Source organism: Mauremys reevesii, linkage group 5 (assembly GCF_016161935.1).
Source record: "Mauremys reevesii isolate NIE-2019 linkage group 5, ASM1616193v1, whole genome shotgun sequence".
In the NCBI taxonomy this organism is placed as follows: Eukaryota; Metazoa; Chordata; order Testudines; family Geoemydidae; genus Mauremys; species Mauremys reevesii.
In genome coordinates, this window is record NC_052627.1 from 128,354,766 (window position 1) to 128,426,854 (window position 72,089).

Sequence of the window (72,089 nt, forward strand, 5' to 3'; positions counted from 1 at the left end):
GAGAAGCTGACCTTTTGCTCCTGGCCCTAAAAAAGGGGCTGCATGTTTCTGCCTGAACTAGGAACAGCCCAAGGAAGCAATTGTGCCACCCTAAGTCAAGTCTTTCCCTGCTCTCCCCTTGCTTGTGGGAGATAACAATCTACTACTGGCACTGACTGATAGTAAACTCCAAACCCCTTCCTTCTGGCCTGTGTATTTGAGGGAGGAGCAGAGCCTCTTGCCCCCACCCCTTTCCACCCACAACTTACCTAGCTCTGTGAGGGTGGCAGAGTGCACTGACCATGTGGAACAGCCTCCATCTTGCCTAACCACAGGGACCGAACTGGGGGGTTCTAGATCTAAAGGTGTGAATCTTTACAACTTCAGTCAAAGAGCCAGATGCTGTATCTGAGAGAGGTAACAAATCAATGGGAGTTAGGCACCTAACCTGCTTAGGTGCTGTTGAAAATCTCTCAAAGTGTCTGCCTGTGTCTTTGGGAACCTAAATATCATTGAAAATGTGGCCTGAAATGACTACACCCCTGCAGCCTCTGCTATCCCCCCATGACTGCAGTGAGACACAGAGAGGCTGTACTGGAAGGTGGGGTAGTCTTACGACTCCTCATCTTCCACTAACATAGCCTTTAAAATACAGAAACACAATCCCTTTATTCTAGCTGCTTCCCTCATTCACCAACGGAGCAGAGTGCATAGTGCAAAACAGGTTTCCTTAGAATCTTTAAACCAAATTTGCTTAGTCTGTGTTCACTCCCTTCTCCCCTGTTTGGTTTCCGTGACAATTCCAGTGGAGAAATTTGCTGGCAGGTATTGTCCCAGGTATGGCAATTTTAAGGGAACACTGGAGAATAGTCACACAAAGCAGATTCTGAATTCATAACCGTGAATAATGTGTAGTGTAATTAGTCCCCTCCAACACCCCCCCAATTAACTTGACTTCTGCAGGACTTCAGCACAAGCTTAAGTGCTATCCTGAACAAGGATATTTCCCACATGAGGGGCCTTCAGTCTTGATCTTGCAACCTGTTCTGTGCAGGAACATGAGCCAACGTGAAGTCCGATGACACTGAGGAGGTTGCTTGCTTTCAGATACTCTACACTTAAATATGGCGTATACCCCCGGTATACGTCAAGGTTGCGTTCCTGAAAAGGGTGACGGATACTGAAACGACGGATACCAGGGAATGTTTCCCCATAAGAAATAATGGCCAGTCCCGCCTCCACACCCCCCTCTCTAGCCCCACCCCGCCTCTTCCCACCCAGTTCCACCCCCTCCTCCAAGCTCGCCCCGTCCTGGATGATGGGAGAAGCACCCAAAGAAAAACCACACAAAAGGTGAAGCGACAGATATACTAATTGAGACCGAAATGAATCGGAACATGTTCCCCTATTAATGAGCGACGGATACACAACATGACAGATAAGGGGGAGACGTATACCAGGGACCACCTGTATTAAAGAGGTGTGAAGAAGTTCAACTGCAATAGCTGCAATGATTCATTTTGTGAGAAAAAGAATCACTTGGATAAGAGTGAGGCACAGAGCATGTGAAATGTAAAAGAATATTTGCTTTTTTAATGAGTTAAAGACAGCTTTGGTGTGTTGTGAAATATAAACTGATTGTTTTTCAAGGTTAGCACATGCATTTACCAAGACCTACCAGGAAAGAAGACTTTTCTCTCCTTTCTCATGCTTTTCAGGCAAAGATTTAACCTGCGAGTTAATGAGCCTGATTTTCTTTATACTCACATCTGTTTTATACAGATTTTTGACAAAGAAATGGTGGGCTACATCCTCAACTGCACTTCAGTGGTGCTAGACCAATTTACACCACCTCAAGGCTTGACCTAGGATGTAAGAAGAGTGTTAAAACTACATTATTACAACTTGATATAGTCTATATTTTGAATCAATGGCATTTTTTGACTTTGTTTTTACCAAGTTATAAGCAGCAATTATTAATAAAATGTACCATTATATCAATAACTCTAAGGGTGCAAACAAATAGCTAAAACTTTGACTTTAAATTCTGGGATTAATTAATGTTTGTGATGATTTATATGCTAGACAAACAAAGAAAGGACCGACTTTGACTATACTAAGGACTTCATGCAATATAAATGTTTGTGAACTTAATTTGAAAACATGAAACAAATGTTTTTTGGGGAAAGGCTTCCTGACACGATGCCAGCATTGTTGGTGAAGCCAGCAGCCAATAAAAAGCTAAGACAGCAAAAGGCATGATTCAGACCTCACGTTGGTTTTATCAGTGTAACTTCACCGAGTACAATGAAGTTACACTTGAGTAAATCAGGGATAAGGGAGTTCTGAGTCAGGAACAGAGAGTACAATTTTCAAAATCACCTAATTGAGTGAGGAGCACAAGTCCCATTTTTAAAAATAACATAGGCACTTTGGAAATTTAATCCTGCTGACTCTCTGTGCGATTTAGTGTCCTAGGGGTATGTCTACACTGCAGCTGGGAGGTGCGAGTCTCAGACGTGCACTAGTTGAGCTCCAGTTAGCACACTAAAAATAGCAGTGTGGATCTTGTGACACGGGCGGACACCCACCCAAGCTGGGACCCAGGATCTCAGGTAGGCTTGGACTCAAGTGGCTATTGTATTTGCTGTAGAATGACCAGATGTCCCGATAAAATCGGGACCATCCCAATATTTAGGTGTTTGTCCCGCGTCCCGACCGATCTTTGGTCGGGACGCAATTTGTCCCGATATTTTGCAGCACTACGCTTTTTTTTTTTTTTTTTTTTGCTCCGCCGGCAGACACCCCCTCCTCCAATGTGTCCTGATATTTTCTCCCTCTCATCTGGTCACCCTAATTTGCTGGAACTGAGCTAGTACAAGTATATCTACCCATGCTGAAAACTGCACCTCCCATCTGCAGAATAGACATACCCTTAGGAGACTGTCTACCTAGGCTGGCAATCACACCTTCCAGCTACATTGTAGACATATCCTAAATCCCCAAAGGCTAGATTTTCAAAGGTATTGAAGAGTTTAAAGGTCCACATGAGACAGTTACTGCACATTGTGCTTGTGCACTAGAAGTTAAATCTGTCTAGGGCGGACTCACGCTACATGTATGTAAGCCCTTAGACGCCTAAATCATGCAGGCATTTTTAAAAATTCTGTTCACACCCTAACTGATGTCACAGCCTCATCAGTCATATTTGTATATGAAAGAAGATAGTATCTAAACAAGAACTGATACATTCCTCGTGCTGTACTCACTTCTTGTGGCTCCAGATTAGGAAGTGCAAAGCTGAGCTTTATGCCCCCTTTTGCTCTGTTCATCTCTCGATTCACTCTGTGCACTCCTCATCAATAGCAAAGGATCTGGCCCTGGCTTCTGAACCCAAACACGGTTATTCAAGATAGTCAACAAACACTAACAAGTTACGTTTCATCCATGTGTTCCTCATGATCATCCTCATGTTACAGATGGGAAAATGGAGGCCCAAAGCAGTTAAGTCACTTTCCTAAAGTCACCAAAAGAGTCAATAGAAAACCTTGGAATTCAACCCAGCTGTCCTGACTCCCAGACCTGTAATGAATGGAACACACTGGGTCTGTCTACACAGACCAAGCCTAAGTGCTAACACTGCAATTTTACAGCCCAAGGCAGCTGACGCAGGCCAGCTGCAGGTGTTTAATTGTTATGTAGACATACCCACTATCTTTCTTGTCTCTCACCAATAGAAGTTGGTCCAATAAAATCTATTACCTTACCCACCTTGTCTCTCTCGTTCTTCTTATAGCAGTTGTGGATTTTTTTCTGTCCTGTGAGAGCTGATAATTAATTATGTTAATATTCTTCAGGTCTGGGAAAGGTACTCGAAGTGTCACAGCTTAATGCAGGGTGGAACAGATTGTTTCGCGTAAGTAGATAGCACATAGTCTAAGAAGAACTGATGAGACATTTTTAGTGAAAGTTAAACTTCCTTATAGTCAAAAGTTACAAAAATTCCATCTCATGCAAATTCATCACTTCTGAAAAGGGTTTAGATTATTTAGCAGGATCCTTTTCATAAGATTGCCTAATCTACAGATGGTGTGTGTAGCTAGCAGCACACCAGAAATGCTGCTTTAAAAGGGAGGTTCAGTTTGAGCTCTCAAAGCTGAGAATTGGGTTATTTAATTCCCATGAAAGCCCCGCCCTGAAGGTCATTTAACTCTCCAGCCCTTTTATTCCCTTCTTGACAAAACCACCATATTATTTTAAGGCATTTATCTTCAGAAATTTTTAATAACACACTAGCGAAAAGGGCTCAATTTCTCCTTGCATCACAATAATTAAGTGAAGTACAGTATTATGGTAGTTAAAGAGGATGCTGTCAAGTAAACTGGCAATGTCAACATTAATGTGACTACCAATTTGATCTATGCATCTAATATGTGACAAGGACTGCTGTATAGGGCTGGAAGGAACAGGTGTTGTAAGCTAATGTGTTCAAATATTAATTATTATTTATTTGCATTGCAGTTTCACCTGGGAGCCTCAGTCTTGGATGAGGGCCCCATAGAATCATAGAACTGGAAGGGACCTCAAGAGGTCATCTAGTCCAGTCCCCTGCACTGAAGGCAGGGCTAAATATTGTCTAGACCATCCATGACAGGTGTTTGTCCAACCCACTCTTAAAAATCCCCAATGATGGAGATTCCACAACCTCCCTAGGCAATTTATTCCAGTACTTAAGCACCCTGACAGTTAGGAAGTTTTTCCTAATGTCCAACTTAAACCTCCCTTGATGCAATTTAAGCCCATTGCTTCTTGTGCTATCTTCAGAGGTTAAGAAGAATTTGTTTTCTCCCTCCTACTTGTAATAAATTTGTATGTACTTGAAAACTGTTATCATGTCCCTTCTCGGTCTTCTGTTCTACACACGAAACAAACCCATTTTTTTCAATCTTCCCTCATGGGCCTTGTTTTCTAAAACTTCAATCATTTTTATTGCTCTTCTCTGGACTTTCTCCAATTTGGCCACGTCTTTCCTGAAATGTGGCACCCAGAACTGGACACAATACTCAGTTGAGGCCTAATCAGTGTGGAGTAGAGCAGAAGAATTACTTCTCGTGTCTTGCTTACAATACTCCTGCTAATACATCCCAGAATGATGTTTGCTTTTTTTGCAACAGCATTATACTGTTGGCTAATATTAAGCTTGTGATCCACTATGACCCCCAGATCCCTTTCCGCAGTACTCCTTCCTAGGCAGTCATTTCCCATTTTGTATGTGTGCAACTAATTGTTCCATACTAAGTGGAATACTTTGCATTTGTCCAATTTCATCCTATTTACTTCAGATCATTTCTCCAGTTTGTCCAGATAATTTTGAATTTTAATCCTATCCTCCAAAGCACTTGCAACCCCTCTCAGCTTGGTATCATCTGTAAACTTTATAAGTTTACTCTCTATGCCATTATCTAAATCATTGATGAATATATTGAACAGAACTAGAGCAGAACAGATCCCTGCAGGACCCTACTCATTATACCCTTTCAGCATGACTGTGAACCACTGATAACTACTCTCTGAGAATGATTTTCCAACCAGTTATGCACCCACCTTATAGTAGCTCCATCTAGGTTGTATTTCCCAAATTTGTTTATGAGAAGGTCATGTGAGACAGTATCAAAAGCCTTACTAAAGTCAAGATGTACCACATCTACTGCTTCCCTCAATCCACAAGGCTTGTTACCCTGTCAAAGTTTAACACAATTTGTTCTTTACAAATCCATGCTGACTGTTATTTATCATCTTATTATCTTCTAGGTGTTTGCAAATTGATTGCTTAATTATTTGCTCCATTATCTTTCTGCCTACAGAAGTTAAGATGACTGGTCTGTAATTTCCCTGTTGTCCTTATTTCCCTTTTTATTTATGGGCACTATATTTTCTCTTTATGCTATGCTGCACAGACAAAGAACAAAAAAGACTGCCCTTGGCCTGACGAGCTTCCATCCATTCCCACTTGCAATTTACTTGAAGTCCTCAGTATTTCCCAAAGGTAGGTAACAAATATATTTTGATGATAGAGTATCTTCAAGGTTTGAGTAATGCATTAGAAGTTTGACATATAAAAATGCTTTGCTGGTAAAATAATTTTTTTGGATTCCCATCACCGGGGTTGTCTCTTATAATTATAGCCTGTGACCCAAATGCCATTGTGAATGGAGGGGCAGATAATATTGAATTTTCATCTATTTTAAAGCCAGAGGGAACCATTGTGATAATCTAATCTAATCTCCTGTATAACACAGGCCGGAGACTCTCACCTAGTGATTCCTGCATCGAGTCTAATGGCTTATGGTTAAAACAGAAATACATCCATCTTGATTTTCCAGGTTCTTGTCCTCCACCCTTTGTATTGTTATCTCTCCAGTAAAGAACATTTGCTATTTAAGGAGGATAATATTTGGGATTTTTTTTTAACGAGGATTTGAGATAGATTCAACCTGAGACATCCTTCTCCGCTCAAAACATCATGATTCCTCACCACTAATTTCTAAGGCTGACTGGCAGCGTTATTATTATTGATGCCTTCTGAGGTGAACAATTATTTTGAGGAATGGAGGTATATAAAAGAAACTTATTACAGAACTAAACACTATGAACTCCTGTGGAAATGACAGTGTCTTCTTGGCTATAGCTAGGCCAACAGTTCATTGTCAATAGCATCCATTGTGGATTCTGGCAATTTTCCCCTCTGTATAATTTTCCTTGAATTATTTGATTTCCATTATCTTTCCCAGCTCTGTTCTTGATGGCAGCAACTGTAAATAAAGCTGCTGACCTTTATTTATTTTTCTTGCAGACTGTAAAAATCACATTTTCCATGTACAAACACCTAGTCAGATGTAGTCTCTGCACTGAACAATTTATACTCTAAAAAGACAGCACAGGCAAAGCAAAGGGAAGTGACTTTTCCAGGGTCTCTTAGGAGTTGGAGCTCAAGCCAGGAATAGGAATCAGATCTCTTGCTTCTCAGCCCAGTGCTCCATTCACTAGACAACTTCTATCAAGTTTCTTGTGCATGCCTTATCACTACAGTATCTAAGTGTCTTCAACCGTTGTAGGTTCACTTGGTCCTGCATCAGCACAGGTGCCTTGAGATCCCTGCCGCCCCTACATTTCTATGATTGTGTGGTCATTATTAACTCTCACAACATCCATGCCAGGTAGGAAAACATCTTCGCTTACAGATGTGGAACTGATAAACAACAAGGTAGGTTAAGTAATGTGCTCAAGGTTGCATAGGAAGGGTATGGCTGAACTAGGAGTTGAATCCAGGTCTCCCAGTGGCTCTCAACCAGGGGAGCGCGTACCCAGATGTCTTACAACAGGCTATATAAAAAGCACTAGTGAAGTGAGTACAAACTACAATTTCACACAGACAAAATGAGAAACCAAGCAAGTTTTCAGTAATATTGTGCAGTGATACTTTTTATTTTTATGTCTGATTTTATAAGCAAGAAGTTTTTAAGTGAGGTGAAACTTAGGGTGTGCAAGACAAATCAGGCTCCTGAAAGGGGTACAGTAATCTTGAAAGGTTGAGAACCACTGGGCCTAGCTCCCACGTTTGGGCCCTTTCCAGTAGACCATACTGCCACTCACCACAACTGACTGTTATGTACAATTAAACTACAGGGGTGGGTGTCTAATTTTCTTCTTTTGTATGATTCTCCCTGTGTTGGTTGATGGGATTGTTTTGTTTTGTTTGTTTTTAGGGTTTTTTTGGCTCTATTAAATTTAAATAGCACTAAAATATGTTAAAAAGAGCCCTAAAGAGAAATGCGCTTTTATGTTCTAATCATTCCTCTGAACACCTGTGAACTGCTGAGTTTAATTGGGCTACAGCTGGTGCTGACTCGTTGGTGTGTGGGAGGGAGGAGAGAGTGTGTGGGAGTTTCACTGACTGTTATACCATATATTTACAATGTGTTGCCTTTGTTGTTTCCAGCCCCCACCTCCTGCCTTCCATGTTCCTTGTAGTAGATTAGAAGGGACTATTTCTCAGAGTAACAGGACCTCACTTGGAAGAGTTCTATAGTCTCGGCAAGATGTGATGCATCCCAGAATACAGGCTTTCAACTCCAGTTCAGAGCATAAAAGGGATGGGCCAGAGACCTATACAGCCACTTTATGTTCCTCCGGTGGGAAAAGGCATCATTTCAGAAAAACTCAGGGGTGGAGGGAAGGGGCAAATTCTATCAGCCTATAGAACAGTCTATATGATTATATTATATTCTGTGAAGTCAGGTCGGGGGGGGGGGCAAAGAGTGGAAGACTGAGACCTATGAAAAATCTGGGGGGAAGGGGCAAACCAGGATCTTAGGGGGCAACCGCCTCCTTTACCCTCTTGCAAATGGCTAGCGCAGGGTTTCTCAAACAGGGGTCGCTACGTGTGTAGGGAAAGCCCCTGGCTGGCTGGGTCAGTGTGTTTACCTGCCCCGTCCGCAGGTCTGGCCGATCACGGCTCCCACTGGCCGCGGTTCGCTGCTCCAGGCCAAGCCGCCGCTTCCAGCAGCTTCCATTCTCCCGGAGCAGTGATCCGCGGCCAGTGGGAGCCGCGATCGGCCGGACCTGCAGACGGGGCAGGTAAACACACCAGCCTGGCCCATCAGGGGCTTTCCCTACACTAGTGGTGACCCCTGTTTGAGAAACCTTGGGCTAGCAGAATATCCCACCAGCCTGGGGAAATCCCACAATAGCTTAGAATCAGCCTAATCTCACAACCTTCAGCTCAGGAGTTATGGCTGGGCTAGATCCCCAGCCTGCAAAAACAGCCCCTGGGGCACATTGGTACCAAACTCAGGATCAGGAGGGTATAAAGGTGGCTTAAAGCTCCCTGTGTTCTCCCCACACTCACGTCACTTGCTGAGGGCAGCTCAGCTGGACCTAAGAATCAGGCTTATTAACTTCAAACTCTTCTCCTAATTAATGATCTACCACTATTTGACAATTTCCCTATACATGTGGCCCTGTAGGTCAGTGGGGCTTGTGTTTTTTTGGAGTATTGTCCAAAAAATGAGTGGATTTAGCCATGTACATACATTCTTGGTGACTCGCAAAGAGGCAGATGCTAATCCAGCCCATAATTTATTTATTTAGGCATATAGTCTATATTTATAGGCTTGGTACTGGAATTACCAAGTAAAATTCTATGGTCTGGGTTATGCAGGAGGTCAGAATAAACAATCATAAGGGTCCATTCTGGCCTTAAAATCTGTGAATACATTTACAAAAGTGCCTATCTAGGGATTTCAGTGCAGTAGCCATATACAAAAATACAAGGCAAGAATTAATGAAGCAGCCTCTCCAAAACAATCAAATGAAAACCAGAGTTCTAGCCCAACCACAGATCACAGCCATCAATACAAAATGCCAACCCTCAAAGGAGTGGGTGGACATAGGTTTGCAGAGTCCCTGAAGGTTATCAGAGTTGGGTTTAAGGAAAAGGTAGTTAATTCCACCTGGAATGTAGAGACTACCCTGCCAGCTGCCCCAGTACTCATAAACCCAGGAGCCCCTCTGTTAATTACCACTGTAGTATGGCAGTTGCTTAAATAAGCAGGTCCTAGGGCATTTAAAACTTTATTCAACTCCCCACAAAAAAACTAACCAGTGCAGGACCTAGAGGTAAGTTTTACTCCTGATGAGAAATGCCACTTAACAAGCAAGCTGACATACAGTCTGCACCAGCTTCAGTTTCTAACTGACTTCAGGTGTAGCTGTGTGCTACACAGAGCACATTGCAGGAAGCTATAACCTCAAGGTGGAAAGTCATGGCCACAATCTCCTAGCCAGATGGATATTTAAAAAAGCCATCCTGGTCAGCCTATCCAGCCCAGGAAACAAGTGATGATTTAAAATCAGTCCTTCACCTTCCTGTGTCCGTAAGGGGCCAGATAATCCTTGTACATCTTTGGCTGTTCCCTCTGTACTACCAGCTTCACTCCATCTTTTGTGAATTGAATTTCAGCCAGATAACCTTCATCTATGATCTGTACAAAATTCAGGCACTCACCAGCACTGGCTGGGTCGGATGCAATATAGACATAGAGCTGGTTTGGCTTAGTTTATAGAGTTTAGTAACCATAAGTTAACATTAGCCTTTTGTGGCATTATATGCCATCCTGAGTAGGATCTGTAAAGCAGCCCGTAGACACCAATACAGAAATATCTGGCAACATGTGAATGTACATACCTTTCAGCTAAATCACTTATCCAATGAAAGTCTAGTAATTAGGAAGACATGCCTATTTTTGTAACTCTTTTTGCATGGCTTGGCATACATTTGGAAGGGATTGTAGACTATTTCTACAAATGACGCCATATGCCCTGAAAAAGCGCCAGCTGGTACGGAATGCAAACAGCCCATCTATTTAGCCTCTCTCCAGCGTTCTGCTCTCTGCACCGGCTTCGCATTGAATACTGAATTCAGTTTTCTGTCCTGATGCTCAAAAACCTTCAAGTACTTTGCCCTCACTAGTTGGCAGGTCACCTCTCCTTCCACAACCATAACCACCCACAGCCGCTACTTTCCTCAGTAGCAGTGGAGCTGTCATGCAATATGGGGAATCTCAAAACTGCCTCAGTCAGAACTGCTGGAACTAAACTCTTTGGAACTCATTCCAGCAAAAGCAAAGAATGACCCTAGAACTAAACAGAACATAACTTCTTTGACTTAGCTTTCCATCACTAAGTTTATTTCACACACAGACATAGACACAACACACCCACTTACTTACAAACACAGACACAAACAGGCAAACAAAACTTATTCAGCTATTTTTTTTCCTGCAGACTGGGAAGGAAGAGACTGTTGGCATTTCTATTTTTAAATACATAGAAGTCCCTCAGATTGTAGGATGATGAGGGCTTTATAAGTACTGAGAGAGAAAGAGAGAGACTGAAACAAACATAGTATTTCCTTCTCCTCTGTAAGAAATAAGTGTTCTTCATGTTATTTAAAGGTAAATTGCACTAATTTTGCTCAGCATCTTGATGTGCATGTTCAGAAACATGACTCATCCTGAATAAATTATAAGATCTGTTTATAAATTTAGGGCAATTTATTGCTCTTAATTACACTAGTGTAAATCCATAATAACTCCGATGAAGTCACAAGCAGAATAATCCCACTGAAAGTAGCATGCTGACAGAAGGGGATATGTCTGTATTGAACTGTGAATTCCATTTTGTTTTGTGAAGTCTGTGTTGTTTTGTATCTATCATTTTGTGTGCTAGCTACCAGATTGTGTTCTGTGTTATAAAACCAGCCTGGCCCTGACAAGGTCAGTCTATTCCAGACATGGCCCTGCTCAGAAGGGGTGTGGGCTATCTCAGGAAAGACATTCAGTGAAAGAGCTCCAGCAAGAGATATTGGCTCTCATTTTCTCTTGCCTACTGGCACACCTACAAGAACTATGAATTCTCTACACAGAAGCCTGGTTGGGGAAAGTGGCTGGTTTTCCTCATCCTGGGCACATGGTCAAAAGGGTCAGAGATTGTTATTAAGGTGGAAAGCTCTCCAGGGGACAACTATCTCCTGGATGATGGAGTGGAGAGTACACTTATAAAATTTTCAGATGGGGATTGCAAGCACTCGGGAGGACAGAATTAGAATTCAAAAGGATCTTGATAAATTGGAGAGTTGGTCTGAAATCCGTAAGGTGAAATTTAATAAAGTCAAGTGCAAAGTACTACACCTAAGATGGAAAAATCAAATGCACAACTACAAAATGGGAAATAAGTGGCTAGGCAACAGTATTGCTGAAAAGGATCTAGGGGTTGTAGTGGATCACATTTTGAATATGAAACAACAATGTATTGCTGTTGCAGAGAAGGCAAATATAATTCTAGGATGTATTACTGGACATGTCATATGTAAGATACAGAAGGTAATTATTCTACTCTATTCACCAGTGGTGAGGCTTCAGCTAGAATACTTTGTCCAGTTTTGGGCACTATACTTTAAGAAAGATGTGAACAAACTGTCCAGAGTCCAGAGGAGAGCAACAAGAATGATGAAAGGTTTAGATAACATGACCTATGAGAAAAGGTTGAAAGAACTGGGCCTATTTAGTCCAGAAATGAGAAGGCTGTGATAACCGTCTTCAAATATGTTAAAGATGGTTATATAAAGGATAATGATCAATTGTTCTCCACGTTCACTCAGGTAAGACAAGACGTTATTGGCTTGGTTTGCAGCAAGAGAGATTTAGGTTGGATATTAGGATAAACTTGTTAACAATAAGGATAGCTAGGTACTGGAACAGGTTCCCTAGGAAGACTATGGAGTCCCTGTCACTAGAGGTTTTTAAAGCACAGGTTAGGCAAACACTTCTTAGAGATGGTCTAGCTATGCCTAATTCTGCCTCAGTGCAGGGGGATGGACTGCATACCTCTTGAGGTACTTTCCAGCCCTACGTTTCTGTGATTCTGACACTCTCAGAAGAAGTGGGATTAGACTAATGGGTAAGAATCTCAGGACTGTTATTTTGTTATTGTACATCTTAACTCTATAGTGTTTTAAAGAATAAAAGTGACTGTGATTAAAACATTTCTTTGCTAAGCCTGTGTTCCTTGCTTGCCTGCCATGCTGTCCGTGAAGAGAGTAATGGAGGGCTCATAGGGCGGTGGAACTCTGTGGGAAGGTACATAAGCCACTGGGTGGCTCGGGGGGGACCGAGGCATTGATTTCAGGATCTAAGGCAGCTAGGCTGGGGAGCCCCACATCCCAAGAAAAGGTAGCCTTAGAGACCCAAAGTGAGGAATAGTGACAGGCACTTCCCAGAGTCAGGAGTCCCAGCATATGGGATCCAGTAGATGGTTCACTCACAACAGACTAGTTACCATCCACAGTGGGTGACAGGGCCATGTTTTGATAAGCGTCAGTCCCCAAGATGCTATGTGTCTGACGCAGGAATTACTAGGTAAGGTTCTACAGCCTGTGTTAGGCAAGAGGTCGTACTACAGTACTGTAGCTTATTTGGGGCTGGGACCATCTTTGTTTTTTGTGGTGGTTCAGCACCTAATTCTCTTGGGTTCTGGTGCATAACTGGGGTTCCTATGTGCTACTGTAATGCCAATAATTAATCATTATCATCCCTTGAAACCTTAAAACCTATGTATCCATGTTAAAAAAACCACAGAGAAATTGTGATGAAAATAACCAACTGCATAAAGAACAAAGAATCACTAAGGCAGAGACCTCTGTGGCTGTGGGAAAGGTAATTTATTGAAAGGAGTACTCCTGTGTGTTCCTAAAATGGACAATTTACCTCCATCATAATAAAGGAGCAAGGCTGGGGAAAATGGGGAAGAAAAAGGTGAAACGATGGAAAACGGGATCATAGCAGAAATGAGGCCTAGATACTTGAAAGTCTCAAGGCTGACATCTCAAGGACCAGGACGAGTGCATCTGACAATTCTGACATTTGTCTGTATCATTGTTTGTTTGTTGGTTTGTTTTTCATCGGTTTGTTCAACAGCTTCATTAATTATCTGGGTGATGAGATGGACGGAACCCTCAGCAAATGCACAGATGACACAAAGCTGCGGGGAGAGGTAGATACTCTGGAGGGTACGGATAGGGTCCAGAGTGACCAAGACAAATTGGAGGATTGGGCCAAAAGATATTGTATGAGGTTCAACAAGGACAAGTGCAGAGTCCTGCACTTAGGAAGGAAGAATCCCAGGCACCGCTACAGGCTGGGGACTGACTGGCTAAGCAGCAGTTCTGCAGAAAAGGACCTGGGGATTACAGTGGCGAAGCTGGATATGAGTCAGCAGTGTGCCCTTACTGCCAAGAAAGCCAACGGCATATTGGGCTGCATTAGCAGGAGCACTGCCAGCAGATCGAGGAAAGTGATCATTCCCCTCTATTTGGCACTGGTGAGGCCACGCCTGGAGTATTGTGTCAAGTTTTGGGCCCCCCACTACAGAAGGGACGTGGACAAATTGGAGGGAGTCCAGCAGAGGGCAACGAGAATGATTAGGGGGCTGGAGCACATGATTTACAAGGAGAGGCTGAGGGAACTGGGCTTGTTTAGTCTGCAGAAGAGAAAAGTGAGGGGGGATTTGATAGTAGCCTTCAATTACCTGAAGGGGGGTTTAAAAAAGGATGGTTAGATCCTTAGAGGTTTTTAAGGCCCAGCTTGACAAAGCCTTGGCTGGGATGATTTAGTTGCTGTTGGTCCTGCTTTGAGCAGGGAGTTGGACTAGACGACCTCCTGATATTCTATGATCATGACCTATATGCCCTTCTCCAGATTATGTAAAATGTGTGTGCATAAATCAAAATCACAGTTTAACCAGAGACGTGGCAGAAGAAATTGTGGTAGCCTTAATTTATTTTGTAACACAGCTAGCTATCAAAGGACTGAACCCAAACATCCTTAATAAAATAACTCCGCTGAGAAGGGATCTAGGAGGAAATCAATTTGGGGGACTGCCAAACCCAAGCCAGGAAAAGGGCAGATCTGGTTCAGTTAGAAAAGACGGTTCTGGTTCTTCTGTCTCAGATTCCAGCCCAGGGACCATTAATCCAGTCCATAGAAGTAACCACCCACCTGCCCTTTTCAGTATTAATTCCTCTATACAATGCTGATAACATCCAAGCAGTCTGCCAAATCATCTGATGCTTTTTTCTTTTTAATCCAAGGCTAATAGTTTCCGTTATGTTCACAGATCTGTTCTGAGCTGAACTGATAATAAAAACACCTTGGCGATCTCCCCTGCTGTTGAATGAGGCAGGTGGCAGTCAAGACATCTCATAAGACTCAAAGGAATTGAGTTGAACTTTATCCCAATAGGAAGTGATTTAGGCATCACCAAAGTGGATTAGTACAAAGCATTCCCTTTCTGAAGATAAAATACATAATTATTTAAAAAGAAAATAACAGATGGTGACATTAATTGCTAAATTCAGTTCTGCCTATTAAAAGTTGAAGGAGAGATCCTGACAGACTTTGCCTTAAATGATTTTATAATGACGATAGATAGACAGACTGACAGATAGCAGATCTTTTTGATTCTGGCCTCGCTTGGCTTGAACTTTGGAACATTCAAAGTGGCCTTGATCAGATCATTGGATCACCATTTCTGATATTCCATCAGAACCATCAGTGGCCAATGCCTGATATTTAAAAAAAAATGGCAAAAACAATAACAATGATTCACCCAACCAATTGTATAACACTGATCATGGCAGCAAAATGTCCTTCCTGACTCATGTGGTGGTCCCTTTACACCCTGAAGCATGAGATTATCATTACTAACTGATTTGACATTCTTCTTTGCCGTGAGGTCTACAAAAAACTCGACAACAGTTAGGCAGCTGGTTTGCAGAGATCACTGCCTATCATCCTGCCCAGCACTGTCTCATTGTTTCCTCGTGCTCTCCATCTGTCTATCTCCACTTGTCTCTTGAATTATACTGTAAGTTTTTGGGGGAAGGAGCTAGCATTTTGTTCTTTGATGACAATACAAATATTCAATAGGTATTATTTGGCTACAGTGCAACAGTCATTATTATTATTTTCTATTACAGTAGTGCCTAGATTTCCCAATATCTGGCCTCTATTGTTATGTTTAACGGAGGAGGCTTCGGCTCTGACACCAGTACTGATTGCAGCTATGAGTGTAAGACAGGGAGAAACGTGGCCTCTTAGGTAGTTTATCTGAGGCTCTATGGATTATTTAGTAACTGGGGTAGCCTGAAGGTTTAAACTGTGTGCGAAGTAGTGTGGGTTAGCATAGGAGTACCGTGTCTATGAGCAGATTCTTCTCCCGCTCAATGGTTTATTGATTGAGAAAGCTTGAAACCAATGCTTATCATAATGACCAATATTGTTTACTCATACTCCTCCTTCTGTCTGCTAAAATATTATAATATTCTGTTGTCTCTTGTCTCATACTTAGCTTGGAAGCTGCTTGGAGCAGGGACTGTCTTTTTTTCCTGTGTTTGTACAGCACCTAGCACAATGGAGGCCTGGTCCATAACTAGACACTGTAGTAATACAAATAATATTTTGAAATATCCCACTTTCTTCATCAGAATGGAATCTGACCCAGTAAAGGATTTGTGTCCTTGGCCTGCTTTAGGGCCTTATCCAAAGCCCACTGAACTCTGTGGGAGTCAGACAAAGACGTATGGTCAGATTGTACTCTCACCTAGACCAGTAGAAACCCACACTGAAGTCAATGGGGTCAGACTAGTGCAATGCAGAATTTGTCCCATGGTTCTTAAGAAGTCATAAAAATGCTTGGTATCAACAGATGACATTTAACATACCATTAGTCTGTTGAGGGGGAAAAAGTCCGCAGAGGTCTACTGAAGCTGATAAGTGCTTACAGTTATAGTATTTTAGAAAATTTTAAGCTAACCAATTCACTGTAACTGCTAATGTAGAATTATATAGTAGGTAAAGGTGTTGCCACTGGAATTTTGCCACATGAAAGTGGTTTTGCCACTGAACTTTTTCCGAGGCAAAGCTTTCTATGCAAATAGTGCTTGCAAATTAGAGGTTTTTTGAAAGTCAAGAAGTCATTTTCTGCATGTAATTTGTTTCCATACGAAAGGGTGATCTGCATAGACTTTTTTTTCTTAAAAACACCACTGTAGAGGTGCAGAAGATGTATACAGTGGAATTCAATTTACAGGACATTTGTTCATTGTATTTCAAATTATAAATTAGCTCCACTTTCAATAAATTATCACAATAAAAATAAGAACACTGTCAGAGAAAATTTGTCATTTCTCAAGTGAATTGTTTGCACTGCAATCACACATGATTTCAGTTGTTTTCATAGCCAAATTACCATTTTTTGTGAACTATTTACCCACTTACCCACCCAAAATATTTGTACAGGTGTCCAATGCTGTGGTATGTAAACCCTCATTGCACTAGTGAAAAAACAGGCAAAATTAAGTTATTTTTAAATGAATGTTCACAAATCACACAGACCTAGTTTTCTGCCTAGAACGTTTTACATCTCTTTGAGGCTACCTGCATAGAAAGATTAATATTTGAAGATTGTTTCTGAAGACAAAGGTATGAACTTCTTGTCAACTGTCTGTAAAGGGCCAATCTCTTACCACTTCAAAAGTTATTTTTCCTCCCTTGGTATCCTGCTGTTAATTGATTTATCTCGTTAGACTGACCTCACACTTGGTAAAGCAACCCCCATCCTTTCCTGTATTTATAGCGGCTCTTGAATTTTTCACTTCATGCATCCAATGAAGTGGGTTCTAGCCCACAAAAGCTTATGTCCAAATAAATGTGTTAATCTCTAAGGTGACACAAAGACTCCTCATTGTTTTTACCCATGTGTTAGGTCATTTTCCTTTGAATTTGTCCCTCAGCTTGGTCTCCTGGAGACCAGATCCCCTCTTTCTACTCACCAACAGATTTCACATGGTGCATCTCACTCCATCATGCCATTCCCAATGGAATCCACCCCTCCACCAACAATGCTGAATATCCTTGTGTGATGCTCTGTACCTTGGGGGAACACCCTGCACCTCCCTGTTCATCCTTATAATATGATCCTGTGGTGTCCAATGCACAGTTTGTCATGTTGGGTGTCTTCAGAAGGCTCATGATGCACTGAGCATTGTTGTTATAGTAATGTTATAGGTTGTAATTTCATGTATATAGTTATGAGGCTGAAAATGTGTCCTCATGGCTTGAAACAAGCCCAGACAAAACTCTTCAGGAGTAGAGGGGCAGTTCACACCTCATCAGGGCAGTATGGGACAAACTCAGTCCAGCTTCACAGGAGGGAACAAAGGACACTGGCCTAGACAGTGACAAAGGATCTGCTGGATTCTCGAGTGAGTCACCCCCCTTCTCTTGGTCAGTTTGGGACTATGATGAGGCAATGCTCACCTGACTCTGAAGGGGGGGGGGGCAAAGCCAAGAGGGAAGAAAAAACCTGATAAAAGGAAGAGACATTTGCCATGTTCTTCCTCTCTCTTCCACCTCCATCTACAGAAACCACCACCAAGCGACTGAAGTGCTGATCAAAGGAGAGAGCCTGGCTGAAGGGCAACCAGCCAGCCTGTAGTGAGAAACATCTAAGTTTGTAAGGACACTGAAAGTGTTAAGATCAGCTTAGAATGTGTTTTGCTTTTATTTCATTTGACCAAATCTGACTTGTTGTGCTTTGACTTATAATCACTTAAAATCTATCTTTTGTAGTTAATAAATGCATTTGTTTTTTCTACCTGAAGCAGCGCATTTGGTTTGAAGTGCATCAGAGACTCCCCTTGGGATAATAATCCTGGTACATATCAATTTCTTTGTTAAATTGATCAACTCATATAAGCTTGCAGCATCCAGCAGGCATAACTGGACATTGCAAGACGGAGGTTCCTAGGGTTGTGTCTGTGACTTGAGATATTGGCTATTGTTATTCAGTTGCACAATCCAAGAAGCGGCTGGCCACAAGTGCTCACTCACATAGTTGGGAACAGCTTACATGCTAGAGACTGTGTGTGACCAGCCCAGGAGTGGGGGTTCTCACAGCAGAGCAGGGTAAAACTGACTCCCAGAGCTGAAGATTGGAGTGACCTAGCAGATCACTGTCCAGATAACACCAGAGGAGCATCAGATCTTGCCCTTGCAGTTATCCAACCCAGTACACCATCTGGGTACTTGTCAGAGAGATGACACTGTTGGAAATCTGTTGTGCAGGACAGGGGTGATAGAACAATTTGTATAGTGAGGGTTCTGAGAGCCACTGAACCAAAATATAAACCCTGTATATGATATAAATCACTTCAGGCTGCCACTTCAGGCTGCCCCTACCTCCAGCCCCTATGGTGCACGATAATCTTGAGCAAGTGCTCAAGTTTTCAAGGTTTTACTGAGAACTGACTTGTTACTCATCAACACTCCGGTGGCAGACACAATTATTCATGAAGAATTTGATGACTAAATATTTCAATGATGAAAGCATCAGTGTCTCAATATTTAGTTATCCTCATTTGACAACTAAATGTTACACAGCTGGAAACACGGACACATATTTAACATGCTTTAGTAATGTCTAGATTTCTTCACTGATGTTCACTCTGGAGCTATAACTAGTTCTGATATCACACCTGTCCATTATACTCCTCTGATCATGGGACCATCCCATCACCAATTGTCTCCCTGGTGTGAGTTAGAGCACTGTTATCTGCCAGTTTTCCAAACCCAAAGGGGCTATTATGCCAGGTGGATAATAACTGGTACAGTGTTGTTCTGTGAGCTAGTGTGATGTGGAGGAAGAGGGCAGGCCAATGACTTCATCCACTCTGCTCCTCAGAGAAGATTTTCTCATCTCAGGGGAGGGTAGGCAGTTGTTGGCCTTTACATGGGCCCTGCAAAGGTTAGGAGGGTCCTTAAGTGGAGGGGCAGATGGAAATATAGGAGAGCAGGGAATAGGGGCAGAGTTAAGGTTGATGTTTTAACGTTAAGTGTATTTGCCAATCTTTTAGTCTTTCAGGTTGAGTTTTCAAAGCTGCCTATAGGTATTAGACTTCCAGTTCTCAAACTAATGGGAATTGGGCACCATTCACCCCTCACACAGCTTTGAAAATCTCAGCCTCAGTTTCCCAAACTATAAAATTATTTTATAATAAATTTAACAATAAAATTTAAATGAAAGTTACAGATGTTTTACCTATGATTTTACTGTTGCATTTGCATCCAGCATTACCACCCTCAACCAGTCCTCCTTGTCAGCAACCCTGAGTGTTCCATTTCTTCCTCTTCAGCAAACCAAAATGCACCAACTTCCCTGTGAGCCATTAAAATAGCTAAATACTGGAAAGAACAGATGGTTAATTTTATATCATATGAACAGAAGGTAAGATCCTTTTCTGTGTTAAAAATAAACACCCAGCAGCCTCTGTTTTCAAAGGAATGGATCATAAATCGCAAACAGAGATAACAAGATTTGTGTCATTGCTTTAAAGTTTTGACCACATCATATATATTGTATTAATATATTTACGACTTACTCAATTGAAATGGTAAAATGGTTCAGCCACCATGTGTTCATTGTAGATTGTGCAACAATTTGTTTTCCCACTTTTAAGGTTTCATTCATGACACACTATATTCTGTGAGCTATATGAAACCCATCATTCGGTGGACAGAGGATGACTACTGAGCTCATCAAGTCTTATAAGCTAAGTAGAATGTGACCACGTAATACTTGGGTGCTATAGGAAGTGATGTTGGTAGTTCAGTAGGTGGCACGCCTCTGAGTCTATATTGAATTATCACCAGAGCATAGTGTAAGGACCAAAGGCACTCTGTAACTAGATGGAAAGTATCTGATTCTGGTCACATTTACACTGGTTGTACACTAGTTTCAATCCATTGTGATTTCCATTTACTCTAATGATGTTACTACCAATTTACCCTGCTGTAAGTGGTATCTGAATCTGTCTTTCTTAGAGTTGATTGAATTTTAGAGACTATCTGAAGCTGCAAAATTTGAATCTGGGTTTCCAGCCTAAAAATAATTTAGGTTGTAGAGTCCCCTACATTTGGTTTGGGTTCATTTCTACTGCCCATCAGTGGTGGATAAAGTTATTCCTGAATACAAAGAGCTCACTGAGGTCCTCAGAATGAAAGGTGCCGTATAATTCAAAATTATTTTCATATTGCTAAAGTACTCAACAAATATCTTAATTCCATTCATTAGTATGTGTTCCTTTCCTAGCTTCTAGTACTCCAGGGCATCCAGTATGTATACGATGTAGTACATCTTATCAGTACATGCAGTGAATTTGCATTAGATTTTGCTTATTGGCTAAAAGCAATTGTTTGTATTTCCCTCATCTCTATAGAAGAGATAATGACCAACATTTTCAAGTGACTAGTGGGTTTTTTTGGGAGGGCTAAATAGACATGTCTTAAAAAGGCCTGAGTATCAGAAAGTGCTAAGCACCTGTTTGATTCAATAGAGGGCCCCTTCATTAAGGTGTCTCAAGTTAACCACCCAAAAAATCAAAGCACCCCAATCACTAATCACTTTTGAGAATCTTGGCCAATTACTATTTATCTGATTTTCACTTCGGTGCTGTGTACACTCCTCTCTGGCTTTTAGATACCTGCAGGAGTCTCTCAGATCATTGAAATGAGGAAGTTCAGGCCCAGTCTGTTGCCACTGATACATTACAGAGTGACCCGAGCTTCTCTGCACTGCACTCAAATCTGAGTCCTGCATTAAGAATGGGGAGTATACAATTGTGATACTGCCATCTGCCAAGACAAATAAAGGAAGCCCCATTTTTAAAGAAATTTAAAACTCGACTTCAGAAAGCGGCCAAGAATATACTCCAAGGAGCAATCTTGCAGTGGCTGGGGAGGAATAGGTGCTCTAATACATTTTTTAATCCCTGGCATCTATGGTTGTGTAATCCTCTGACAATCAGATATGGTTATCAAGGTAACCCTGTTTATCATTCCAAGATATTAATATTGCATACAAATCCTCCTTTGGAAAGGTTGATTTTATTTTGCTTTTTAAGTAGCCAGGGGGAAAAACTAAAAAAAAAATCATATAATTGAAGAAATCTTTGCCAAAAAAAAATCTGCATATCTATATTGCCCCTCCCCTTTTCATTTAGGTGCACTATTCTTCTTCACACCCTGTGCTAACACTGTTGCATAGCATAACTGAGCACTGTTAAATGGCTGCCATGTTTCACCCTAGATGTATCTGCACTTCCATTGGGACGGGGTGTATGGAAATTATTGTACGGAAATCGTGTAATTCAATCTGGAAATAGTGTCAGGGTCCTTTGAGATGAAATTTGCTGTAGTAGCATGTCATTATCATTATTATTACACTAACTCTGAGCGGCCCAGTGATAACCCTGAGGAACGGTGTCCAATAATGAAAAGGCTTCAGTTTAAATTATTCATAATCAGTGCTCCCCTTAAAATCACCTGCCAAGTGACAAGGAAAGCGGAGGTCATGAAGGAGCAGTCCTCCGAGCTGATATGCGAACATAACCTTTGTGATCATTGTTGTAAATGTTTTAATTAAAAGGGCAATATCAGATACCACAACATCTGGATCAGATTTAGCTCATGATTCCTAATTTACACTTTACAATACCCTCAGCTCTGAGGTAGCTGAAACAGCCATGGGTAATTATCTTCTCCTTTCTATTCTTTTGCAGATGCATTATAAAGCTCACTTTATTTTTTAAATTGCAGCACTATATAAAGGCATTTCAGTGCTTCCTCCTCAAGAGAGAGGCACTGTTCAGGCTACACCGCTGACACAAAGCCCTTTAAGAGGGTGAAAGGCCACATTTATTTATTAAGAGGGTGCAGTAAGTATCCATTATAATCTCTCATAGCATCCCACCTTCAATGCCTTCTTATAATCACAATTCAAGGTTTGGTTGTTGAAGTGAAATCCTGTGAGGAAACAATAACCCAATCTTAGTATAACAATAAATTCAAGGGGGAGGGGGGAGGAGAGAAATGAGTTCAAGGCTGCAAAGCATATTCCATTGTTTCAATTGTAAGCCCTTCGGAGCAGCACCTAGCACAACAGGGGCCTGGTCATGATTGAGGCTGTGCTAGAAATTAAGAATTTTTAATAATAGTCACTTACCACTCATTCACCCCTTGGTGGGAATTTGATTCTTCAGGTTGAATTTCTCCATACTTGACCTCGGGGAAACTTTTTGGAACGTTGGAGCACTAAGGGCACAGCTGAGGTTTTTTTAAAAAGCCAGAAATGAGTGAAAAGTACATCTTTCCTTATGATAAACAGTCAAAAAAAAACCCCACCTTGCAATTTTATTTTAAATCAGCCTCACAGCCAAAATGGCTGAGGCTTGAAAGCTGAAATATGGCGGGCAATGGCTCCTACTGAGAAGATTGTGCATGACCTTTCAGGGAAAATTAGTTTTGGTTTGAAATGGAATATGATTTTCCTAGCTTGATAGATTTGCACTTATGGAAAGATGTGATATACATGCACGTACCACTGTACTATACTAAGTTACAGGGAAATTTAGGTGGGTAGAATGCAATTAACTAAATGAATTTTGTCCAGGAGCCTGGGTGTATCTATATAAGGTACATATATTGTCCAACACTACAGTATCTGAACACATCACAATCTTTAATGTAACATCTCTGTGAGGCAGTGCTATTATCCCCATTTTACAGAGGGGAACTGAAGCACAGAGAGGCTGATGTGCTCAAGGTCACCCAGAAGTCTGTGATGGATCTCTAAAGTCTTTGGTTAATGCCCTAACTCCTGGGCCATCCTTCCTGTCTATAGATAGGAGTCATCTCTCTTGTGATACAAAATGCTATGGGGCCTTTAATGTAAGGAGAGGTATCAGATTGCTTGTAATACATGGTTCAATGTTAGTGAGACAGACATTGCAATCACATTTTTCTCATGTATTCCCCCTGATGAGAGCTCATGTACACCTAGGGGTACACTACTCCAGTTTGAAAATTACTGGTTTAGCACAATCAGGGCTTAAAAGTTTTCTGCCCCCCCCTCATCTGCCTGCTTCATCCGTACAGAAACAAATGTCTCTGAGCCAAGGAGACTGACATATGACAACTCTTGCCCTCTCTTTATTTTAGTGGTCAACTTCAAGCCTTGCTGACAAACTAGCTCATTCCCCCCAGGTGTATATTCAAACCAACTGGCATAACCAATCTTTCAGGGCAGCTGCATGAATCACAATCAACTACCGGTCCAGCAGCATGTGCCTTCAATCTTAGGTACCTACCTTGTCCCCATCATCGTAGTATTTGTGCTCCTGACAATCTTTAATGTGTTTATCCTCACACCACCCCTGTGTGGTAGGGAAGTTTTACAGATGGGGAACCAAGACACTGATGGCCAGATTTTTAAAGGTATTTAGATCCCTAAAGATGCAGATAAGCACCCAGTAGGATTTTCAAAATGTCTAAGCATCTAACTCCAGCTAAAGTCAATGGGAATTAGGCACTTACCTGCTTTTCAAAATCCTGGTAGGTACTTATCAACATCTTTGGGTGCTTAAGTAGCTTCCAAAATCTGGCTCTGTTTCCCAAGGCCACACAGGGAATCTGTGGCAGAGCAGGAAATTGAAACTGGGTCACCCTAGTCCTAGTTTAGCACCCTAATCACTGGACCATCCTTCCTCTAAGAACACATATGTTGCTCCACCTCTAACCAGACAGTTACCTGATTAGATTCATTAGCTTGTGAAGTAATGTGGCCACTTGGTGACCTTCTGGCTGAAAAGAGAACACGTGTTAATGTTTGAGGAGCTAAGCCAGTGGTGGCCAACCTGAGCCTGAGAAGGAGCCAGAATTTATCAATGTACATTGCCAAAGAGACACAGTAATACATCAGCAGCCCCCGCATCAGCTCCCGCCCCGGCTCCCAGCGCCTCCCACCCACCGGCAGCCCTGCCGATCAGCGCCTCCCTGTTAAGTCGCACTTTTTGGCACCGGATTTTATGCTGGCCTCTGAGTCTTTTACTAAAAATATTGCTCTATTCTGGAGGCTACATGACTTAGGAGACAGGTCTGTCCACCATTGCTGTCACTTTTAGGTGACTAGTTAATAAAGCCCAGGTCTGTAGTGAACAACAGTGACTATGACCTGATGTCCACATACCAGGAAGTATCATCAACACAACTGGCTCTAATTGGAACCCTCACTGGCAGAGCCCGCAGCTATGCCAACAACTGGAGATGGAGCTTCCCTCTAGCCCTGAGGGTTGGGCCTTCCAGAGCAAGACTGAGCTATAATGGAGAGAAACTCATACTAATGCTGCTTATGTCATACATGTCCCATTGAACTGAGGACTTCAGTCTCCAGGGCTGTCACTCCAACAGCATTCATAAGCACTAAAAATTCACTTTAAATTTCAGTTAAAAGAAAAAAAAATCAATATTCTCACTCTTTCAAGAGTGTTCCTTTCCCTTGTGTTGTGCAGTCCCATCTCCCAAACCACTCTCAGCGGCACTACCTACCTGCAGACAGTTGAACAGTTGTCATTTGTCTCTTTACTGCACCTCCCCTTCCTTGCCATGCTCTGTGTCAGCCTCTCTCCTCCACTGCATTACAAACACATGCACACCACCGCCTATATGCTGTCATTTCTTCTGAGTCTAAAATCAACCACATGTCACTGGCAAAATGCTAATATGGATTCATCTTCCTGGAAACATCAACCTGTGTCACTATCTCTACCATCCGATCCCTTCGCACAATAGCTAACAAACTGACACTACTAATTACAAATACTGTTCACTTTTCTACTCAGTCCTAGCAAGGAAAAATCCTTGACACTCAATATGCTGCATTGTACTTGCTAGAAAATTAGGTATTATTATTGTTACATGCATTTATAAGGTGCCTGTCTCCCTGCTACATCAATCCAGTATACATGCTTTAAAATGGGGTCTATTAAAATTTTGGACACAGAGAGAGCAATACCAGTCCCTGCCGCTTTAAGAGAGAGTATTTGATTCTCCCCTCAGACTGGTGTGAAAATCACTGAAATCAATAGAGTTGCAACAGATGTACATTAGTATGGGAGGAGAATCAAGCCCATAAGTTGAAGAAACACTGGGCCAGTCAGTTCAGAGCAAAAGGAATTCATACCCCTACAGTTAATGGGACAAGGAGGTACATCATGCAGTTTTATAAAAATATGGCCTTCTTGTGGTTTAAGCATGTACCCTTTGGAATTGCTTTCCAGAGGTATGATCCCACTGATGAGAATGTCCTGCCACCTGGTTCTTATATATTTTACCTTTGGGACACTTAAGGAGGAACCTTAATATTTTGGTAGGTCAGAGATGAAGAAATCAGCCTTGCAGGCAATCTAAGCCTAAATTATTGTTTAAATGTGACCTGAAAAGGGGAAGAATATTTTTTGGTGTGTTGAGGCCTGAAAGTTTGCTTTACTGCCTTAGAAATTCAGGTCTTGTCTATTATATTTGTCTTAGAAGACTATACAGAGGATTGGAGGGTTTATGAAACTATGCATACTGAGGAAGTGAAACCCAACTAAATGAGAGAGGAAAACATTTTTATTCAGACTGGTTGAAATGCTTTGCCAAATGTTTGTGTTAATTATGGGAGAACAGAAAGAGGGGGTGTGACGGGATGCTCCACTCACTGCTAGGATGGTGCCTCCTCCTGCTCATCATGGAGAATACCTTGCAAGATCAAGGTATTCATGACCTTCCACTCTGTTTCTCCATTTCTTTCTCTAGGTTAGCAGACCCTCTCTTGCTCCACAAGTTGCTACTGCCTCTTCGTGACTCAGCCCTCCAGACAGGTCACCAAACTGTGTCCCATTCTGGGGTTGGAAAGTCTCTTCCCACAAACAGGCTCAGGCCGTCTTCCTATTCACTGCCTCATAGTGCCACTACCTCAGTGGCTGGTAGGGGAACCTGGGCCCACCCTCCGGGCTGGGTTCCGGCTGAGGGACCTCTAGCCACTAGTCCAGGCCTGGTCCCTGCTAGACCTTAGGGACTTTGCCTGTGCTCTCTCCTACCATCAGGCCCACCCCCCTCTCTGGGTTTTCAAGCTTCCTAACTCCCCACTCCCAGGGAGCAACTGTAGGCCACCTAGCCCTGTAGTCTGAAAACACTCCTCCCTTCTTCCATGCAGTAACTGCAGATTTCCCCAGCAGCACCCTCTTTCTACTGCCAATTTCCTGACTTTATTAGTCCAGCCCAGCTTGTTCCTCACCAGCTGAGCTCTCTCCCTCCCTCAGGGGATTGCTGGGCCACCTGATTCCCCTCAACTGTGGCTAATTGAGTTAATTAGCCCCTTTCTTGGTCTTCATGAACCCTTTCAGGGCAAATGTGGGGTGAACACCCCATCACAGGGGGGAAAAGCAGCTGGAAGTTATGTTATGCAAAATGATAACCTGTTGGGGTTTGTGATTGTATTAGCTCTCATCAGTTCAGCACAGTTAAGCCAGGTCAATAATTGATTGGGAGACTTTAAAACAATGTGTTGGTGATTGGGAGTGGGCAGTCTTCCCCTCTGAATGAATACTAATCCAACCCCCCAGCCTGTTCAACAGAGGCTGCTTTTGTGCTGCCAGCTCTTTTGCGAGGTTTGGGTGTTAACCCCGATACCTAAGTCAGATTCCAATGTGGACTATTATTGCAATTTTAACTGGACAATGATTTTTCCCATCCTATTTGTAAGTGCTGTATGTATTGTTATCTCTTGCTCAGATGTAGTGTTTAACCACAGAAGTGGATGCGTTACTTATGCTGGAGAAGCCTTTCCTTTTTAGAAAGCAGTTCAAGAGCCTGTGAAATAAAACAGGGACTATAAATAGAAGATATTATTATTATTTCACCAAGGTTAATAATAATGAAATCTGTCCCACGGTTACATTTCAGGCTAGTTTTGAAATCCAGTTTGTTCATTTTCACGCCTCTTTTATTCCCATTGCGCCACATGGATCTGGGATACTTTCTAGGTGCTTGGCCTGTGTTCTTCTGAATGCAGGGCAGATGAAGTATTGAGCTGGAAGTTGAGGAATAAGAAGCAAAAGAGCAAGGGAAAATAATGATTTTGACCTTGTGTCCAAAGCACAGTCATATCTCACGGTGAATTTCAGATGCTATTGGATTCCACATTCACACACTGCTGAAAGTTTGTTTATCCAGTTTGAGAGTGGGTCCGGGGGAGGGTTTGATAAATCCTAATTGTGTTAATTTAAATGGAGCTAGAGGCTTTTGATGGATTACATTTACCATCCAGTTCCAGGCAGAGCTTTTCATGCTCATCATTTCATGTTTTGGATACTGACTCTTTAAAGGAACAATTGGACCTTAACATTCCTCTGATTGTTCCAGGACAGGCTGGATATTTAAAAGCATACAATTTGGGGTAAATACAGGTCTGAGGAGAGTTTGGAGTCATGTTACCAGTTGTTAACCAAGGCTGGTGGAGGCCAGTGGAAGTCTATGGTATAGCAGGATCCAAAGTGTTAGACCAGGGCTCTTCAATACATAGACATAGAGTGCATGGTTGTTGCTGACTGTAAGCCCCCCACCCCCAGGCAGAGAACTACAGTAGCAGTGCTTTCAAAGCACTTAAGAGTTATGGGTAAGAGGAGACAATTCCTCACTGGTCTGGATTGCACCCCAGAATGTGAGAGTTGTTTATTATTTGTTTGTGTTAGTCCTGATGATGCAGTATAAATTTTACAGACTGTGATGGGTTCGGTCACAGACACCCTCTTGGGACAGTCACCTGATGTGCTGAAATTACCTCTGAACCCGTTTTCCCTGCCAGCTTGGGACTCCAGAATCCTGCCTTGTTGAGCCAGACATGCTAGCCTGCTGCAACACAGACCCAGACCCCGACCCCAAAAGCTTCAGACTTTAAGTGAAAACAGATTAGCAGGTTGCCTTCTCCAGCACCCAGACACCTAGCTCCCATTAGCATTCAACCCCCAAAGAAATCTCTTTTACTCTGTATAAATCTTATACTGGGTAAACTCATAAATTGTTCACCCTCTATAACACTGATAGAGAGAGGTGCACAGCTGTTTGCTCCCCCAGATATTAATCACTTTCTCTGGGTTTACTAATAAACAAAAGTGATTTTATTAAGTATAAAAAGTAGAATTTAAGTGGTTTCAAGTAATAACAGACAGAGCAAAGTAAGTCACCAAGCAAATAAAACAAAACACGCAAGTCTAAGCCTAATACATTAAGAAACTGATTACAGATAATATCTCACCCTCAAAGATGTTCCAATATGTTTTTCACAGACTAGACTCCTTCCTAGTCTGGGCCCAATCCTTTCCCCGGTATAGTCCTTGTTAGTTCCAGCAGACATCTTAGGTGCTAAGCAGGGGCTCTCTCATGACAGGGCTCTCTTTGTCCTGCTCCACCCCCTTTTATAGCTTTGGCACAAGGTGGGAAACTTTCGTCTCTGCTTGGCACCCCACTCCGCCTTCTAAATGGAAAAGAACCAGATTTAAGATGGATTCCAGTATCATGTGACATGGTCACATGTCCTGTGAGACTCCTGCCTCCATTCTTCCTGGGGTGGCCCACATGTACACAGGAAGGTTTGCAAGTAAATAGAGCCATTTACAGTTCATTGATTCTGAAGCACCTTTAATGGATTCCACTTAATATGTTTACATCAGTAATACAAGTTTATATCTTATTCTCCTAACTCCAGACATAGAAATAATACATGCAAACAAATAGGATGAACACACTTAGTAGATACGCTTTGTAATGATGCATTACAAGAGACCTTTTGCATAAAGCATATTCCAGTTGCATCATATTCATAAGCATATTTTCATAAAGTATATGGAGTGCAACGTCACACAGACATTCATGAATGGGGGTCCCTGCTCCCATGAGCTCATGGATTAAGGCTGATCAGACAGAAGTCACTGAGGGAGAACAACAAAAGGAATTGTTTTATGTAAGCCGTGACCATTTGGGGAATCTATCTACATAAACTTTGTGAATCCTGTTTGCTATTATGAATGCTCTCTGTTCATCTGTGTCAGACTGCAGACTCCATTTATTTTAAAAGGCCTGGTTGCCTTGTTTGTTGTCTTTTTACCTCCAGGATAGACTGAAGTTGCAAGGGGTGGTGAAGGACTACTAACTAGTGAATAGACCTGGCCCAGACAGAATAACAGGATGTCTGAAGTAAGCCATTTTTCCCCCCCAATTTCCATATATGGGACAGGTTTGAAGAATTGAAAATCTCCAAATGCAGAACACAGAAACCAGCTGTTTGCCAGCAGCTGGGAATGGGCAACAGGGAATGGATCACTTGATGATTACCTGCTCTGTTCATTCCCTCTGGGACACCTGACATTGTCATTGGAAGACAGGATACTGGGCTAGATGGACCTTTAGTCTGACCCAGTATGGCCACTCTTATGTTCTTATGATATGAAGATTTATACACTTGGGAGATTCACCGACACACAGGAAGTTTGGGCAAGAGAAAGACTCCATGTTCTGGAGAAGACACCATTCACTGAAGGAGGGCCGGGGGAGAGGAAGGATCCTAGACTCCTTAGAAGATTCTTACTTAAGCCCAAAGAATGCTCCAGAGTGGTGAGGAAAATGACCTTTTCCAGATCTGTGCATCTCTTCTGCTATTACAGAAACAGTAGTGCCTATGTGTCTCTTGCTTCTCAATATCCCGTGTCCCTGATAAATAAAACTGCAAACCCAGACCACCTACAAGGCTGGAGTTTATGGAGAGGATGTACTTAAGCTACTGTGGAGACTGGGGGAGGGGGATCAGCAGTGGTCCTGGGGACTAGGCTGCAGGACCCAAGTTCTGTGGAGGGGTAGCAGACAGAGAACCTATGCCCGGGAAATGTGCCAAAGAGTCCAAAGGGAAAAAAAAGACAGTTCTGCAGACTACTTAGACCAAGGGAAACGTAAGTATACACATTTAGTGTATTGGTATCCTACCGCAACAGTCTGTTGAGTGTCCAGCAGAAGGAGCCTTACTAGGGCTATGTGTGACACAAGTCAGCAAGATTCACTATAGGGAGCACAGCAGAAGAAGGTTTTCAGAGAGACTTAAGCCTGGAGGGGCCTTGCAGATGAGTCCTGGGACAGGTATATCATGTATAATGGGTCACATGAACAAACCTACAGAGGTGACAGTTCAAGAGACTGATTTACAGGTAGACTAGGATAGAACTGAGGGCTTGGCTACACTTGCAAATTTGCAGCGCTGCAGCAGGGTGTGAAAACACACCCTCTCCAGCGCTGCAAAGCGCCAGTGTGGTCAAAGCCCCAGCGCTGGGAGCGCGGCTCCCAGTGCTCTACGTTATTCCCCACAGGGAGGTGGAGTACGGACAGCGCTGGGAGAGCTTTCTCCCAGCGCTGGTGCTTTGACTACACTTAGCGCTTTGAAGTGCTAAGTGTAGCCACAGCCAAAGTTCAGGTATGTTGTGACTGAATGCACCTTTGTATGCACGTTCTAAACACTATTGTAATAATCTTTGTGCAAAATATGCCTTGTGAGGAATCCTTGGAAAACTAATAATTCACTGGTCAATTATACCATGGTGAAATGTATGTAGCAACAGTGTGTGTAAAGTTATGAACATAAACTGAAATTATGACAAACATGTGTTTACCAGACAACTCTGGGGAAGGGCTAAATCTGTTCCTCAAAAACAAAAGGACAAGTTGATGCCTCTAGCCAGGTGTCATCAAAATTCACTGTCAATCACTGGTCAAGTGGCCATTCTTTGGCAATGGAGGGGGACAGGAACAGATCAATCTGCATTTCGATAAACAACAACATAGAATCTTTATCACCACAAGACAGCATGTCTCTATTCTCACAGTGGGAAGGAAGTTTATCTAGGAATAACTCTTGGGCACATGCATTTCAAAAGGTGACTGGACACTAGGGGGAAAAACACCCCAGGCATTTATTTTCTTTCTTTCTTTCTTTCTTTCTTTCTTTTTCACCTAAGATGACAAAGGAACCAGCCTTTGGACTTTGGGAGTGGTTCTGACCTGAGAATTTGGACATCCCTGTTGCTGGGAACATGTGGTAAGGATTGTACCTTGAACTGAGTCTAGTTTGTTATGTTTAGTTACTAGAAAGCATTTTATATTTATTTCTCTTGTAACCATTTCTGACTTTAATACCTTATACTTATGCCCACTTAAAACTTCTTTGTTGTTAAATACACTTGTTTTATTTTTAATCAAAACTAATCCAGTGCTATGTTTAAACTGAGCAGTTTGGTAACTCCAGTTAAGTTAGCAAAGAGTTGCATATTGACCTGTTACAGGGGCAACAGGTCTCTAATATCTCAACTGTCCAGGAGAGGGCTAGAAAGTGCAGAACACACATTTGAAGGGTGGGGGGATTTGGGACTGGGAGTGTTTTGGGGCCACACTACAAGTAGTAACCAAGGCTGGTAGAAGCCAGAGTGTGGTAGGTGTACTGCTGACAGGCTGCTGGGGTCAGAGCTGCTGCGCCAGGTCTGGAGCTACAGACAGACACTCAGGGTGTGACCTGCATGCTGTTTGGGAGTGGCTGAGATTGGAAGCTACAACAGCAAATCATGGTGAGGTTGCAGGGCAGGTGTGACATAGTATCTCACTAGTCTGGATTGCACCCTGGAATGTGACATACACCAACAAAGGTCGATCTTGCAGTCAGTATTCTCATCAGCCTTGTTGACTCAGCTATTGATACAATTCCTGGAACAACACATTATTTTACCTACTTATACCATGACTCACTGTACCTTAGCCAATGATCTCAAGTTTGAAATCTCATCAGATACTTTCAGTAAAATCTATTCTTTTCACATTTAAAGATAGAACAACATTGTGCAGCTTGTCATGAGATGTAGTGCAAGTAGATGCATTTTCCATAGGTAGAGTATGGGTGCCCTAGAGATAGTACTGCACTGGACAACAAGAAAGATTCCATATTTTAAGCTTTATGTCTATTATCATATATGGGTTGTTCTGCATTTCCCTGCAAAGTTTCCAGGGAGACTAGAGATGAAACTGAAGATAGAGAGACTGAAGACACCACATATTAAAACAAAAACAAAAAAATGGACATTAAGAGAAGGAATTCTTGAATTACCTATATACTAATTCTAGAAGTCTGGGTAACAAACAAGAGGAAGTGGAATTGCTCATTTATTAAAATAAATTGGATCTAGTTGGTATTATTGAAGCCTAGTGGTATGATCTGCACAAATGGAATGTTAAAATCAATGGTTATAACTTATTTAGGAAGAATCAAGTGTGAAAAAGGAGAGGGGGAGGAGGAGTGGCACCTCATATCCAAAATAGCATTACCTGTTTCCAAGTCACTGATAATTCAGAAGAAAATGAACCTGAATGCCTATGGATCAATGTCCTAACAGATAAAGCACAAGCTAGGGTTTTAGTTAGTGTCTGATACAGACTACCAAATCACATTAGGGAACAGGATGACCACCTCCTACACACCTAGCCATAACGTGTAGGGAATACAAATTGTGTGATCACAGGGGACTTCAATTTGAGTGACATATGCTGGAGGTCTCATGCTGCCAGTACGAAAACATCCTTGGAATTTATAAACATTATAGATGACAATTTCCCAACTCAAAAAGTGTTGCAGACAACATGGAGCTATTCTATATTATATCTTGTCCTAACAAGTAGATGAACTGATCATAGAACTAAAAATTAATGGTAACTTAGGTACAATTGAACGTGACTTGATCATATTTATAGTGTGGAAGTAGAATAAAGTCCAGACGAGTAAAATATATAGTTGGTGTTTTAATGGGGCCAATTTCACAAAACTGAAAACAATTATGAGTTAAATAAAATGGGAGGAAGATATTAATCAGAAAAAAATGTGAATGATAACTGAGGATCATTTAAGAACATGTGACTAGATGTCCAAAAAGCCACAATCCCACAACTAAGGAAGAAGGCTGTGTTGGTTAAAAAAAAAAACCTGGCTTAGAGGGGAAGTGAAGACAGCTATAAAATATTATCATATATATAAATAAAACAAAAGGAAGAAAAGGGAAGTTTATAGTAATGAATATTAATCAGAAGTTAGGATTTGTAGAAAATTGAAAAGGGAAGCCAAGGGACACAAAAAGATATCTATAGTCAGCAGCATTAATGAAAATAAGTTTATTTTTAGCTATATCAGGAACAAAAAGAATAGTATTGGTCCATTACTAGATGAAAATGGCAAAATTGTTAATAATAATGCAGAAAAGGCAGAGATGTTCAATAAATATTTCTGTACTGCATTTTGGGGGAAATAGATTATATATTTTCATCATATGGTGGTGACAAACACTCTTTCCATTCCACTATCATCTCTGGAGTATGTTAAACAGAAATACCAAAGGTAGAGATTCCTTAATCAGCAGGCACAGATAAAACTCCTGGATGCAAGTTAAGATCTGGCTGAGGAGTTGCTGCAGTGTTAATGTTGATTTACAGTAAATCTTGGAGCAATGAGGTGGTTCTATAAGACTGGAAAAAAGCTAATGTGGTGCCAATTTTTAAAAAGGGTAAATGGATGACCTAAGTAATTATCGGCCTGCCAGCCTAACATTGATCCTAGGCAAGATAATGGAGGCACTGATACAAGACTCGATTAATAAAGAATTAAAGGAGGGTAATGTAATTAATGCAAATCAACACAGTGTATGGAAAATAGACCCTGCCAAACTAACTTGATTTTTTTCCCCCTGAGATTACAAGTTTGGTTGTTAAAAGCAATATTGTTGACATAATATATTTAGACTTCTGTAAGCTGTTTGACTTGGTAATGCACAACAGCTGGATTAAAAAACTAGAATGGCACATATTGAATGGATTAAAAACTGGCTAATCAACAAGTCTCAAAATGTAACTGTAAATGGGGAATAGCTATCAACTGGCTCTGTTTTCAGCAGAATCCCACAGGGGTTGATTCTTGAACCTATTCTATTTAATATCTTTACCAATGACCTGGGAGAAAATATAAAATCATCACTGATAAAGTTTGAAGATGACACGAAAATTGGGGAAGTGGTAATTAAGAGGACAGGTCACTGATTAAGAGCATTATAGATTGCTTAGTAAACTGGGCACAAGCAAACAATACATGTTTTATTATGCCTAACTGAAAATATATACATCTGGGAACAAAGACTATAAGCCACGCTTACTGTATGGGGGAAACAGTGACTCTAAAAAAGATTTGGGGGTCATGGTTGATAAATCAGCTGAATGTGAGCTTCTTGTGTGATGCTGTGACCAAAATAACTAATATGATCCTGGGATGCATAAACCAGGGTATCTAAAGTAGTAGTAGAGAGGTTATATTACCTCTGTATTTGGTACTGGTGCATGCACTGCTGGAAAACTGTGTCCAGTTCTGGTATCCACAATTCAAGAAGGATGTTGACAAATTGGAGCGGGTTCAGAGAAGAGCCACGAGAATGGTTAAAAGATTAGAAGGCATGTCTTATAGTGATAGACTCAGGAAGCTCAATCTATTTAGTTTAACAAATAAAAGATTAAGGGGTGACTTGATTACAGTCTGTAAGTACCTATAAGGGGAACAAATATTTAATAATTGGTTCTTCAATCTAGCAGAGAAAGCTATAACCTGATCCAACGGCTAGAAGTTGAAGCTAGACAAATTCAAACTGGAAATATGACAAACATTTTTAATGGTGAGACTAATTAGCTATTGCAACAATCTACCAAGGATTGAGATAGATTCTCCATCACTGACAATTTTTAAAAGCAAGATTGGATGTTTGTCTCAAAGATCTTCTCTAGGAATTATTTTTGTGCAGTTCCAGGGCCTATGTTATACAATAGGTCAAACTAGATGATCACAATGGTCCCTTCTGGTTTTATAATCTATTAATCTATATGTTTAATCTTGGATCAAATGGAGGCACCACATATGTTTAATCTGGGACCAGATTTACCTTAATGGAAAGCCCACAAAACCCCAGTAGATACATGACTCCTGCTAAAACACTTCTGAGGGCTACTGCCTAGAAGACGGCCACCTTGCCCAAAGAGAGGTAAGTGCATAGACTTAAGGGACATGTCACTTTGTGGTTGAGCCTAAAAGGCTCTAAGCCTTTTCCCAATATGTAGGATGACAGTCCCAGTACTGAAGTGCTCATGCTGTAATGTGGACATGGTGCAACAAGAATGGATGGGGAAATAAGATGGGCAGAGGGGATTTGGGGGCTGGCCACCCCGTCTCTTAGGTGTAAAAATATCCCTTTTGTTACAAAATGTGTTCCCCAATATGTATAAAACTCACATAAAACTCCACTAAAATCCCTTTCCAGGACACATTGATCCTTACCTGACCTCCACATGTTCCCTCATAATCAAATCATGCACCCCTCACTCTTAAATCCATCTCCCTACTCTATTCTCATCCAATATCCAGCCATCCCCATTGCTCTGCAACCCTCTCTTCCTCTATCCTTCTTTACCAGCAGCTCACTCCTCCAGATGACAACCTCAAATAAGGCATTCTGAGAACACCCCATACATCCTCCTGACAATTAATCGCCTCCCTCAGCACAAGACCCATTCCCGTTACCATCATCACTGATGTCAGAGGCTCTATGGGATGTGAAGGCCATTCCCAATTCTATCCCCTACCCAGACAATCAGCGTCCCAAACGGGTATCAATGTCTGTCAGTGTAGCTCACTTACAAGACATGACCCTCGCTCCCTTGCAAACTATTTTGAAACTGGAGTGGGAGGGGTGAATGAGGGGCACAGAGCTTCCATTTAGAGCTGCTGCTTCACTCAGCGCCCTGGGATATGGCTGCTGCCCCTTACATTTCCCCGGGCTCTGCTCCCCCATGGGCAGGCACTGCCCATTCATTCACCTGTCTGCCTGTCCATCATGCACACCAGGGCCTGTGTCCATGGAGGAGCATAACAGAGCCTGGGGATTGGCTGCTCTGTGTGTGTGAGGTGGGAAGAAGGGGCAGTGCAGCCAAGAAGCCAGAGTGGGTCTGGTGGAGGATGCAGAGAGCACAGACCCTCCCCTGCCAGTTGCCCATCCCAGCAACTTGTAGGAACTCAGAGCCCCTACAGCAGGGAGGGATGAGATGTGGAGTAGCAGGGATCGGAGGGCAGAGGCAGCAACCTTGAGTCAAGCCCCAGGAATTCAGAGAGAACCCTCTTGCTCACTAAATCTCACTGCACCCTCTATCCCCAGAGAGACCTCCCGCCCAAATCCCAGAAACCCTAATTCCTAGAGACATCCCAAACCCCACTGAATGTTACTGCACCCCCATGCCCAGAGACCCCCTCAACTCCACTCAATATAACTGCAAACCTCCACCAGTCCCCATCCTCAGAGACTCCACACAGCCCCACTGAATCTTACTATGCCCTGCTCCTCGGCGCCTGTCTCTCAAACTCACGTGCTGTCTTTTCTTTTAATAATTTGCAGGAGGCCTGTTGCCTCATTTAAAAACAACAACAACAAATATAAATATTTAGTGACCTAAACTGGAATGTGTTTATGTAATATCTGTATAAATGAAATTGTGAATGGTCTGTACCAAGTGCAGGAAAACTTACTTTGGCTGGGGTTATGATGGACTCCCCTTCTTTAGGCACTTCAGACCACTTCAATCACTGTGTATCAGGCTGTCAAAGGGCTCTTAAAATAAACAGTTGCAAATTGTGCATGTGTTTAAAAGGCAGCTAAGTATTTCTGAGGACAGAGAAAGGGCTTGAAGGACAGCAGCGACTGGCCCCTGTACTCTTCCACTGTCACTATTTCCTTCTGCTTTGACATCAGATAGTATGGCCTCCAAAGGCTTGCAAGACAATGGAGTGTTTGTCTCCATAAACTTGCACTGGCATTGTTTCCTTTCTTCTTGACATCTTGTTATTTTCATAATTGATATTGTCATAAGATCACTGAGACCGAGCTCAGACCCATTCAGATGAATAATTTGTGACTTGTGGGAAGCCTCCTATTGGGTGTACTCAGACGCACTTCAAATCAAGATATTTTGGTGATTTCAAAGCATTAATTTGGCAACACTAAAAAGGCCGATGTTGTTGTCCCTGTTAAAGTTTAATAAGGTTTTATCCTGAACTTCATTAAGAGAACAGTGTTTGCAATAGAGTCCAAATTATGTTTTATCCCCAGCAGTCTGTGGCCCTGATTCAATAGGGTACTCCAGGGCACTACCCACATGCTTACAGTTAGGCATGTGCTTAAGTACTTTGCTGAATCTAAAGTCCCAGGTTCAGTTCCTCAAAAGTATGTAGGTGCCTATCCCTTGAGGATCAGGGCCTTGGCCACTAGAAAGGGGGTTTAGAACAGACTCCTTTGAAAACACAATGGCAGAGCCAGTTAAAACCACTGCTTCAAAACCAGCTATGGTGCTTCGAGCCTTCATTATCGTAACACGGGAGCTCTGCAATGTCACATCCAGACTGATAACTTGAATGCCAAGTGTCTGTCCCATACAAATGATCACAAAAAGACAGAACTATAGAAACTAAAGATGAACAAGACTTATAGGGCATCCAGTTCATCCCACAGCGAACACAGCATCATTCTGTATAATACAGTGTATTCTGATCTGCATATTCCTCTGCTTTGTATAGCCTTGTTTTCACAGCTCAAGTTCTCAAGCTCCTTTTCCTTTAGGAGACTATTCCACAGTTAAATAGGTATAGTCATTTGGAAGTGGAAAGCTAGTTTACATTTCTCTCCCTCAATTCCATTCCATTTTTCCTAGTTATATCACTCCAGATACACTAAGTAGTTACTGGTGTTTGCAACCTTCAAAAATTCAGTTATCACATTCCCCTACTTCCTTTTAATTATCTTTGGTGCCTATAGGACCCTCCTTACCTCAGTATCCAAACACCTCAATCTTTAATATATCCTCACAACATCCGCACGAGGTAGGGCAGTGCTGTTATCCCCATTTTACAGACCGCGAACTGAGTCACAGACAGACTAAATGGCTTGCTCAAAATCACACTGGAAGCCTCTGCAAAGCAGAGAATTGAACCAAGCTCTGCCAAGTCATAGAATTGCAGGACTGGAAGGGCCCTCAAAAGGTCTTCTAGTCCAGTTTCCTGCACTCGAGGCAGGACAAAGTATTATCTAGACCAGTGGTGGGCAACCTGAGGCCCGTCAGGGTAATCCGCTGGCAGGCCGCGTGGCAGTTCGTTTACATTGACCATCTGCAGGCACAGCTGCTCACAGCTCCCAGCGGCTGCGGTTTGCCATTCCCAACCAATGGAAGCTGCAGGAAGTGGCAGCCAGCACGTCCTTGCAGCCCGCGCCGCTTCCAGCAGATCCCATTGGCCAGTAACGGTGAACCGCGACCACTGGGAGTTGCGGGCGGCCATGCCTGCAGACGGTCGATGTAAACACACTTTCTCGCCGGTTGCCCACCACTGATCTACACCATCCCTGACAGGTGATTGTCTAACATGCTCTTAAAAACCTCCCGGCTAGCACTCTATTGAAATCTGCACATTAGTATGTTAAAGCAATCAAGGATCACTAGGGCTTGTTGCTACTAAAAAGCATTCCACTGGAAATGGAAATCTAGACCAAAGTGGCTACCAACTAGTTCAGAAGCATGAGAGAAAGAAGAGATGGCTGTAATTGAAAAATCTTGTCAAGTGAATATATCTCTCTGCAAGAATGTTTTTCATTGACTATAATTTCCACAAACTATTTATTGACTTTAAAAAAAAATTAAGTTTGGATCGATTTTCTTAAGCATAAATATTGTGGAATAAATACTGTGAAGCAGCACAAAAACAAACAGCATAACTAGGTGTGGGAATACACATATGGAGAAAAACATGAGAGAATTTGTATTACTATTCTTGAAATTACTTAAGACAACAAAGACTTCTGAACCAAAACACAACACTACAAGAGGAAGCTACAAAATAATAAAATGAGGAGATCTGGGTAGGTTACTTTGACTTCATGAAATCCAGGGATGGATTAACTATTTTTTTTATTATTATTATTATTTTATTTTATTTTTATTTTTTGCCAGGGCATCAGCTGGTATAAATTGGAAACGTTCCATTGAAATCAATGGAGCTGCACTGATTTACTTCAGCTGACCATCTGGCCCCTTAAAAGTTAACTTGTTTCTCCACATTGCTAGCTTAAGTCACAAGAAGGGAAAGAACTTGGCTTTCTGTCAAAATCAGATCACACAACAAAGTTGATTTGAATTAACATGATTTGATTTGGGACAGAAGATTAAGCCAAATTTTACCAGCTAAATGCTTTTAGATTTTTTTTAACCTATTTACATTGAATAGAAAAACTTTTTAGGGAGCTAAGGATTATTAATTGTATGACAAGATAACTACAAAGCATGAGAAACACGAGGGCTTCTTACTCTCTCGGTCTCTCATACATACACAAACACGTAGTGTGAAATGTGACATTTATTAATACTTAAATGTATAAATAGTGCTACATTTGTCCTTAGAGGCCATCACCATATCAGGTTATGCTATGCTTTTGTGTGAGGTGCTGTGCAAATCCCTGCCCCAAAGAGCTTACATCCTAAATAGAGAAAGCAAAGAAAAAACAAGTGAGAAAGGAAGTGTTATTTCTATGGGAAACTGAGGCACAAAGAGATTAAGTGCCTGGCAGCAGGTCATGAGGAATTTGTGACTGAGCAGACCACTGAACCCAGATCTTCCAAAGTCTCACAGAACCAGCCATCCTCTTTTAAATGCATGCCTCCCCTCAGTGACATTTCACAAGGCATTTCTCAATTGGCCATGCCTTCTCATACTGATGACACATGGTTCATGCCCAGAGGCTGCTGCAAATTTGAGGTATAGTTCTACTTATCTTCCTTTCCCATGTGTTTCATGTTCTGGTCATTTTAGGTCAGTACATAAGTGCCTTTAACCGCTTCCATGCCTTAAAGCACAGGGGGATGATCTGGACCCAATTTGAATTAGGAAATGGGTGTAATTCCAGTCCTTACAATTTTGATCTATCCCACTCCATTATTTACTTAAAGCATTACACTGAAAATCTCTCCTCCAAATAGGCACTTTACATTCCAGACTATGAATTCAGTGGATAGGAGAATGCAGCATATTGATAATACCTTGCATTTTTCATTAGTATGTGTAGAACTTTTACAAAGGTGGATAAGCCATCATGGTCCCCATTTTACAGAGTGTCACACCAAGGGGGCAGAACTACAAGTTAATGACAACGCTCGGAGTAGAACACAGGTCTGTTGACTGCCAGATTGGTGTCTCTTAAATTCTTTTTAAGTCAGGCTATGCCTTGTTAACTACTACAATTATTGGGATCCAAAAATGGGAAACAGAAAGTGACAAATTACAGAAAATGCCAAAATTGCAATTTGTGCAAGTAAAAGTTGGAACCATGAACAGCAAAGACCTCAAGGGATTACCATTGCTGTATTGTGGCAATACTCTAAAAACTTAAGTTCCTCCACAACATAGATCTTCCTCCCAGAAGAAAGTTTATCACAGAACAGGGCACGTAAAACTCACTTTAAGAATGATTACCTGTATTAGAATGGCATATTAGGGCTCAGTCTGAAACCATCATGAAGAAACCTCATGTTTTTAATACTCCTCCCAAAGTAGACCAAAATATCCATTTGAAAAACAAACAATTTTAACAAATTCTTACCAGTATCTTATTTCTAAGAAAAAAAATTCTATAAATGGATATGGCCTCAAAAACTAAAACCCATCCATGCATCTTTTGGTTTACTATGTTCTATCAACACACACACACCCACACACACACACCCACCCCTGAAAGTTAAGTTTTAAAATACAAATGTTTTTGAGACTAAAAATCTGGTTTTAGGAACTGACACTGCTCCAGCTGTTGATTTATGACAAGTTCTTTCTGCAATTGATGGCAGTCTACCTTGTGCGTTTTCATTTTAAGATAGTTTATGATTAGAACACTGTGTGTAAATCATAGACAAAGTTGATCATTTTCATGGGCTGATGACAGGGAATATAATCAGGACTCTCTCTGCTTTGCCACAGATACATACATCGGTAACAAAACTATTCAAATTCTACATGTTTTCACTGTTGTCAATGATAGGACATGTTTGCAAGCAGTCAAAGATAAATAAAAATGAAAATCAATCCATGATGTTTGTCGTGGGGCAAGCACCTCCTGTCCCCATTTGAGGTGGAGAAAAGGCATGATAGCTCTGCAGCTGAGTCCACCTAGCCTCAGGGAAGAATGGCCCAGTGGCCAGAGTCAATATGGTGGCCCTGTCTTACAGGGCTATGTGGCGTTGTAGCCAGAGTCAACATGGCTGTCCTTTCTCACAGGGCTGCATGGCCCAGTGTCCAGAGTCAAGATGGCTGCCTTCCATAGCAGGGTTGTGTGGCCTGATGGCCAGAGGGAGGTGGGCCACCACCTGCGGGGAGGAGTGGGCAGGGTAGGGCGAACCAGGCCCTCTCTACTCCAATGGCCCAGCCCAGGGCCCTGTCAGTGATGAGTGTATTCACCACCGGGTCAGTGGGAATCCGACTGAAACACCCTGACTTATTGCTCAGTTCTACAACCGGGTCAATGGCTAGTCTCTCATGGCTACTTCCTACCCTGTCTTCCAGTGACATGGTCCACAGGTCTCCTAGGTCTTCGGCCTGTGAAGTTTCCAATGATTCCGATGTCTCCCAGGCGTCCTCTGGTAGCTGGGTCTCAATGTGACTGGCCTCTGCAGTCTGGGGCTTCAGTAGCTCCTGGGCGGGAGCCTACAACATGCATCTTCTCTCTTCAGCAGTCCATCCTGACTGAGCTGGGCTGTGTTAGTATATAGGCTTGTTTGTCAGCCAGAGACAGAATTTTGGGTTTGACTTTTTGATATCTTATTACTAATATATGTGAAGAACCATGAACAAAGACATTGTGTTGCATTTCCCACAACCAGCTGGGGCTTTTAGTACAATGGGAAGAGATAAGGGATAGCACAGCTAAAGTGTTAAAGGGTATGGTGGACAGGGGCACAGGCTCTGGGATGTTAGAGCTGGGAAGGGGGACACGGGGTAAATGCTCTGAGGCATCAGTTCTGGAGTCAGAACACTGGGGAACAGACTCTGCTGGCATGTAGAGGTATGAATATGTTTCCTTAGAACTAACCCCAATAAACATTGCATTGCCTGCACTTCGGATTTCTGGTCTTCTGCCTTCTGTCTGCATGAAAAGAACCAGGGGAGGGGGAGAAGGGAAAGCCCTCTAAGAGTTTTCTCCCTTTTATACTGATGCTCCAGCTGGAACATGCCCAGCAAGGACATGTGGTTTCCTCTGTCCAGAGCATGGTGTCAACCCATCCTTGTCCAGTGCAGGGCAAGTTCACCCCATCACAATGTTCTTAACCATAAAGATAATTAATATAATAAGCTTTATAGACTCTGGTGCAATTATAATACCGAGGTGTCATATAGCACTTTTTATCATCAGGTCTCAAAGCACTTTCCATAGGATGTCATAGATCTGGACGGAAATATTCGAACAAAATCTTTCTTCAGTGGAATTTGCCAATTCATTGAAATTGAAACATTCCATGGAAACACTTTGATTTTGATAACATTCCCCTGGAAACCAGGTGGGGTTATGTTGTTTCCTCAGTAGCCTGCCTGGTGGCCTTCTGAGAAGCCTGGGCTTCCAGGCATTTGTGGCTGCAGAGCAGCCAACCAGGCTGACTTCCCTGAGCTCAGGGACCCCAGGACTGCCTCAGTCCATGGCTGCTATCCCCATACACAGAGAATTTTGAATTTTTTACCTTTTATTCCAATTCAGAACAAAGCTACGTTTCAAAAACATCAAAATCCTTCATAAAAAGGAAGACGTTCCTCTGCCCATTTCACAGATGGGGAAACAAAGACACACAGATACTAAGTGACTTGGTCAAGGTCACCAAGAAGGTGAGGGGCAGAGAGTGGAATAGAACCCAAGTCTGCCGAGGTCCAGTGTAGTGTGCTAGCCACTAGATCACACTGCTGAATGCTGATGTGTTTTTTATATGGACACTCAGCTTAGTTGAACCACTGTTTGAGGAGGAATCTGAACTCTATTCAGTTAAGGACACACATTATGCTAATTTAAACCTTAAATTAACTCAGGTTATTTTTCATCCAGGAAAACTCTGAATGGAAAAATTTGTTGTGAGAAATTACTTTCTGAAGGAATTAATAAGTATGGTGAAATTAGAAGCAATATGGAAAAAAAAAACACTGAAACCAATTGCAGTGGTGGTAGTACGGGAAACCAAACAAATATGAGAACATGCCTAGATTTAAAAGAATAGTAAGACAATATAAAGAAAGGGCACTCTCAGCTCCCAGATGTGGAAAAAGAAATAAGCAAAATTTCTGTATTTCTTTCGACAGATCCAGTGGCTGCTGCCAAATCTCCCCCTATACAGAAAGTTCTAGATACAGGTTTCTAATGCAATTTGACAAATGCTGTTCCCTATGGTTAAAGTTTGGTTTGAAACATAAGAGTTCCACAAGGAAATGGCAGAGGTTAGAAAGAACAGATAGTAGGACTACTTACATTGTAAACATAAAGGAATATGATGCTAGAATAAGAAAGAGTCTGAATGTTGGCAGGAAGGAGAGTATGAAATTTTATGAAAGAAGATGCTGTATAGAAATGTTACAGTAAAAATATGTGTGTAATTACTAGATTTCAGGCACCTCCATTTGAAAATGTGCCGCTGATATTCCAAACTATAAAAGGAAATAAATCTATGTCACACTAACAAGGGATGTTGAGGTTTTGAATTATGTAACAGGAGACCCAGATTAATCATTTCATAGCCTAGTATTAACATCTAGATTCTTGGTATGATTTTAAAATGCTCAGCATGATAATATCATTCACAGCCACCCAAAGAATCCTCACCAAGTACCAGAAACACCATGGCAGAGGACATCAATTGAACTTTTATTTTGAAAGCATACACTTCGGTGAGGTGGATAATTATATGCTCTCATATTGCCAGTGATTTTTACCTGCCTGTAGGCAACTGTTATAGTCTGACTATCCAGCACTTTTCACTACCACCAGATTCATTTAAAAAGATTTCCCCCTCACATAATTTTGGAGTCCATTTTCCCCATATTTCATATTATTGAATGAGGCAATGTCCCTTATTTTTTCCTATGGAAACACATTAATACCAATGGTAAATACAAGTGCCAATAGCGACTTTTGTTACACTGTCAACCAATGAGAAAACCAGGTCTGAAGTGCCAAAATTCCAACCGGTTTACAAAGCCAACTCTTCAGCTATGGTAAATTGGCTTGATTCTGTGAAAGCGAATTAATGGAGATAAGCCAGTTTATGGATGAGATCCACAGCTTGCTCTATCTTCAGTTTATACTTGACAAGGTATTGAGAATTCATAGTGAATGAAATAATGGCTAGACCTGGAGAAAAGACTATTTGTCATGTTTTACTGTATAGCACAGACTAGTACAGATTTATGGTATTCATTATTTTCCATGACAACATGCTCTACATTTGGACATGTTGTAAAATGGTCAGTGACACTGGGCCTCTTGTTAGTAAAAGGTGACACATTTCCCAGATTGCAAGGGACAGACCTGGAATCAAAAGGGCAATATTCTAATAATTCACCAAGTGATTAAACTGATTATAATTTATTAGTTACTAGAAATTTTTTTTTTGCCCTGAGATCTTAATGTTTTATTGGCTGGCTCATGCAGAAGAGATTCAGTCCCAAAGATTCATATTGATTTTACTATATCTTAAGACGTCTTTACAAAAAAAGAACAGGATTTTAAATTTAATGTACCTTATAAAATTCTATATGTTATGGCCTACAAGAAATTATATTAAGGTAAGTACCATATCCCACTGGCATATCACTGTGCATGACTTTTACATACCTGTATGTCATTGTACATGTTGTCCCTCAACCCCAACATGGAAAGATTTTCCCCATTCACATGTCTATCCATCATTCTGTAGTGGTTTAGTCACAACTCATTGCCAATCACAGGGGCAAGTCACTTAGACACACTCAAAATTATGAGGGCCATTCCTGCTTGAATTTTTCCACGGTGCTGACCATCACAAATACAGCTTGTTTCACTTTAAAAAAAAATACAGCTTTTTGGGTGACGGAGAATGAAACCCATTTTTTAATTCATAGAATCTATGCATTACGTGACCCCCATAGGCAATACTCAAATGCCTCCCAAACATTAATTCATTTATCTTCAAAATATTCCTAGGAAAGAAGCTAGGAAGGAATAGTTAGGTTGCTGGTGTGCTGAGACCACTACCTGTCATGCTAACAAATATGGTCTCATTGTCTCCTGGTACTGCCCAATTTGTTCCATCTGTTCTCTCTTGTCTTATACTTATGTAAACTCTTTGGGGGCAGGGACTGTCTTTTTGTTCTGTGTTTGAACAGAACCTAGCACAATAGGTTCCTGGGCTGTGACTCCTAGGTACTATGATAATACAAATAAATACTAATAATAAGTTATCCCCATTTTACAAAAGGGAAACTGAGACGTGAAGTGACTTGTTCAAGGTCACACAGGAAGTCCTTTGCAGAGGGGGCTGTACCTAGCCCTCTGGAGTCTCAATCCAGTGGCTCAACAACAAAACCATCCTCAGGCTTCATTGCCATTGTGCCTCATTCCTGTTATAATGAGGGCAAAGGCTCAAAGGTAATTCAGTCTGAACCATTTTTCCAGCACTGCCAAATGAGGGAGCTTATCTGTGCCAACTGCGATGGTGTTCAGTACCTCCATCTGCTGGGAACTGGACCAAGATCACCATAGAAGTCAATGAACAGTCATTGGATAACACTCTGTTTAAGGACATTGGGCCTGATTTAGCCATGCATCACATCAGTTTTATGTCAGGTTAATATCAGTGAAATCACACAGACGCTGAGATCAATGGAGTTACAAATGGGGCAAAACTGAAGTAATGAAGAAGTAAGTCAGGTTCTTTATGCTCAATAATATGAAACTCAATATTCTCTGTGGGTTCATCATGAAACCAGAGGAAAGTGGGTGATTTTGACTGAATTTTGATAGTTCATTTGACCCTGAACCTCAGAGGGCATGAACCCATACAAACCAAAATGCAAAACAATTCACACATGCATCCCTACAAACAAAACACTCTGACTTTTAGCAGCTAAAGATGTGTAAAGCCACATTCATCTGACGTTTTTTCCTTGATGAATTTTTCACAGTATCTGCAACCAGTCAGTCAGATATGATGGTGAGGGACGAAGGGAATGGGAATTTGTCCAGAACAAGTCTGCTCATAGATAAAGCAGGTAAAAAATGGCAAAAACAAAAAAACATGGCTGCATCCATCTATTTGCAGTTCTGCAAACTGGGTGTGCAACTGTCCGTGTTCAAGCTTGAATTCCTTTTGTAGATTGTTTTCTTTCTGAATTAGTGGTAAAATCTCCAGGCTCTCTGCAGTGAATTCATACATTTATTGATGTGCAGTCAAGTATGCTGTTCTTTGTAATACAGTGCTCGGGTATTGTTCCCTGATCAGTCATATAGGTGGTGAGTTAAAACAGAATACCAGTTAGTACTGAGTCAATGTTTCCCTTAAGAGTGCTGCAGAACTACTGTATTACCTGTAGACTGATGGAATTACAAGGTCTACTTTATTCTTCTAAAATATAGCCAGGTCCTGGCCTTAAAGTGGTGCAGTAAAAGAAGTGGAAGTGTTGGCATGACATACCATGCGCCCAGCCAATTTATGAACAGTGAGTCTGTTTTAGAGTTTGTGTACTACTTATACCCATTGCCATAAATCTGGATCAGTGAAGGTGCTAGCTATCTGAAGTGAGAGTGGTTATTTTATTTGGAAGAATTCCCATCCCCTTTTCACTGATAGATACTTTAACCTAACACTGGGCATGGAATGATCTAAACATTGTCACACTCTAAAGTTATTCCAATTTTCTATTTGCATGTAAACAATGTTCTGTACTTTATATAGTACCGCCATCAAATGCTGCAAAAATGCTTTACAAACACGAATGCAGCTCACAATAGCCTTATGGAGGTAGGTATACCTTCCTATCACCACTGGATACATGGAGAAACAGAGGAACAAGATTTATCCAAGGTCACACAGGAACTCTGCAGCATAGCCCATAACAATGCAGAGCCGCCAAGTCACATTCCTCTTCCTTTTCCCCTAAGAATGTCTATGTGGTGTTGTTATTTAATTCTTGCAGCACTGCCAAGAGAATATTCATTAAAAACTGCTAAGAGAACAAGCAAAGATTACATTCCTGAATGCTACTAGGGACCGAGACCTCACAAACCCTTACTCACAGGAGTACTCTTTACTCACTCAAGGTTTCCCATTAAAGTCAATGGTACTACTAATGTAAACAGAAGGTTTGCTGTATCATACTCATATTGATCTGGTGAATGTAGGAAAGATTGAATACCCAATTATTTTAAATTTGGTTGCTTAATTCCACAGTCATGGTGCAAATCAACACTTAGGATCCTTAAAAGCCCATACATGCCTGTGATCTGATCTAAGCAGACACATGGAGGATGTGGTGCCCAAGATTAAAAAAAAAACGTGCTTAAAAATAAATAACCAAGACCTAAACGTTTGGAAAAAATATTTGGCAGTTATTAGGCTGTCAGCTTGTTGACCTAGAGACATCCTTCTAAGTGAAAGCAAAGAGGGCTGATACCCTGGTGCATTCCTGCAGAAACAGGTAGTGGTTGAAAGCTACCACTAAAACCAGGACATCAAAAGGGTGGCCACATGACCCCTGCCCCCTCCTCCTAGATATGAGCATGGGAGACATAGCAGATAAATGCACGTCTTCAGAATCCTTTGGCATTTTCTCCCTAGAATACGGCGGTGTTTACATATGAGGGTGGTTGAGGGAGCCTACATTCTGAAGCAGTTCGACTGGTAGCTTGATGATCACATGGGTGATCAGCAGGAGAAAAGGGAAACTGGGACACCATTTTATTACTCTTTTGACACATTGTCTTTTTGTTGTTTGTCTGTACCAGTCTGTCTGTCTGTCTTTTGTACAGTGTTAGCTCTTTGGCGTGCGGGCCGCGCTCTGTTCTCTGTGTGTATAGTTCTGTGCCGTAGGCATTACAAGAGTACAAGTAACTGATTGATGCTATGAATAATATAATCAATTTGAAAGGTAATTCAAGAGGGAGCAGGGCCCAGGACAAACATCCCCATGACACTCTGGCCACCAGATGAGACACTTGTGAGCCAACAAATATGGAAGGTACACCCTATCCTCTGAGGCTCTTACACTTAATTATGGTGGCATCACTAGCAATGTTTATTTTATTTAATTTGGCTTTGATTTAGTTTTCCCTACTCTCATTTTCCTCTTCCAACTCCCAATCCACAATTAGCTTTCAAAATGGTTGCCAGCGCTTCCTGTGCAAAAACATATCTACTTTACATAAGTATTCTCCACACTTCTGCGTTCCTGATGTTCTTCCAGGTAAGGATCTCCTTGCTTAAATGTTATCAGAAAAGAAAATAAAAGGGCTTGCAAATATCTGCAGAATGATTTGCCAGTTTTAATTCCAGCATTTGTGATTTTTTTCTGTATTCATCCAACACCTTAAGTAAACCGTGACCCCATACTGTGAGTCAATGCATTTTGTGGTGACGCAATGTAATTTGAGAGCTCTGTATTGACAGGTATTATATGGAGGGATGGGTTAGATGTAGAGTTGCCTGACCTATCCAGATCCATTCTTGGTAAATCCCAAATATCCACCTAACCCACTATTCCCCTCATCAAGTCTGGAAACTTGGACTAGAAAGCTGCAAGAACAGGCCACAAAGAAAGACAATAATTAAGCCTGGTGGGTCATGATATCATAACAGCACTACGTCGCCTCATCACCGGAAAAATGAAGGTGCCATCTGTGGAAATTGCACAGCTATTGGGGCGTGATGGAGGAGCAGTCTTTATCATCAGATTCTCAGAGTGGAGGACTATATGGCCCTGCTACATCAAGCTGGTATATTCATCAATCCTTCCTCCACAGCACAGACCATGCTTGCAAGGTCCATAGGGCAACACAAATATAATTGTGTATTGTAGGGATACTGATGACATTCTCCCCAGTGTTTAGAAATGATTTTACTAAGGGGCTTAATAGACTCTGAACTGCACAATACCGAGATAGTGACAATAAGGTCCTAGGAATGAGACAGCATATTCTGATTGATCAGGAAATGTTGCAATAGCTGTGTTTTTCCTTATTGTCTTTTTCCAGCAGAATAAGTTTGTGTGGATCCTGAATGTCAAAAAAAGATTGTTTGACTGTCCAAGAACTTTCATCGGTGCTCATCATGCAGTTAGCCTTCAAATAATTCCCAGAGACAGAGAAGTGTTAGATCATTTCAAGCACTTTATTATGATCAAATTGCTCCAGAACCTGCTAAACAGACTGTCTATCAATAGTGTTTATAATGAATTAATGGTAATATTGTCTGTGTGGTATTGATGGTTCTCTCCCATTTAACTTCATTTTTTACTTCATTGTACACCAGTTATACCTTGCTAAAATAAATTAAAAGCAGGGTTAGATTTTTTACCAAGTATACATGGAGATGATATTATCCTTGGGAGGAAGGAGATACAGTGGTTGCAATTAAGGAGTCAGCATTGTTGAGAGACCAAACAGTAGTATCAGAATAGGAGATTACTATAGTAACTGGCATCTTTTGGCAAATGTTTAGGTGTAGCCACTGCATGCAACAGATAATCTCTTACTGCAGTAGGAAGAATTGCCTAACTGGGTGTTATATTCTTAAATGTTATGGTTAAATGTGGGCCCAACCCACAAAGTTCAGTTCCAGATCCAAGTTCCCTTCAAAGTTCTGCGGCATTTTGGTTCAGGGTCTAGTTTAAGCCTAAATCTTATTACAGCACCAGAAATAGATGAAATGTAACAGGCCTCTTGCCACAATAAGGATACAAAGAAGGGTGGCAATAGTTGGAACACCCTTCTCAGCTGTAGGATTACAGGGAAAGGATCATCTTTTTGTGATGTATTTCTATAGTGCCTAGCACAATGGAGTCATGATCCAAGACTAGGTCTTCTATGCATTACTGCGATATTAATAATCTTAGCAGGGCTAATATTTAGATCAGGGATGGGCAACCTATGGCACGTGTGCTGAAGGCGGCACGTGAGCTGATTTTCAGTGGCACTCACACGGGTCCTGGCCACTTCTCTGGGGGGCTCTGCATTTTAATTTAATGTTAGATGAAGCTTCTTAAGCATTTAAAAAAACATATTTAGTTTACATACAACAATAGTTTAGTTATGTATTATAGACTTATAGAAAGAGACCTTCTAAAAACGTCAAAATGTATTACTGGCACGCAGGGGCGGCTCTAGGTATTTTGCTGCCCCAAGCATGGCAGGCAGGCTGCCTTCGGCGGCTTGCCTGCGGGAGGTCCCCGGTCCCGTGGATTCGGTGGCATGCCTGCGGGAGGTCCGCCGAAGCCGCGGGACCAGTGGACCCTCCGCAGGCATGCCGCCGAAGGCAACCTGCCTGCCGCCCTCACGGCAACCGGCAGAGCGCCCCCCGTGGGTTGCCGCCCCAGGCACCCGCTTGGCGTGCTGGTGCCTGGAGCCGCCCCTGCTGGCACGCGAAACCTTAAATCAGAGTGAATAAATGAAGACTCGGCACACAACTTCTGAAAGGTTGCCGACCCCTGATGTAGATACTACCATGTGTTAGCTGAAACCAGATGCACATGTAGTGGTAAGTGACCACCCACAAAGACAGACAAGCAACTGTGCCAAGCAAGAGCTGCTTCTGTACTAAATTTACATGTCTCTAGTGAGTTGGAATTAGCAACAAAAGCCTATCCCTTAGCTATAATATAGTGCCAGTATTCACTGTTAACACCGAGTAGTCACACTTTCAGTTCATTTGTGCACATAGGAAAAGCTCTTCAGGTACAGGAAAAACCTTTCTGAGAAGCAAATGTTGTGGGTGTTTGTTTCAGGGAACAGGTAGCATGTTCAAGCTATATGTGAGTAAATATGTAAACCATAATGCAGACGATGAAAGCCTAGATGGGACTCATCTGCAGATCCCTCACTTCCTCTGCAGGGAAACATCAGTATAAAAATAGTCACTGGAGCTAATGCATATCAGGATAAATATCCTTTCATCTTCAAACCAGTCTGCCTAATGCACTGGTTTGTTGGAATAAAGTGCAGTACAAGCATTAGGACAAGATGGAAAAACATCCTTTTTCAACATTCGCTCTGAACCATCCTAGAGAGCATATGTTGGGAGTTTAGAAGAGATATCATGGATAGTTCGGGTTTCAGCATCATGTTTTTCCTGTGGTTCACAGACCAGCGCAATAAAATGAGGCTGCAGACACTGTCATATATTAGAATTCTCCTACTCAGCTGAAAACACAGCTCCCCTTCATACCAAAATATATGAATGCTGTCTAGGCAACTGAAGCAAACATAATTGCCTACTCCAGTAATACTCAGGCTGGATTCCTGAGCTGCACATAGATAGTTGGTCCCCCCCGCACTGATTTTTTCTGTAAAGACTTTTTGGAACATGTGTTCCTCCCTCCCTCCCTCTATGTCTCTATCTTCCAGAGTTAGAAGAGAAAACACTGGAAATACTGTGGCCAAAAGAGCTAATGCAATACTTGGATGCATAAAAAGGGAAATCCTGAGCAGGAGTAAAGAGGCTATTTTACATGTGTATTTGATACTGGTACGACCACTGCTGGAATTCTGTGTCCAGATCTGGTGTCCACAATTCAAGAAGGATGTTGATAAACTAGAGAGGGTTCAGAAAAGAGCCAGAAGAATGATTAAAGGATTAGAAAACATGCCTTATAGTTAGAGATTCATAGAGCTCAATCTATTTACCTTACAAAGAAAAGGTAGAGGGGTGACTTCTTTACAGTCTATTAGTACTTGCACGAGGAACAAATATTTAATAATGGGCTCTTCAATCTAGCAGGGAAAGGTATAACATGATCAAAGAGCTGGAAGTTGGGCCTAGACAAATTTAGACTGCCAATAAAGCATAAATATGTAATAGTGAATAATTAGCCATTGGAACAACTTCCCAAGGATCATGGTGGATTATGTATCACTGACAATTTTAAAATCAAGACTGGATGTTTTTCTAGGAATTGTCTTGGAGAACCTCTATGGCCTGTGTTATGCAAGAGATCAGACTAAATTATTGCAATTGTCGCTTCTGGCCTTGGCATCTATTAAATTAGTCTTTTCTCATCTGGATCTAAATCACCAACAGACCAGCTGAGCTTGTATGATATACAGAGCAGAGGGTGATAGAAGCACCGGCCTAATCTTCTAGTCTCAAGGTCCAATGAAGGCGGCATGACCCTTACTCACTAGGGTGACCAGACAGCAAATGTGAAAAATCGGGACAGGGTGTGGGGGGTAATAGGAGCCTATATAAGAAAAAGACCCCAAAATTGGGACTGTCCCTATAAAATCGGGACAGCTGGTCACCTTAACTCATTCATAAGCTTGCAGAGACTTAATTGTTTAAGGCCAATACCCTACTATTTGACATGTATGTAATCATGTCATTCTTTCTTTTCCATCTGAACTCACCCCAGATCTACTGAGAATATGACCCTGCCTTAAATTTCCTTCATTGATTCTAGCCATTGTTTAGTGCTCCCCTTCCAGGGTACCAACGTCCCTCTGGACCAGCTTCTGGTTGGTGTCTCCAACAATCCTGCTCCACCTTTCCAGTGGCTAGTAGAGGACCCCAGGCCCACCCACTACACAGGGTTCCAGCCCAGAGACCCTATAATGAGCAGCCAAGGTCCTCTCAGTCTTACTCCTTACTCCTATTTCCCTGGGCATCTTCCTACTCATCCCTCTCAGGCTATCTTTCTCCACAGTTCCTCTTTGTGCAGGGCTAAGATCCCCGAGCTTCCTCTTGGATTTTATTCCCCCGCATGGATTTTCTCCTTCCCATCTCTCTGCTCCCACAGAGTGACAGCAGAATGTCTCCTTGCAGCCTCCTTTTGCTCTCAATTTCCTGTCTTTATACTAATCAGACTGCTCCTGGCCAGCTGGGCTTCATGGTCAGTTAAGCCTGGGTCTTCCTCCAGGTGCATGCAGGTACAATAATTGGCCTGTCAGGCCCATATTAACCCCTTCAGGGCCTGCATGGGGTACGCACCCCATCACAGACCTACATGCAGAGAAGATTTATGACAGAAGAGAGATCTTTCACCTAGCAAAGGCGTAATGAGATGCAATGCTGGAAGTTGAAGGCAGACAAATTCAGACTAGAAATAAGGTGAACTCTTACTAGTGAGGGAAGTATTGGAATAATTTACCTAGAGATGTGGTGGATTCTCCATCACCTAAAGTCTTCAGATCAAGACTAGATATCTTTCTAAGAGATATGCTTTATTGGTTGGGAAGGATATCCACAGTCAAAATGAATATTCTGCCAATGATATTTTTCTTATTTCAAAATCTTTTTATGATTATCCAACATGAAACACTAACAGGAATTCATTATTGAACACGAAAATTTCAGCAGTGTAAATATTGGTAGGCTACCACATATTAATATTTTTTTTAAAAGTCACACCCACCAGAAATTTACATACATCCTCTAACAAAGGATACTCTATGGGTTTAGGATAGAGCTAGACATAAAATCAGTTCTTTTCCCTCACTAATGGCACATATTCCAAATAATCCAGATATTAAACCAAATCACAAACCAGAGTGCTTCAAAGATTGGGAAAGCCATGGAATACACATGGATACCAGTAAAGAAAGATTTCAATTAATTTTGATATCAAAACTAACTTTAACTGGCTCACTGGCTCCTAGTACCATTAAGCAGAGACAATGCGACAGTAAAGTTGTGTGTCACAACAAATTAATAGTACATTTTCCAATCATATCATCAAATTAGGAACAAGGGTTTAATCTGGAACAGAGAAGTGGAACTCTACCAGTGTATGATAAAAATGAAAGGACAAGAACCAGATCAAGACAGAAAGCAAGACTGTTGAATCTCAATTTTTAAATTGCCCTATTAAAATAAAACTATTATTACCAGAATAGCAGTGCCTGGATTTTACTGTGCTTGTCTGTACATATTGTAAGAGAAATCTCACATTCCTGGGTTAGATTGAAACTGTCAATCCAGAATTTCGACTGGATTAGATCAAGCCCTGTGTACTGCTGCTGATAGCATGTGCTCATATTTCACTATTCTATTTATTTCAGTACAGAGTATTAGCTGCTACACAGCAACTCAGTATAGTATTTTTCAGTACTCATGAAGGCAGTGCTTACATATAGGCCATTGATGTTTATATCTGGGCTGCTGGCCAGGAGCTAGGTGTATAGGGGTTGAACAATGGCTTATAGAATATTTATTGGTTGTCTATTTTATCTCTTTCATACCACAGAGAGAGGCGTTCATCTGTTACATAGTACAATACTGTTTTCTTCACATGAGATTACTTCCTTAGCAGTTTTTTCCGCACCCACCCTGACATTTCTGGTTTTGAATTTTTTTAAATGTACAAACACACCTATTTGCTAATAGAATACAAATATCGCTGTGTATTCTTGACATCCCATGCTCTACTAATATTGTAAGAATATTTGCCTGCATTTAAGTATCAGGATGAAGTCACCTCACATAGTCTTTCCTTGCTGTGAGTGTTGCCGACTTCTCTTTTGTCTGCATAATTCTCTCTTGCAAAGATACTTTTGCAAAGTAGTGTTCTTAAGAATACCACAGACAAAAACAGCTCACCTACCGCATTATGAATAAATGAAGCTGGCAGTGGGTGAATAGCAAGGGAAGTGAGATGCTAAAAAGAAAAAGAGTGAAGTAATGTAACTACAGTGAAGTAGCGTAAGTTCATAGCTGAAATGTAGGATTTTGAGTTAAAAATAACTAAAATACATATTCTTCATTTTTAAGTGAGCTACATTCTTGCTAAAGGTGTGAGATTGACAGCTCTGAAGATGTTAAATCCTCCATGAAAAGCATTGTACAAGCAGGACAAATGTAAGTTTCGTCCCAGCATTGTGACTCAGCTTTGTTTTAGAGAGACCTCTGTTATGGGGAAGTGTGCAGTTATTTTTCTATGCCAATTCAGTCCTTTATCTGGTTGTGGTTCAGATCCATTAGAAACTCACATGTAAACACCAAATCATTTCACATACAGTAGGCCAAGCAGGATTCATATTACAATCACTGATGGTTAGTCCCTTCTCTCAGTAGTAGTTTGAAAGTAGTCATTTACAGTTATATGGTTCTGTGGTGAATTCCCTGGCTAACTGGGAATTGTGGATATATAAAAAAGGTCAAATTTAAAAAAAAAATAAAAAGTAAAAATTAAACAAAAATCCTTTCCAACCCTGAAAATCTTTTAAGCAAAACCAGGATGAGTACTTAGTAAAATTGTATATTTAACTCAAATGTTTGTTGTTGTTTTACATAATGTCATCAATATTTTAAAAGTCTGAAATTTTGTTTGGATGAAAATAAATTTCTCATAATGTTTACCAAAAAAAAGGGAGCTTTCAACGTTTCAAAGCAAAATTGATCACAATGTGAAAAATTCACAAAAAGTTACATGGGTGGGTTATGAAATGGCCTTGAAACCTATTGCAGATATTTTCCATTGGATTTTGTGGCACAGCATTCTGCATTTGTAGACATAATTCCTGAACCTTAAGTAGGTTACATTGCATATTATTATTTATTTTCACAGTTCCAAAAGAATGAGAGAGGGTTTTAGCACCTGTGGGAGAACAAGCTGCAGATATAAAGCAGGTTTAGGAGGGAGGGATAGCTCAGTGGTTTGAGCATTAGCCTGCTAAATACAGGGTTGTGAGTTCAATCCTTGAGGGGGCCACTTAGGGATCTGGGGCAAAAATTGGTCCTGCTAGTGAAGGCAGGGGGCTGGACTCAATGACCTTTTGAGGTCCCTTCCAGTTCTAGGAGATTGGTACATCTCCAATTATTACCTTTAAGGGAGTAGTCTGAAAGACAGAATGATGGAGAACACAAAATTAAGCAAAGGTACATTAATGTTTCCAGGATTGTAAATAGACATGATCCTTGGAATGAATCCATTGATCAATATCTTATCCTTGGGAGTCACAGAATGATGGCCAAAATGCTATCATGATACTAATCATACTTAGTAGTTATTCCTAGGGTTCTGGTAACTCTGCATTTGAGAGCACAACCTGACACATTTTAACAAGGTCTGATTTTAAAAGGGTGAGTCCTTTACATTTGCTGAAAATCAGGTCCCTCTTCATGGCACCTTAATATCTCAAGTTGGCCAACCAAAAATTGAAGCACTGGAAAAAAAAATCACTGCTCATTTTTTTGACAATTTCATCATCTGTGTTTCAAACTCTTCAGGCAGCATTGTATATAGACCACTTATTTAGTTTAGAATTTAAAAAGCCATTCTCATAGCAGAGTCTCTGATCTCAGTTGTGTACGCTGCAGTAAGCCCATTCCTCAAATCAGAAATATCAGAGAAATTAAAAATGGAAAACACCCACAAGTATAGATAATCTAGTCCATCCCTCGTGACAATACAGGATTGCCCTCTATAATATAATCTACATTTCTTTGTCCAGATCAGTTTTCAATTACTCAGAAAACTGTCCCCAGCTGATATTTGTCTTACATTTTTCTCGCCTGAGTTTTATTCCATTATTCATAGTTACACCCTGGGGCCATACCCACTTGACACTGATAGCAGTTACGTCAGCAACATTTAGAGGCCTTAACACATTCTTCTTTTTAAATCATCCTATCTCTTCCCAAGAAGAAACAAAAAAAAAACAAACAAAGAAAAGAAACTCTGGGTCCTCAAAGTAGTTTTGAACCAAAGAACCACCAATTAGTTTCTGTATAAGAAAAATGTCTTAATTATTTGTGTAGTAATACACCCAGCACAACATCAATGGCTTGCAAACTAGTGAGACATTTTTTCTTTCTACACCTAAGACTGAGTGGCCTTTGTATCTTCATTTGAATTACAAAGTGAGCAACATTCTTTCAGTGGGAGACCCTGTAACTTTTGATTATTTGTTAACAATAAATGGCATTATTAGCAATTTTTTTCTTATATTCTTTGCTTTATCTGGTTTACTTCTTCCATCTGTTTTGGTTTGGGATGAAAACCATTTAATAATGCAAATTAATTCTATATTTACATAGTCACATTTACCCATGTGATTTTTAAATCCAAGAATTCAATATATCCTACAATTTACAAACACAGAGATTATATTTGTGTATGGTAATAGGTATTGTATTAATTGTGATTAAATTCATGAGCCAAAATAACAAGAAGAGATTAGTTGACATTAACAGGGCTGGACAGCAAGAATCTCTCACGCTTTCCATCCTTCTGTAACCTTGATCACTCAGCTAAACTGAGCATATGTCCAAGACATACCCTGTACATTTTTCAAGCTGGGTGATTAATAAGGAATAGGAGAGCTAACTACTGGAAATTCATTAAAAATAAGAACCGGACTCATGCTTGCCCAAACAACACAAATTAAAACCAAATTTTCAGCATTGGAATTGATTTAGATAAGGACTTCTTGTCTCTCCTTAACCAACCCCATTTCTTTTCTGATATCCTGCACAATCCATTGTAGGAGTCTCAGGCCTAGAAAACACAGATTAGGTGACTGTTGCATCAAATCCCATTGTTCTTAGGGTCTGATTAAAAAAAAATGCCAGGCATCCAAACACCAGTTGAAATTAATCAGATTTGTAAGCTCACAGCACTTCTGAAAACTAGGTCCTTTCCCTTTGGGACTACTCCAGACGCAATAGCATGTGATGATGCAATGTTGAATTTCCATTCACCAAAGAACTAGGTATATACTTTCAGTCTGACAAAACTTATGTTAGATTATGGAAAACAACAAGGAAAGTACCAAGTAAAGTCTGCATGAGACAGTAGAGTATGTCTATTCTGTCTGCAACATTTCTTGAAAATAAAATGGCTACACAACTCTACAGGGAGAGAGAAATTCAGACTAGTAATAAGATGCATGTTTTTAACATAGAGAGTAATTTACCATCGGAATGACTTACCTAGGGGTGTAATGGAGTCTCTGTCACCTGAAGTCTTTAAATCAACAATGGAGATCTCTCTAAGGGCATGCCTACACTTGGAGGTGTGGCTGAAATTCTCTGCTTGGAGACACATACTTGTGCTCACTCTTATTGAGCAAGCCCACTTAAAATAGTGCCATTGTTGCAGTAGCATGGGCAGCAGAAAGCGGTAGGAGAGGCAAGCTGCACCTAATACAACCCCCTGTGAGCCCTGTGTGTACATCCCCGGGCAGCTATCCTGAGCGGCTACCCGTGCTATTGCAGCTACACTAGTATTTTTAATGCAGTAGCTCAATCAGAGCTAGCATGAATATGTTTCCTCGAGCTGTCCTCCAGCTCCAAGTGTAGACAGACCCTGGAAGATAGGCTCTAGCTCAGCCAGAAGTTATGGGCTTGGGGACTGAATCACTGCGTGAGGTTCTTTGGCTAGTGTTATGCAGTCGATTGGACTAGAAGATCATAATGGTTCCTTCTGGCCTTAAAACTAAGACATTTTAGAATGTAAAGGAGCAACACTGTAGCCTATAGGAATAACTATTTGCTAGGTAAGGCACAGGACAATAGCTTAGCCAAACTTATTGAGGCTTAAAGGCTAAGCAAGAGTAACCCTCGATCATAAGATATCATGAGATACAATTTTGTTATACACTAGTATGACTAAACTACTGATAAGTAACAGCAAAATCCCAGCTGATGCTAGCTTTGGTTATTCTACAATAGGAACATCAACAAATATTCAATCATAAGAATTCTACAGTAACCTATTGACCAAGCTAATAAGCTTGAGGTAGATGATATGATAACCTGTGAGAGGATCACACCCCAACATTATTAGGGTGAGGAAGTTCAGATATAGATAGAGGAGGCCAAACATCCTTCTGAATATTCACATGGTGGCCATATAACCCTATGAAAGGGCTGACCTCCGAGATCCTCCTGGCATGCCAGAGATAGGACCACTTGTGGATCGCTTGTCTCACCAGTTCTACATTTCCGCAGAGAATGGTGTATGTATATGAATACTCGAATGCCAGACATTTTGACCATCCTGTATTATTTCTATCTACTGGGTTGGAGTGTTTGTAATATTTTTATTAGTACAATTAACAAAATCACAAAGTCAGAAGACCTTTCCTAAGCATGAGTGTCACTCCTGTGCAGACCAGGGTACTTATCCTAATGATAACTGTAATAATTCTGGGTCTGATCTTGAGGCAGAACCCTGCCAGATCATAGACTATTAATGGGAAATTCTAATTAATCCACGATCAATAGATCAGACAATACACACACACACAGCCCCCATCACATCAGGCCTGCTTGTTTGACCATGCCTTCACTATAATAAACACATATATGTAATAAAAGTGAACTAAAGTCAAATAATTTTTTTAAGAGATTTTCACGCAACTTTGCCCCTGGGGAAAGGAGGATAGGAAAAGAACTACAGACAGGCCAGATGCTAATCCTGTCACTGAATGCATTTTTAATGTGCTCAGAGACCCTGGTGGCGGGTGTGGTATAGACTACACAAGATTCACTAGTGTGCTACAACTGTTTTATGCCTTGCTGGTGATACAAAGCAATCATAAACCTGGAATCATCATACATGGTTTTGCAGGTGCTTTATATTATTCAAACAGCTAAATTATACTTGTGAACCTGGCCCATACTGCAGTGTTTACTGCGAGGTCAGGGATATTCCTAATTACATTTCAGACAGAGAAGGCAGCTGTTGAGGTTAAGAGGAAAAGGCCGGGGGAGGAGTGTTAAACATTTTCTACAAAACCTCTGGTTTAGTCACAGATACCAGCTCTTCTTCCTCTTATCTCTAACCTTTCATTTTTTAACTTTAATGAGGTTTGTTTGACACTTAAAAATATCTAATGACAACAGTACACGTAATCTTGGAATAGAAACCTCATAATAGTCAGTACTTTGTCAAATCACTTGGTGATATTTGGACTGAAGACAATATAATTAAAGAGATTGCAATGGTTAAGGAAGTTTGCCATCTGTAAAATCAGAGACTAGTCAGACTAATCAGTTCTGTAAGTTAATTGTATTTTGAAAAGAACTGAAATAAGAATGTCTAAAGTAGATTAAGTTCAGACTTAATCAGACTAACATTAATTCTGATCAATTTACCTAATAATAATTTAGGACTTGTTCACAACAAATGGCATGTATGCTAAGAACTGTGTGATTTCAGCATGTTTTACTTGAAACCTGTAGATTTCAGCCCTGTGTTAAAAAAATCACATTGTTCACAGTCCTTGCATGATCAAGGCTGGCCTGAGAGCTAGGTGCTGTTTATAGCATTGTTCTCAGTGGACCATTCAGATATAGTCCATATAAAGGAGTGTACAGTAACTCTTCACTTAATGTCACCCCAGTTAACATTGTTTTATTGCTGATTTATTAGAGAACATGCTCGTTTAAAGTTGCGCAATGCTCCCTTATAACATTGTTTGGCAGCCACCTGCTTTGTCCACCACTTGCAGAAAAAGCAGCCTGTTGGAGCTAGCTGGTGGGGGCTTGGAACCAGGGCAGACCGGCAGCCCCCCTATCAGCTCCCCTAAGTTCCCTGTGTGGCAGCTGCCCAGCAGGCTATCAATTTCCAGGCAGTTTAGCTGGCCCTTCCCCCTCTGCCGAGTGCTACTTCTGCCCTTTGCCTTGGAGCTGCTCCCGGGAGCCTCCTGCTTGCTGTGCGGGTGCGGAGGGGGTGGGGTGCTAATGTCAGAGTGTCCCCCTCCCCCCACTCCTGTACCCCATCTCCACAGGAGGGGGACACATGACAGGGCTCAGGACTGAGGGAGCTTGCTGGCAGCAGCTGCTGTCTCAACTTGCTGATCTACTTAAAAAGGGAGGGTACTTAGAGTGGGGTCTGCGTACTTAAAGGGGCAATGTGCATCTCTCTCTCCCACACACACACACGGTGTATATCTCTGTCTCTCCCTCTCTCTTTCCCTCTCCCTCACACACACACACACACACACACACAGGGTGTCTCTGTCTCTGTCTCTCAGACAGACACACACACACACACACAGGGTGTCTCTGTCTCTGTCTCTCACACACACACACACACACTGTGTGTCTCTGTGCCATGCTGTGTCTTCTCCCTCCATTTGTGCTGCCTTGTAGAGTGTGAGGTTATATTAATGTGTTAACTCTTGAGAGCTTAGCCAAGTGCTAGTTCATCATTTAGCAGTAAGGCATTCCCTGGGAAATATCCCACCCTCTGACTCCACCACCTCAACCAAGCTTCACAATCATCATTCCTATGTACAATATTAAATTGTTTGTTTAAAACATATACTGTGTATGTGTCTATCTAGCTATCTATATAGTCTTTTGTCTGGTGAAAAAAATGTCCCTGGAACCTAATCCCCCTATTTACATTAATTCTTATGGGGAAATTTGATTCACTTAGCATTGTTTCACTTAAAGTAGCATTTTTCAGGAAAGTAACTACAATGTTAAGCAAGGAGTTACTGTATATGACTGTGCAGCCCCATGAGCAAGGCAGGAAAGTAATCATGCCTGTGAACGCAAAAATCTGCTGCTGGCTCTTACCTGGAGAAAATTACTACCCTAGCCCTTGCAGGGGTGCTGGAACAATTTGTATAGTAGGGGTGCTGAGAACCATTGAACCAAACTGTAAACTCTACATATTATGGAAACCACTTCAAGCCAGGGGGTGCAGCAGCACCCCCAGCATCTCTAGCTCCAGCGCCTCTAAGCCCTGGGCCAGCTCAGCTGCAGTGGTCAGTGGGCGTGGGGAGGATGCCATAACCCCCAACACACCGAATATTCAGCACCTGTTCTCCAGGTGCAATCTCCAACAAGGCTGCACAGTTATGCAGAGAACAGAGGGGTTACTCCTCTTTATGCTTCTGTGTGATGGATATAGAGTAATGTCTGGAAATGTAGGGCTTCTCTAGATGAACAATTCAGAGTGCTGCAAGCTGGGGTATAAATCTACAGCGCACTAGTGTGCTGCACACTAACTGTCCATGTGGACCCTGCTACCACACACTAAGAGTTCCCTAGTGCCCACTGACCTACTCCCATTTTAAAGCAGAGAAAATCAAAGTGTACGCAGGAACTTTTAATGTGCGGTAGCAGGGTCCAGATGGACAATTAGTGTGTGACATGTGAATGCACTATAGATTTACACCCCAGCTTGGTGCACACTAACTAATCATCTAGACAAGCCCTTGCTTTCAGGAAGTGCTAGATGAGAGAGGACAGTAGGAGTGGAAGCAAGAATCAAGTCTTGTCTCTCTCTTTCTCTACTTGAACACTGAACAAGGAGTGTCACAAACCTTATGAGAGACACTATTATCATGAGGTCTCAAGTTTTGCATCCTCAGACATCACCACCACCAACTCCACCATAGTGATCTGCATCTGTAGAGAATCTTCTAACCGAGGGCTGCACAATACTCCTGAAAGATATGAACATATTATCCCTCTTAGAATTATTTTCTGGAAAACCTGTCTTATGGTGAGACACAAAACAGGCATAATCTCTTTAGTTTTATCCAAGAGAAGGTTCAGAGTTGACTTGATCACATTCTAAGTATGTTCCTACATTGAACGAAGATTTCTGACAATAGTGAGGTCTTTAATCTACCAGAGAAGAGTCAATGGCTGGGAGATAATAGCAGACAAACTCAGGCTAGAAATAAGGGGCACATTTTTAAAAGTGAGGGCAGATTAACCATTGGAACAATTTGCCTAACAATATGGTGGCCTCTCCATCACCTGAAGTCTTCAGATCAAGATTAGATGTCTTCCCAAAAGATATGGTCTAGCTTGGGGATCGGAAACCTTTGGCACACGGCCCATCGGGGAAATCTGCTGGTGGGCTGGGACAGTTTGTTTACCTGCAGTGTCCGAAGGTTCAGCTGATCACAGCTCCCACTGGTGCCACAGTTCACCATTCCAGGCCAATGGGGGCTGTGGGAAGCGGCAGTCAGCACATCCGTTGGCCCACACAGCTTCTTGCAGCCCCCATTGGCTTGGAATGGAGAACCGTGGCCAGTGGGAGCTACAGTTGGCTGAACTTGCGGACGCTGCAAGTAAACAAACCATCCCAACCCGCCAGCAGATTTCCCTGATGGGCTGCATGTCAAAGGCTGCCGATCCCTGGTCTAGCTCAACCAGATGTTATAATGGGCTTGATGCAGGAATCATTTGGTGAAATTCAATGTCCTGTATTAGGCAGGCAGACAGACTAGATGACCATAACAATCCCTTCTGGCTTTAAAAAATCTATTAATTATACAGATATCTATCTATATCTATATCTATCTATCTAGATATAGATATAGATATATAAAGGAATAAAGCTGAATGACATGGCCAAGATCACACCGGACTCCAGAAAATCTGGAAACAGCTCCTACGTGCTAATTGAAAACTCATGTTGAGATGCCCAACAGCTAATACATTGCAGTTGCAAAATGCTATTTGCCTAAGTGGAGGCTGCATGGAAAATCTGTGCCGTGGTCTCCTTGCTGCCTTACCCTTGTGAAGATATAAAAAAGTCTTTGAATTAACATCCAGACTTCTGACTGCTTATCCGGACTGAATCAGCATGCTGAACCTTTGGATGTTTTCCCATCCCTAACTATGATTAATGGTACCGGTGAACCTCAAGAGGTTTGTTGGGATAAGCATGCAAAAGTACATTTGTATCTTAGCTGAACTTATCCAAACCTCTCTCTTTCAGAAACTGGGCTGGAAATAGAATGATAAACAAGTTCTTTCATGAGATTTGCAGATTCAATTTCCTAATGTATTTTGGTTTGTGCCATTTAATACAGTTTTCCTATTTAATATTTTAAATGTACATTTTCATTAAATCTCCATCTCACTCTGCAGTTCCTTTATGCAGTACTTCCCTCCTGATACACACTTGAATCCTAATGTATTTGCACATGAACAGCATATCCCCAGATATTGTCAACAGATGTATAGTTTAAAGCTGCATAAAAGACCATTCAAAGTCTCACCTGGGGTACAATATGTTTCTACTTTGCTTTTATTCTGCCTAGTCAGTACAAGAGAAATTAAAATGGACAGAAACATTTTCTAGAGAGAAAACTGAGGAACCAACTGGGGGCTGTTCTATTTCCAAGCATGGAAAGTTGTGTGGCCACACAGTCGCTCTTTTCAGGTCTCTCAGCTGGCTGCCCATTCTGTTCAGCCTGCCTCAAGACTCCATCTCCCTCACCATTTCCTCGACTCACCTAGTATTCATTGACCCAATCCCTATCTCTCCACCCACACAATATATCACAGTTTTTGGTGAGGGAGCCACATCCTGGTTGAGCCTTCTCCTATCCTCCCCTTTGTGGGTGCTCTGGAACAGCCTTCCTGTATCTCTCTGCTTTGTCAATTCTCCTCATTTTAAGTCCCAGCTGAAAAAATTTCCTCCACCATGATGTACTCCAAGCATGCCCTTCCCTGCTTCCCACTAGTCTGCTATTACTCTGAAGAGGATTTGGGGATGCAGTTCATACTAGAGAGGGTTGGCACATCCCATTACAGAAATAAAGCTGAATCACAATAAATATGGATTGGGATCTTGGAGACCTGGATTCTATTCGCAGATCTGCTACTGACCTGCTGTGTAGTCCTGGGCACGTCAGTTTCATAGTGTTCAGATTTTAAGGCCAAAAGGGGCTGTTATATCATCTGGTCTGATCTTCTGTACATCACAGGACATTAATTTTCATGTGGTTGCCCTTGTATTGAGGCCAATAGTTTAAGTTTGACTAAGGTATAACTTCCAGAAAGGCATCTAATCTCAACCTGAAAACACCAAGAGATGGAGAATCCACCACTTCCTTTGTTACTTTGTTCCAAAATGTTAAATCAACCTCTCTTGTTAAAAAAAATCATGCCTTACTTCCACTTTGAATTTGTCTCGCTTCAGCTTCCAGGCATTGGTTCTTGTCATGTATTTTTCTACTAAATTAAAGAGCCCTTTAGTTCCTGGTATTATCTCCCTGTGAAAGTACTTACACACTATAATCTAGTTTACCAAAAAGAAGATTGAGAGGTGACTAAACGGACTGAGCTGTTTAAATCTCTTGTTGTAAGGCATTTTCTCCAGTCATCAAATCATTATTGTGGCTCTTTTCTGCACCCGCTCCAGTTTTTGAACATCCTTTCTAAATGTGGACACCAGAACTGTATGCAGTATTCCCATACCAGTCTCACTATTGCAAAGGTAAAATCACCTCCCTGCTCCTGCTCACTCCTCCATGTCAATAAAGGTGTATACATTCACCCTTATTGACACAGCATCGCACTGAGAGCTCTGGTTGAGTTGCTTATCCACTATAACCCATAAATCCTTTTCAGAGTCACTGCTTGTCCTGCTTCGAGTAGGGGGTTGGACTAGATGACCTCCTGAGGTCCCTTCCAATCCTAATCTTCTGTGATTCTATATAATCTGCCATGCCAGGGGGTTGGCCTCCGTATCTTATTCCAAAATAGTTGTATTAAAACACATTTTGTTGTAATGGGGGCTGAATACCAAGCAATAAGGATCACTCTGTATATGGCCTTGATTCATCATTCACCGTCCGTCTGCAAATTTTACCAGCAGTGATTTTATAATTACTTCCAGAACATAGATGAAAATATTGCACAGCATTGGTCCTAGTACCAATACCTATGAAATTCCACGAGAAACACCCCCCTGTATTATGATCAGTGGAACTGGAGTCAGAAGGCCAATGTTCCCTGGATGGGACATCAGTGGAAAGGGACAGGGAGGGAAATTAAGCTGCAAGCAACTCCGCCACATGGACAAGGCTTAGTGACACTTCCCTTGTTCAATTTAACGTGCATTAAGCTTCACTCTTTGTAAATGAAACTTGGTGGCAGCATCTGAGCTGTTGAGTTCTCTGAAGTGCAGCAGCTGGCAGCATGAGCCATGGAAATCTGAAATCCCACAGATTTTGCAGACACAAACACAATGATGGGCAGAGTGGAAGGAGGAGTTCAAGCTGTCCACAGACCTTGCAGGAGGATGACAACATCAGGAAAGTAAAATTGTTACTTAATCTTATTGGGGGATGAGACAGAGAGATCTGCTCCACTCTGAAGCTAATTGCTGCCTCAAGCCTCACAGCAATCCTCAGAACCCTGGGGACCTATTGCTCCCCAAAGCAGAAAAAAAATCTATGGAGCAGCATAGGTTTTTCACTAGATACCAATCCAAAGGCAAGGGGGCACACCCCTACGTTACTGCCTTATGCACACTGGCTGCTACATAGAATTTTGCACACTTGATAGACTCCCTGATTCAAGTCAGTATAGTCTGTAGCACCTGGGATGACCACCTGCAGAAAGAGCTTCTTCAATAAGGTGATCTTACATTAGACAGATGTTTAGACATGGGAAGTGGAGCAGAAGACTCAAGAGAAAGGATGAAAGCCCAAGAAGGTACAACACCTTCAGAAGTGAGACAGCAGTGAAGGACAGCATGTAGCCAGGGTTCCATACCTATAGTGTGATGCATTGACTGTGGGAGACACCAGGAGCAAGTAGAGGAGAAAGGCCCTGCACTAAGGTAGCATTGCAAGGAATGTGGCCAGTTAAATATGTTATTAGTGAGTGCAAGAGCAGAAAATCTCAGAAACATTCAGCCAGACTTGTACAAGAGGGGGTTGGCACACCAGACAGACAGTGTTGATGACGTCATGTCTCTCTAAATCCAAGAGAATATCAGATCATGCTTCCAGGACAGGAAAGCAACAAGGTACAATACCAACCTCTGTGCATGCAACAATGTCAATAGAGAAATACCCTGTTTGATTTCAGCTAGATAGTGGGACTTCCTGCAATGTACTTCCTTGGGGTGAATTGGACTTGAACACGTCCATTACAAAAAGCAGGCACAATCTAATAATGTCCAACCAGAGCACAATGTAGCCCATAGGGAAATGTGACCTCAGAGTAACTAACCCTAAAAATAACAGGAAGTACCAACTGAAGTGTGTGGTAGTGGATGGTAAGCATCACAGACTGGTCTTGGAGAATAGAGCCATGCAAGGTGTGGATCCGATCAGGGTGCAGTGTCAGAATTTATAGCTGCAGTGCAAGAAGCAAAAAAGAGGAGTCCTATGGACATTTTAAAAGCAAATGGGAATTTTTCAAAGGAGAAGACTGGCTCAGAGAAAAGCTGTGACTGGAAGTAGATCCCACAGTGGAACGTGTGTGCTTACTACAAAGGAAAATTCCAGTAGCACTACATAATCAGGTACACAAAGAGCTCAAAAGTCTGTATAGCAGGGGTATCGTAAAGAAGCCACAATGCAAATTATGCATCTGCATAGACAGAAAGCCACTGAACCAGGCATTGACATGGATGCCACTATCCACTACCCACAAGTGATGACATCTTACAAGAACTTTCCAATGACATAATCTTTGTGGTGTGTGTGTGTGTGTGTGTGTGTGTGTGTGTGTGATGTGATGTGAGGAATAAGTTTTGCCAGATAAGCTTTGATAAAGAGTCCAGCATGCTGACAACCTTTGCAACACCTTTTGGACATTACAGATGGTTACAGATGCCAATGGGCATAAGCCCAGCACCAGAGCTGTTCCAGAGAAGACTCACCCTAGTGCTGGAAGGACTGCCTAGGGTGAAAATAATTGCAGATTATAACCTCCTTGTAGGTGAACAGAGCAATGATACAGAAGCTGAAAACTACAGGCTTTTCCACAGTGATGCAGGGATAAGAACATAAAACTCAACCTAGAAAAAATATGATTCAAACAGTGAGGTGACATACATTGGCCATCTGTTCATAGCAGAGGGATTGAAAGCAAATCTCAACACCATCAAGGCAGTCAGAGACATATCTGGTCTTGTGGATTTGAAAGGGGCATAGCACTTCATAGGAATGATAAATATGTTGGCCCAAGATCTGTCCGCATCTGGCTGTAGTAGCAGAATCCAGATGTCAACTTACAAGGCAGGATGCTGAGTGGGATTGGGCATGTCCCCAACAGCAAGCATTTGAAATGTTGAAAGAAATGATGGTGTGTGCCCCTATCCAGAAGTACTAGCAGCCCGAAGAACCACTGACAGTCCAGCATGATGAATCAAAGAAATAAAGTGTAGCTCTTTTGCAGGATCAATCCATCACTTATGCCAGCAGATCCCTGTCAGAGAATGAACAAGGGAATCACCCACATAGAAAAATAACTTCTGACTGGGGTGTTTGGAGTGGAGCAATTCCATCCATACACCTAAGGCCACCCTGTAATAGTGCAATCATACCACAGATCCCAGGGGAAAGCCCCTCCTTAGAACACATGTTGATGGTCCTCCAGGGCTATCAGGTAGAGATCAGATATTGTACAGGACAGTTACTGGTATTAGCGGATCCCATGAGCAGGACACACATACCCAGCATTAGCAAATTGGGAGAATGGAATCAGGATATTGACATTACATTAACATGCTTCACTATGTCTCAGTATGATTTCCATAAGCTTTGCTGTTGAAAATCAAAGAGGCTTCGAATAAAGACACCCAATTACAGACAGTCAAGAGAGAGATACTAGCAGAGTGGCCAGAAGACAAAAGGCTAGTACCGATAACAGCAGAGCAATATTTTCAAATTAAAGATGAACTGAGTGTGCAGGATGAAGTCATGCTTTGAGACAGAGAACTGTTGTCCCCATCTCATTATTTGAGGATGTCAAGCAAAAAGCATGTGGGGCATCTCACAGCTGTCTTAGATAGGCTTGAGAGTGTTTTTACTGCCAGAAACTAATATACAACTCTGCTCCTTGATAGAAGGGTGTGATTCCTGCCAGTCATGTGATAATTGCCAGCAGAAAGAGACTCTGTTACCACATGAGCTACCTAACCAACCATGGGAAAAAATGCGTGAAGACTTTCTTACCTTCAAGGAAAAGCAGTGTTTGATTACAGTGGACTGATATTTGAATTTTTGAGAGATCGATGCTCTGCCTGATACAAGGAGCAAGTCAGTGATTGGCAAACTGAAGCCCCAGTTTGTGAGGTATGATATTCCCAGCACTATATTCACTGACAATGGATCCCAATTTTCCTCAGAAGAATTAAAGGAATTTGTGTGCAAATGGCAGTTTAACCACCATACCTTCTCCCCAGCATACCCATAGACTAATGGTAAGATGGAGTAAGCTATGAAAACAGTTAAGAGACTGTTCACAAGGCAGTTTCTACTGGTTCAGACCTCTTGTTGGCATTTTTGGCGCACAGGAATACCCCATCACAGGGCTGCCAAAACAGTCCAGCCCAGTCCAAAACCCTGATACCAGTGAGGGGAGACCTGTTGCAGCCAGAAGGTTGAAGATACTGCTGAGAGGAGATTGCCAATTTACCAAGAGTTGTGGTGGATTCTCCATCATTGACAAGTTTTAAATCAAGATTGGATGCTTTTCTAAAAATCCTAAGAATTATTTTAGGGAATTTCTATGACCCATGTATACAGGATGTCATAGATGATCACAGTGGTCCCTTCTGGCCTTGGACTCTATGAATCTAAACAATCAGAGAAAGCAGGCACTACAATATAACAGGTCATTTAAGGACTTTCCAACCCTGGAAACAGGCACTCCTATGAGGATGACATCAGAACGAGTGGACTAGCGGCGTTGTGAGAGGTGCAGTGACACCCAAGTCAGATGAGGTGATTATGCAAGAGGGACAAGTGATCCAGAGAAACAGAGGCCACTTACAAGCTAGTAGACCCAACCTGCAGAGAAAGGCTACAGAGATCACCACAGAACGGAGAGTCAGAGAACCACTTGGACACCAACCTCACAGGGAGAGAGGAGACTCCACAGAGAGATAGTTGATCAGACTCAGATAGGTGACAGGGAGACAGAGATAGTCATTCCCATATGGTAACCTGTTGCGGAGACCAAACCACCTCAAAGACTACGTAACTATTCGAGTCTGTCACCTGTCTCTCTGATAGCAACTTCTGGCCAAAAGGAACAAGGAGTGGTGTCAATTTATTTATTTTAAATTTGTATATTAAAATATTTGTAAAATAGGGGAGATGTAGCATGGTCAGTGGAATGGGAGCTAGAGAGACAATTTTCCCTTGAGGGATTGTTATTGACTGGACACGGAACATGAGGAGTTCAGTTAGAAGGAACACAGACCCTTGCACAGAGCAGTCCACAGGCCATAACAGTTTCACGTATTTAACTGAAACTGCATTCAGCTTCACACTTTGCGAATGAAACACTCCCTTTGACAATGATTTACTTCACCCCTCTGTACCTCCATTTCCCCTCTCACCCTTTGTCTGGTTTGGCTAGAGCAGTGGTTCTCAAACTTTTGTACTGGTGACCCCTTTCACACAGCAAGCCTCTGAGTGCAACCCCACTTATAAATTAAAAACACTTTTTATATATTTAACACTATTATAAATGCTGAAGTCAAAGCGGGGTTTGGGGTGGAGGCTGATAGCTCGTGACCCCCTGAGGAGCCCTGACACCCAGTTTGAGAACCTCTGGTCTAGAGTGTAAGCTCTTCAGGTCAGGGCTTGTGTCTTATAGGGGTTTGTATGACACCTAGCACAGTGGAGCCCAATCTAAGTAAGGGTTTCTATGTTCTATTGTAATATCATTCTCTTTATATTTACAGCTGTCCTGGTAAGTGAGAGAAGAATTTGGTCCCTTCTTTATAGCATGTAATTCACAAAGGCAAGTATTCTACTTCTTTTCCTCATGTCACTCTGTGTCATGGTTCCACCTGTCCGCATGGTTCCACCTGTCATCACAGCTGCTAACACTGCAGTGTGCCGCTCCAATCTCTGGGAGGTTGTAGTGGAGAGGCAAACATTGTGCGCCTTATGCCACTTTTGATCTTTGCTCAAAACTCTTACTGGTGATCAAAAGCGGCATATGGCGCACAATGTTTGCCTCTCCACTACAAACTCCCAGAGACTGGAGCAGCACACTACAGTGTTAGCAGCTGTGAAGACAGGTGGAAGCAGGACACAGGTCTTACCTGCACACTCAGATTTAGCTATACAGACGATCTGATTAAATGCTGTGCTACCATAGGCAGACTTCAGGGCCCAGCACAGATGTTTGTGTTCTGAGATGTTCTGTCTCACAACTCACCCAGCACAATGCAGGAATGACCTGCAAATATGCGAACCACAGACAGTATCTGGCAACTGGTCCATCCCCTCTTTACAACATTCATTATTCACA